General features: G+C 41.8%; 2 protein-coding genes and 1 long non-coding RNA gene across 3 annotated transcripts; all 3 read left to right on the forward strand.

Moving 5' to 3' along the window:
- The first annotated feature begins 14,185 nt into the window (after positions 1-14,185).
- LOC111953020 (ATP synthase mitochondrial F1 complex assembly factor 1) lies at positions 14,186-24,072 on the forward strand. Its single transcript, XM_023972089.2, has 9 exons — positions 14,186-14,424; positions 18,078-18,186; positions 20,660-20,713; positions 20,864-20,926; positions 21,045-21,095; positions 21,183-21,230; positions 21,680-21,775; positions 22,892-22,999; positions 23,351-24,072. Exons 1-9 carry the CDS (start codon positions 14,201-14,203, stop codon positions 23,528-23,530), a joined length of 933 nt encoding a protein of 310 aa, XP_023827857.1. The 5' UTR covers positions 14,186-14,200; the 3' UTR covers positions 23,531-24,072.
- A 3,012-nt stretch (positions 24,073-27,084) lies between these two features.
- On the forward strand, positions 27,085-39,196 carry LOC111952152 (ras-related protein Rab-3B-like). Its single transcript, XM_023970686.2, has 5 exons — positions 27,085-27,363; positions 28,127-28,351; positions 35,997-36,115; positions 36,253-36,377; positions 38,429-39,196. Exons 2-5 carry the CDS (start codon positions 28,127-28,129, stop codon positions 38,617-38,619), a joined length of 660 nt encoding a protein of 219 aa, XP_023826454.1. The 5' UTR covers positions 27,085-27,363; the 3' UTR covers positions 38,620-39,196.
- Positions 39,197-51,217: 12,021 nt separating this feature from the next.
- Positions 51,218-53,038, forward strand: LOC111952264 (uncharacterized). The gene is made up of 4 exons (XR_002875702.2): positions 51,218-51,337; positions 51,775-51,835; positions 52,002-52,065; positions 52,556-53,038. It is a non-coding gene; the product is annotated as an uncharacterized lncRNA (long non-coding RNA).
- Positions 53,039-60,948: the final 7,910 nt, after the last annotated feature.

Consider the following 60,948-nt stretch of genomic DNA (forward strand, 5'->3'; position numbering starts at 1 on the left):
AATAAGAAACAACATTCTTCTGTAGGAATGTCAGTACTTCATMAAATTTCCTCATGATTTTAATTAAAGTCATGTTCTCAAATTGTTCAGAGAACTTTAAGAAACAATGTTCTTCTGTGGGAATTTCAGTACTTCCACAGAACATTACACACAAGTTCCCATGTTGTTCTATTTAATGTTCTATTTTTACTACATTCTGGCAAAGTTCTCAAAAATGTTGTGACTTTTAAGCAATGTTGTCAGAACGTATGGTTCTCTTATGTCAGTTCTATGCAATATTCGGGGAATGTGAAAAAAAKAAGGAATTCAGGGAACCAGAGTAAAACGAACATCCCTGCAACCTAAATATGAAAGGTTCCCAGAACAGGCAAAACGTTCTGTTTTACCAGTCAGGAAACTTATGTCTTCGTTCTTACAGCCAATGTGAAGCCAAAAACATAAGTTCCTACAAAAAAAGTTCCCACAACTTCCAAGGAACCAAATGTGCTAGCTGGGTATGTCACCCACCTGAGCTACTCCTGTCCACGTGTCAAAGTAACATTTTACTGTGTGTGTATCTATCTGAAGGTACTTTAGCAATCACAACGCATATCAACATACAGTAGTTATTACTTGCAGTTACCTGCTAAAGAAAAGGTAAATAAAGGAAGGCATATTCAGTCACTACCCAATGTACCCGGTATGCCAATACATTATACCTCGTTAACCCACCAGTGTGAGGGTGACGCATGGCATGGCAGCCATTTTGTGCCTCAACGCACCACGCACGCATCAGCAGAGGCCCAAACCAACTTTCTCCAGCCACTGCATCTCAGCCATGTATAATTGAGTAGGTGGCATTCCCTATAGCCAGGCCAGCTTTGTCAGTTGGGTGAGCATGGCATGTGAGGCAGGGCGGRGCAAGAAGAGGAAGGGCAGCGAGGGGTGCGCTTGGCCCTTTTGGCTCAGTGGCCTCCAATCCTGGAGGAGTGGAGGTGAGAAACGCACCGCAGGAAGAGCCACCTCAGAACATGAATAATTGAAATAAAGGGAGGGAACAGATGTTGAGGGTTTTGGTACCCTCCGCGGTTTCATTGTTCTATTTTTTTCCAGTTTTTAGTAATTTTTTTGCTTACATTTTTACCTTTTGTTTCAGATTTAGCACATTAGCCTAMAATTTGAGCTACCAATTCTCCACACTTTTCCTACAGTTCATATTGAGCTAACCTTTCAATTCAATTCAAATCAAACTTTATTTAAAGTCCATTGAAAATTGYTATACACACACTTTACAGTAAAACAGACAGTTAAATATAATARAAAGCAGGTAAAACTTACAGCCTGCAGCTATAATGCATTATGATCAAGTTATAATGAGTAAGTAACATTTAAGACCCCTTGTAATCTCTTATAATTGATGTCTGTCCTTTGTGACATCGTGCTGGTCACCAGGCCAGTGACCTTGGAGGGAGAGAGGCTCAGACTGACCACAGACATTCTACTGGCCACCGACGGACACATCCACACGGTCCAACTTCCAGGGAACACCGCTCCTCACCTTCTCCCAGCTGGATGTGGCAGCCCAGAGAGTGTGTTACAACCATGACAACAGTACACAGCCCAGCAAGACTCATTCAGGTCAGACTTGAATGATTGAATTCAAAGCATTCTTGTTCAGTCAGATTTAATTGGATCTTTACATTTGTCTCAAAATCCAGACACAATTATGTCACAAATGTTACAAATATGTCTCCTTTTGAAGTTAAACACCATGAAATGTCAGTTGATTTTGACTGTATAAAAAAGTTTGATTTTTTTTCATCACATGGCCCATCACACGTACATTTGGACGGAGTACTTGAGCATAAAAAGAAGCTCAGGAAAGCTCATCAAATGCAAAAATATATATATATATATAAAAGTCAAGTTTCAAGAGATGAGGGAGCGGTCTTTGCTACAGTATGTTAATGAGCTTAAGCTTGGGTGGAGAGAGAGAGACGGCGGGGCGTATGACTGACCTGTCCTTTGCTCTCCTCTCCGTCACCCAAAAGCCTGGCGCGCACACACACACACACACACATACACACACACACACACACACACACACACACACACACACAGAGCACACTGGCTGTATTCCACCTCGGGGTCAGCTGGGAGCCAGCAGCCCTTCTGCAGCCAAGCCAGCCGGTGACAAGAGGAGAGGAGAGGGGGAGCACACCCACTGCCTATGCTCTCTGTGCGAGCGGGAGGTGATAGCCGACCAGTATGGGCAGTAGTGATGGCATCTCTTAACTGACGCACTGACCCAAAAGAGCAATCAGTAATTTTTTCCGCCCGCTACACATCACTCAAATACAAACTGATAACATTTTTAGATCATCCAGCTATTTCACTAGGCCTATTTCTTCTGGTTTCTGGTTAACCCCAGTCTTAACCAACACATATGAAGGTATCTGACCAGCTTCATCCATGCTGTATTGGTGTGTTACTGTATATTTCTGTTCGAGGATGACTGGTGGCAGTGTGTGATGGCAGCGGATGAGGCCACACCTGTGTGTCAGAGCAGGGGCTTGGCTCAGGCCCCCAGGCAGAAGGTGTTTTCTATGCCCACTCTCCTGGTTCCTGGTCGCCATGACAGCGGATGATGAATGGGCATTATTAGGGGAATAATAACAGCGGCTGGCATCGGTTGCCATGCCGGCCAGAGAGGAGTGTACAGACAGACAGGCATCCCTGGGCACAATTACCTAGCAAATATGGGATGATGGAGATGGCAGATGTTGCACCGGTTTGGCTGAGAGAGGGGACCTGTGTGTTGATTGTCATGGCTGGTGAAGCCTAGGGCAGTTGTCAGCTGCAGGGCTGTGTGTGTGAGGCAGATTGGCTTGGCAGCGGGTTGAACGAGGACTAAAATCTGTCCACTGTCCCCATTTCAGCTCCAGTACATTGTCACTGTAGCATGTGGTGGGCCATGGGCAAAACTGTGAACACGCACCAAAACTCGCCCAGCTTGCAAGTGGGAAAGGGAATCTTCAGAGTGATTTATTGCTTTATAAATTGGAATCGGAATAATAGCTAGTTCTCATGGTAGAATAATGTGAATTATTTGGAGGGGTTTTCAATAATTTTGAAAAATGATTCATTTTGGTAGTTCTTTTTCAATGCTATGTCTTTCTATCACACAGACACTGTTGGCCAGTGGCAAAAATGGCTTGATCGCTGATGCTTTGATTCGTACACTTTCTCCATCCATCTTCTTCTGTTATACAAGATGTCCACGAGTCGGCATTAGCCCTTTTAACTGTACCTCTGTCTCCTGTGTTTTAATGGACACACCACCACTACAATAGCACACAGCCAAACCACCAGTTCACCTCAATATACAATCCAACCAACCATAACTTGTTTTTACAACAAACGTGATCTGTGATTTCTATGCCCACCTACAGTGCCTTCAGAAAGTAGTCACACCCCTTGAATTATTTAACATTTTGTTGTTACAGCCTGAATTCAAAATGGATTAAATAGATTTTGTTCTTCACCCATCTACACACAATAACCCATGATGATMAAATTAAACCTGTTTTTAGAAATGTTAGTAAATGTATTGAAAATGAAATGCAGAAATATCTAATTTGCATAAGTATTCACACCCCTGAGTCATTACTTTATAGAAGCACCTTTGGCGGTGATTACAACTGTGAGTCTTTTTTGGTAAGTCTAAGAGCTTTGCACACCTGGATTGCACAACATTTGCCTGTTATTATTTTTTTAATTCTTCAAGCTCTGTCAATTTGATTGTTGGTCATTGCTGGGCAGCCATTTTAAAGTCCTGCCATACATTTTCAAGGCGATTTAAGTCAATACTGGAACTAGGACACTTCAGAACATTCAATGTCATCTTGGTAAGCAACTCCAGTGTTGATTTGGCTTGTGTTTTAGGTTATTGTCCTGCTGAAGGGTAAATTAGTCTCGCAGTGTCTGTTGGAAAGCAGATTGAACCAGGTTTTCCCCCTAGGATTTTATTTGTGCTTATAAAAAAAACCTAGGCCAGGGGTTTCCAACTGTTTCTAGCATGAGAGTTACTTAAAAAAAAATGAAACATGTCACGAGCTACTCATTTTTTCTAGCTTTCAAATAGGCACATTATTTTCTTTCCCCTGCAACTCTTCCCCGGGTCCTTAGTGTACAAGAGAAAGTAGTGCACTGTTCTCTATCAATATACCTGGTAAAATAATGGTTCATAAAAAACTAAGGAGGTCCCTATAAAATCTGTGATTTTCCCCTCAAAAATATTTTCTTCAAATTTGTTCTCAGTTATATTTTTTCCTGGTTTTAGATTGTAATTTATTTACTCTCAAAATTAGAATTGTTCATAGAGAAACAACAAAATGTGATATTCTGAGTCGATGTCAATGCTTCAATCACATCAGAAGACAATTTTTTTTAGGTCTGAAAGAAAACGAAACATTTGAGTGTAATTCCCCTTTAATTGCACATCTAGTGTGCCTTCTAATGGGCCGTCTAGCGATGGTTCTGTACTGTTGGTGCTCATTTCATGGCAAAGTTTGCAAATAACAAATAGATACAAATAATATACTTTCTCCTGATATACTTCTGCCAGATAAGCCTACTTTGCATTTAACATTTAATTGAGAACGGTTTGGAGAAAGTATTTCTGTCAACCCACAAGACAGTTATCACATCAACTGGCTGCACACAGAGTCATAGACATATGGCTGCACACAGAGTGATAGACATATGGCTGCACACAGCAGTGATAGACATTATGGCTGCACACAGAAGTCATAGACATATGGCTGCACACAGAGTCATAAGACAGTATGGCTGCACACAGGAGTCATAGACATATGGCTGCCACACAGAGTGATAGACATATCGGCTGCACACCGAGTCATAGACATATGGCTGCACACAGATCATAGACAATGGCTGCACACAGAGTCATAGACATATGGCTGCACACAGAGTCATAGACATATGGCTGCACACAGAGGTCATAGACACTATGGCTGCACACAGAGTGATAGACATGGCTGCACACAGAAGTCATAGACGTATGCGCTGCACCACAGAGTGAAGGACATATGGGCTGCACACAGAGTCATAGACATATGGCCACACCACAGACAGAAAGGGGTAATATTGCTGGAAATGAATGATATATATTGTGTTGTGTTAGGTTTGGCTTGAGGCCAATAGTGGCTAACCAGGGGTGGGATAAAGTCAATGTTGCGTTGGTTAGATAAAGGCTGGGATCTTGTGGTGTTTCATACTTGTGATATTTGTTGGACAGTTTGCGGTGGAACATGTGAAACTTGTTTGGTGAGCTACTCATAGGTGGGCAGCGAGATACTGGTAGCTCGTAATCGACATGTTGGAGATGCCTGCCCTTGCCGATGACAAACATACCCATTACATGATGCAGCCACCACCATGTGTCACGCCCTGACCTTAGAGATCCTTTTTATGTCTCTATTTTGGTTTGGTCAGGGCGTGAGTTGGGGTGGGCATTCTATGTTTTGTGTTTCTATGATTTTCTATTTCTATGTTTTGGCCAGGTATGGTTCTCAATCAGGTACAGCTGTCTATCGTTGTCTCTAATTGGGAACCATACTTAGGCTGCCTTTTTTCCACCTGTCTTTGTGGGAAGTTGACTTTGTTTAGGGCACATAGCCTTTGAGCTTCACGGTTTGTTTGTGTAGTGTTTATTGTTTTTGTTCGGCGTCTTGTTTAATAAAGGAACATGTACGTTTACCATGCTGCACCTTAGTCCTCTTTTTCCAACAGCCGTGACACCATGCTTGAAAATAAGGTACTCAGTGATGTGTTGTGTTGGATTTACCCCAAACATAACGCTTGTATTCTGGACAAAAAGTTTATTTCTTTGCCACATTTTTTTCAGTATTACCAGAGACTTTCTAAACCCAGAGGCACAACATCGCAAGACTTCCTGGAACACTTGCGAAACGGACCAAACAGACCAGGCCAGCATTTGAGAAGTAAATGAGAGAAGTGAACAATTCTTCCTTAGTTGTTAATTTTCTCGAAATATAAAAGGCACCGCCTATATTCAAGCCAATGTCTTTAGTATTTGAACATGTTATTACTCCAACCTTGTGAATGGACAAACTTACACGTTTTCATTTTTGTCAAAAATAACTTTATATCAAAGGAGAGCAGTTCGGCGCTAGACAACCGTTAGACCCGATGACGTGTTTCTACACATGAGCTTAACTAGCCAACGTCGCCATGACATCGCCTACAAGTGTGATCAGGGATTTMTTTTGGATAAACAGTTTTAGCATATCTTCATACTGTACTGACTTTGGTATTACTTAGGTGCCTTTTTGCAAACAGGATGCATGTTTTGGAATATGTGTATTCTGTACAGGCTTCCTTCTTTTCACTCTGTCCATTAGGTTAGTATTGTGGAGTAACTACAATGTTGTTGATACAACCTCAGTTTTCTCCTATCACAGTCATTAAACTCTAACTGTTTGGTGAAATCACTGAGCAGTTATTTCCTCTCCGGCAACTGCGTTCAGAAGGAAGCCTGTATCTTTGTAGTGACTGGGTGTATTGATACACCATCCAAAGCCTAATTAATAACTTCACCATGGGATATTCATCGTCTGATTTTTACATTTTTACACATCTACCAATCGGTGCCTTTGTCTGTGAGGTATTGAAAAACCTCCCTGGTCTCTGTGGTTAAATTTGTGCTTGAAATGCACTACTCGATTGAGGGACCTTACAATTATTTGTATGTGTGGCGTACAGAGATGAGGTAGTCATTTAAAAATCATGTTAACCACTATTATTGAACACAGAATGAGTCCATGCAACAAGTGACTTGTTAAGCAGATGTTTAGGCTCGCCATAACAAAGGGGTTGAATACTTCTTGACTTGACATTTCAGCTATTCATTTTTTATTCATTTGTAAACATGTCTACAAACATAATTCCACTTTGACATTATGGGGTATTTTGTGTAGGCCAGTGACACAAAATCTAATTTGAAATTCAGGCTGTAACAGTCAAGGGGTGTGAATACTTTCTGAAGGCACTGTACTACACGCCTTTACCCAAAGCCAAACTAATCAAATCAAATCAAATCAAATCAAATTTTATTAGTCACATACACATGGTTAGCAGATGTTAATGCGAGTGTAGCGAAATGCTTGTGCTTCTAGTTCCGACAATGCAGTAATAACCAACAGTAATCTAACCTAACAATTCCACACTACTACCTTACACACACACACAAGTGTAAAGGGATAAAGAATATGTACATAAAGATATATGAATGAGTGGTGGTACAGAACGGCATGGCAGATGCAGTAGATGGTATAGAGTACGGTATATACGTATGAGATGAGTACTGTAGGGTATGTAAACATAAAGTGGCATAGTTTAAAGTGGCTAGTGGTACATGTATTGCATAAAGATGGCAAGATGCAGTAGATGATATAGAGTACAGTATATATACATATGAGATGGTAATGTAGGTATGTAAACATTGTATTAAGTGCATTGCTTAAAGTGGCTAGTGGTACATTTTTACATAATTTCCATCAATTCCCATTTTAAAGTGGCTGGAGTTGAGTCAGTATGTTGCAGCGGCCGCTAAATGTTAGTGGTGCTGTTTAACAGTCTGATGGCCTTGAGATAGAAGCTGTTTTTCAGTCTCTCGGTCCCTGCTTTGATGCACCTGTACTGACCTCGCCTCTGGATGATAGCGGGGGTGAACAGGCAGTGGCTTGGGTGGTTGTTGTCCTTGATGATCTTTATGGCCTTCCTGTGACATCGGGTGGTGTGTAGGTCCTGGAGGGCAGGTAGTTTGCCCCTTGTGATGCGTTCTGCAGACCTCACTACCTCTGGAGAGCCTTACGGTTGTGGCGGAGCAGTTGCCGTACCAAGCGCGTGATACAGCCCGACAGGATGCTCTCGATTGTGCATCTGTAGAAGTTTGTGAGTGCTTTTTGACAAGCCGAATTTCTTCAGCCTCCTGAGGTTGAAGAGGCGCTGCTGCGCCTTCTTCACAACGCTGTCTGTGTGGTGGACCAATTCAGTTTGTCCGTGATGTGTACACCGAGGAACTTAAAACTTTCCACCTTCTCCACTACTGACCCGTCGATGTGGATAGGGGGTGCTCCCTCTGCTGTTTCCTGAAGTCCACAATCATCTCCTTGTTTTTGTTGACGTTGAGTATGAGAGTTATTTCCTGACACCACACTCCGAGGGCCCTCACCTCCTCCCTGTAGGCCGTCTCGTCGTTGTTGGTGATCAAGCCTACCACTGTAGTGTCATCCGCAAACTTTATGATTGAGTTGGAGGCGTGCATGGCCACGCAGTCGTGGGTGAACAGGATACAGGAGAGGGCTCAGAACGCACCCTTGTGGGGCCCCAGTGTTGAGGATCAGCGGGGTGGAGATGTTGTTACCTACCCTCACCACCTGGGGCGGCCCGTCAGGAAGTCCAGGACCCAGTTGCACAGGCGGGGTCGAACCCAGGGTCTCGAGCTTGATGACGAGTTTGGGAGGTACTATGGTGTTAAATGCTGAGCTGTAATCGATGAACAGCATTCTCACATGGGTATTCCTCTTGTCCAGATGGGTTAGGGCAGTGTGCAGTGTGGTTGCGATTTTGCGTCGTCTGTGGACCTATTGGGTCGGTAAGCAAATTGAGTGGGTCTAGGGTGTCCGGTAGGGTGGAGGTGATATGGTCCTTGACTAGTCTCTCAAAGCACTTCATGATGACGGAAGTGAGTGCTACGGGGCGGTAGTCGTTTAGCCAGTTACCTTAGCTTTCTTGGGAACAGGAACAATGGTGGCCCTCTTGAAGCATGTGGGAACAGCAGACTGGGATAAGGATTGATTGAATATGTCCGTAAACACACCAGCCAGCTGGTCTGCGCATGCTCTGAGGACGCGGCTGGGAATGCCGTCTGGCCTGCAGCCTTCGAGGGTTAACACGTTTAAATGTTTTACTCACCTCGGCTGCAGTGAAGGAGAGCCCGCAGGTTTTGGTAGGGCCGTGTCAGTGGCACTGTATTGTCCTCAAACGGGCAAAAAAAGTTGTTTAGCCTGTCTGGGAGCAAGACATCCTGGTCCTCACGGGGCTGGTTTTCTTTTTGTAATCCGTGATTGACTGTAGACCCTGCCACATACCTCTTGTGTCTGAGCTGTTGAATTTCGACTCGATTTTTCTCTGTACTGAGACTTAGCCTGTTTGATTGCCTTCGGAGAGAATAGCTACACTGTTTGTATTTCGTCATGCTTCCGGTCACCTTGCCCTGGTTAAAAGCAGTGGTTCGCGCTTTCAGTTTCACGCGAATGCTGCCGTCAATCCACGGTTTCTGGTTTGGGAATGTTTTTATCGTTGCTTGGTACGACATCGTCAATGCACTTCCTAATGAACTCGCTCACCGAATCAGCATATTCGTCAATATTGTTGTTGGACGCGATGCGGAACATATTCCAATCCGCGTGATCGAAGCAGTCTTGAAGCGTGGATTCAGATTGGTCGGACCAGCGTTGAACAGACCTGAGCGCGGGAGCTTGTTGTTTGAGTTTGTTTGTAGGCTGGAATCAACAAAATGGAGTCGTGGTCAGCTTTTCCGAAAGGGGGCGGGGAGGCCTTATAAGCTCGCGGAAATTAGTATAACAATGGTCTAGTTTTTCCAGCCCTGGTAGCACAATCGATTGCTGATAGAATTTAGGGAGTTTTGTTTTTAGATTAGCCTTGTTAAAATTCCCCAGCTACGATGAATGCAGCCTCAGGGTGTGTGGTTTCCAGTTTACAAAGAGTCAGATAAAGTTCGTTCAGGGCCATCGATGTGTCTGCTTGGGGGGGAATGTATACGGCTGTGATTATGATTGACGAGAATTCCCTTGGTAGATAATGCGTCGACATTTGATTGTGAGGAGTTCTAGATCAGGTGAACAGAACGACTTGATTCTTGTGTGTGTTATGATGATCACACCACTTCTCGTTAATCATAAGGCATACCCCCCCGCCCCTCTTCTTACCGGAAAGATGTTTGTTTCTGTCGGCGCGATGCATGAAGAAACCAGCTGGCTGCACCGACTCCGTTAGCGTCCCTTGAGTAGCCATGTTTCCGTGAAGCAGAGCACGTTGCAATCCCTATGCTCTCTGCGAATGCTACCCGTCTCGATTTCATCAACCTTATTGTCAAGAGACTGGACATTGGCGAGTAGTATGCTAGGGAGTGGAGCGCGATGTGCCCGTCTCCGAAGCCTGACCACGAGACCGCCACGTTTTCCCCTTTTTCGGCGTCGCACAGGGTCGCCGGCTGGGATCAGATCCATTGTATTGTGTGGAAGGCAAAACACTGGATCCGTTTCGGGAAAGTCATATTCCTGGTAGGAACGATGATGAGTTGACRTTAATCGTATATTCAGTAGTTCCTCCCGACTGTATGTAWTGAAACCTAAGATTACCCGGGGTACCGAYGTAAGAAATAACACGTAAAAAAACAAAATACTGCATATTTTCCAAGGAACACGAAGCGAGGCAGCCATCTCTTTTCGGCGCCGGAAGGTCTAACTACATGCCTATATCCAAACAAACTTAATCCAATCCACTTTTTCATTTTCTCCCCCACAGCTTCGTGGTTACCAGCGGCATTAGCTCCCGTAGCGGCTCTCTGCATTTCACCATAGAACATGGTAATTGGATCCCGCAGTCCATCAACCGCAATACCGGCCTCCAACTGACAGAGGGCGCTGTGAAGACCATTACAACAGACCAGCTGGAGCTCACAGGCCCAGACGCTGCTGTGGGGAACCTGATCTACGCCCTCACCCAGTCCTCCTGGTACGGCAAACTGCTCCTCAAGGGGTACCCACTAACAGTACTCTGTTTCACCCAAACTGATAACAACCTGGAACTGGCTTACCAGCACTGCCAGGGCAGCCCGGACCAGATTGACAGGTTCAGCCTGCTGCCATCAGATGGTACTAACAGAGGATTCATGGAGTACCCGGACCAGATTGACAGGTTCAGCCTGCTGCCATCAGATGGTACTAACAGAGGATTCATGGAGTACCCGGACCAGATTGACAGGTTCAGCCGGCTGCCATCAGATGGTACTAACAGAGGATTCATAGAGTACATCCTCATTGAGAAGCTTTAAAGAACATTTGAATTTCAGTTTACGTCCTGAATTTAAATGGAATTGACCCCAACCCCGAAGCCTTTTTTCTGTAGCGTCAAGATCCAAATAGACTGAGGGAACATTAGGGTATATCCTTCATTTTCATGTGACACAAAAAAGTATCTAATGTACAAAACTATGGCTGCCACCTTCACCCTTCTAAGCTCAGCTCTCTAACCCATTCTTCACAAACAGAAGAAAAAAAAATTCTAACAATTATTTCTTCAAACAATAACCTACAATTCATAAGTAATAATTTCAGCATGAGACATCTTTGTAATTGTAGTTCACACAGAAGAGAGGAGAGAGAGAGAGAGAGGAGAAGAGAGAGAGCAGAAGAAGAGGAGAGAGAGAGAGAGAGCATTATAACCCAGGCCTCCCTACAGTATTGCATGTTAACCTGTCAGGCTGTTGTGGCCAGGGTGGGATGGGCTGCGGCCGTGACACTGTGTACCTCGTCCCTCACCTCTCCTGGCCAGCCATGCACTCACATATTCTAGAGCGGTCAGCCAGGCGGAAACCTGCTGGCCAGCACACCCTGGGCCTCTGAGAGTGTGTGTGTGGGTGGGGGCGAGTGGTATAAGTGTTTGTGCTTGTGTGTGTTCGTGGCATGTGTGGGGTGTGCTTGCAGGTGAAGCAGCCCAGCCAGAGTTTCCGGCCTCGCCTAGTGGACTCCCCTCTCTGGCTAGAGTTATGCTCTGCTACCGTGAGCCAAACAACGCAAGCGCCTCTCAATGCTCAACCCCTTAAGACTGTATTCTGCATGAGGTACAGTCACATCATGAATAATATCTACTACAGACCTCAGAAGGTATAGTACCGGTACACTCAGTGATGACAACAAGCAGTACAAATCACTTTTATCCTTTAAATATGTTTAAGCTCTTATTGGTCGCTCTATTGTGTTGTTGAAATCAGAGAGGGACTATATTTGGGCCAAACATAATTTATCGAGTCTGATATTTCCTAAAATAATGTACCAGAATGTAATACAACATAATAAATATATTTTAAAATATGGCATCTTTGATAATTCTACTCTAGAAGTTAACATACAAACGACCAACAATTCTGCTCTCATGAGACATAATCAGAGTGCCCTCTTGTGCGCTTTGATAGAAGTGCACATGCCTCTATATTCAATATCAATTCATTCAAGGGGCTTTATTGCATGGGAAACATGTTTACATTGCCAAAGCAAGTGAGAGATATTATACAAAGTGGAATAACATACAAATTAACAGTAAACATTACACATACAGAAGTTTCAAAACAATAAAGACATTCAATGATTTATTATATATACAGTGTTTGTAACATGTACAAATGGTTAAAGCACACAAGTTAAAATAATAAGCATAAAATATGTTGTATTGTACAAAATGGTGTTTGTTCTTCACTGGTTGCCCTTTTCTTGTGGCAACAGGTCACAAATCTTGCTGCTGTGATGGCACACTGTGGAATTTCTCCCAGTAGATATGGGAGTTTATCAAAATTGGATTTGTTTTCAAATTCTTTGTGGATCTGTGTAATCTTAGGGAAATATGTCTCTCTAATATGGTCATACATTGGGCAGGAGGTTAGGAAGTGCAGCTCAGTTTCCACCTCATTTTGTGGGCCTCTATATTTACTGTGGTCACTAACGCTGATTCTGGAGAACCACAGGCTATGCAGGCTTTTGTTCTAGCACATCACTAATATACTTGGTTAATCTAATCACCGAGACATTCATTGGTTGAATTATGTGTGTTAGTGTAGTGCTGGGCAGGAACAAAAAGCCTGCACACCATGTGGCTGTCCAGGACCAATGTTAATAACCACAATACATAATTGTAGCTTACTGTCACTGTTCATTGAACATAGTGCACTTACACCATCTCACCAGAAGAGGCCACTATCACTACCTGACCACAGAACCCAACCGACATACACTGACTGTACAAAACATTAAAAACAATTTAATCTGCTAAATATGCATATGTGACCAATAGCAATTGATGCTGAAGTACTGTATTTCCCTCAGAAGAATGTTGTTTCTTACCAACCTGACTTGCCTAGTTAAATAAATGTTAAATAAAATAAAAATCTTTACGTTCGCTGAACTATGAGAACATTTCCAATGTCAAACCAGTTGGTGAACGTTCCTAGAACATAAATTAAATGTAGCCATCTTTGAACTTTTACAAAATACCAAGAAACGATTTATTTTTTTGTCAAGTTCCTTAAATGTGCTGAGAATGTTCACAAACCAAGCAACTATTCTGCACCATTCCCAGAAAGTTGTGGGAAGGTTGTATACAAAATTACCATAGGACAACCACGCTCTCACCAAGCTCTAAGAAACGTATGGTTCTCAGAACGTTATGTACTAGCTGGGATCTCTCAGAAAAAAGATAGGCCATGTCCACGATAGGGAAATTAAAAACTACAAATTAGATTTCAGTGCTTGAAAAGGTTGGGCTTGTTTTGTTCATATTTACAGTTATTACCGTGAAGTTTTATTTTATTTATTTAACCTTTATTTAACTAGGCAAGTCAGTTAAGAACAAAGTCTTATTTACAATGACAGCCTACCAAAAGGCAAAAGGCCTCCTGCAGGGATTCTGGCTGAGATTTTTTAAAAGTAATACAAATAACATATAAATATAGGACAAAACGTTGTTCTGTATATTTATCTCATGTATTACTTTTACTTGGGTTACATGCACGGATGAATTGGAGAATTCTCACATACTCTGTCTGTGCCATTGCTGTTGCATTCCAAGCTTGTTTTGATGCATTCCAAACTAATTTTGAAATGAATGCACATATTATGTGTTATACATATTATTATGTTCCTTCTGTAGTGATTTTGGGACATTTGTGGATTGAATTAAAATTCTTAAACTACTTAAAAAATGTGAAGGCCTATCCATTTAATTGTTATATAGGTCTTTCTCATAATTGTAATTGACACAGTACAGATCCTCGGAACGAATTTTTATGTTGACATTGTTTCTTTACGGCGTGTTATTTATGTGCGACGACGGCGAAGGGGGGAAGATGGCGGCGGCCATGGTGCAAATGTCTTGTTTGTACCGTGGGATGCTAACGGTCAGGGCAACTGGARTCCGACCGCAAATCCCAGGCCTGGTGCCGTCGCAGTTTCGAGCATTTTCTGTGAAGAAGGAGAAAGAGCCGGAACTGGAGGACAATCCATATTATAATAAATATCAGGAAAAGATCAGAAAGCTACGGAGGTAACGTTATAAGCGAAAAAAGTCACACGTTAGCAAATATTAGTTTAACGTTAGCTTGCTAATTTACCTACATTACATGGCAATAACACTGGGTGCTAGCTAATCTTGGTGTGCAACTTTCACTGTTTGTTAAATTAATTTCCCATGTGTAGTCAGCTAGCCAAGTCTTGCCAACTGTTAGCTAGYAGGGGTGTAATCATTAGTCCAGACCGTTTTGCTACGAAAACGAGTTATTGGACAAATTCAGGTTGGTCCCRTTTCGTTTGGTTCCTAGTGAATACACCCCTGGTCTCAAGGTTTTATTCATTACGTCTTCGGAAAAAAAATTACCGTTTGATAACCAAACGTAACGGGGAGGAACCTATCTGAATTTGCCAAATAACTACTTTTCCAAATCGTTGTCCGTTTGGAGTAAACGGTTTGTTGACGTTTTGCAACAGAATAGGCATAATGAATACACCCCAGCTAGATAACGATATCTTGGCTTGTGACACGAATGGTACAGCGTGAGATGAAGGGTTATAAATGATTGTTGATTGCTGCATATTTCTCATCCTTGCTATTGCTTTGTCAACTGAGTGTGGCGTGTATAGGCTTTTTGTTCCAGTGAAGTACTAGCTTGCTATCTGAACTAGAGGCCTTCACGGGTCCACCCCAACCTGATGACTCGGGGTTCCAAAAATCAGTACTTGACCCTTGGAGTCCTGTTTGGTGGCCAATTCTAAATGACAAACAAAAATGTATCATATTTACATTTTATTCTTTATTCACTAGAATAGCCGGGCCTCGAGGCATCCCAATTCAGCTGACGCCTGCCTCAACATTCCAATGCTATCGCAAAATGTGTCAGTTGGTTGTTTATGAAGGTCTTAGGTGATATTAGAATACGATTTTTTAAATTATAATTTCAAATAATACAAAAGCATTTATTAATCTATAAATGAAAAACCATTAACACAATTCAAGTGTTTATTTAAAAATAGGCTACATTTTAATATACTCCATCACAAAGAAATCCATTATTTTTAATTTAGGCAGATCTTAAGGAACAATATGAAAATGTATTTAAAAAAACAGAATGGCATATTTTGAATTTAATTATGTTAGTGCTTTTGAGTGTCGTGAGTGCCACTGCAATTCTGACAAAAAGGTCTATTTTCAAGCAGAGCTCATCCACAAATGTTTCTTCTTTGCGAGTTGTTTGGCAAAGATAGGTTATTTGGAAACATCAGAATCTTCTCTTTTTGATTAGTATATAAATATCAACACGTCTAACATGCATGTGACTGTAGGAGGATCTGGAAAAAGTAGCCTTTTGGTGCTCTTTCCAGACCCAGTCCTCCCTGGGCGCTGTGGCTTGGATGACTTTTCTTTCAAACCAAACTTAAGGCTGTGTAGGCTAATTCTATAAAACGGATATATACAGCTCTGGAAAAAATTAAGAAACCACTGCAAAATTATCAGTTTCTCTGGTTTTACTATTTATAGGTATGTGTTTGAGTAAAATGTCCTCTTGCTCAGTTGTGCACCGGGGCCTCCCACTCTTTCTATTCTGGTCAGAGCCAGTTTGAGCTGTTCTGTGAAGGGTAGTGCACAGCGTTTTACGAAATCTTCAGTTTCTTGGCAATTTCTCGCATGGAATAGACTTCATTTCTCTGAACAAGAATAGACCGACGAGTTTCAGAAGAAAGGTCTTTGTTTCTGGCCATTTTGAGCCTGTAATCGAACCCACAAATGCTGATGCTCCAGATACTCAACTAGTCTAAAGAAGGCCAGTTTTATTGCTTCTTTAATCAGAACAACAGTTTTCAGCTGTGCTAACAAAATTGAAAAATGTTTTTCTAATGATCAATTAGCCTTTTAAAATGATAAACTTGGATTAGCTAACACAACATGCCATTAGAACACAGGAGTGATGGTTGCTGATAATGGGCCGTTTCCAGCTACAATAGTCATTTACAACATTAACAATGTCTACACTGTATTTCTGATCAATTTGATGTTAATTTAATGGACAAAAAAACAAGGACATTTCTAAGTGACCCCAAACTTTTGAACGGTAGTGTATATCTACATTTAATTTGTAACACAAAAATATTATGCTCGTTATACCTGAATTATAGCCTACCAAACAGGCTATACACTGAGTGTACAAAACATTAGGAACACCTTCCTAATATTGAGTTGCACCCCCTATTTTCCTCAGAACAGCCTCAATTTATTGGGGGCATGGACTCTACAAGGTGTCAAAAGCGTTCCACAGGGATGCTGGCCCATGTTGACGCCAATGCTTCTCACAGTTGTCAAATTGGCTGGATGTTCTTTGGATGGTGGACTGTTCTTCAACCCAGAAGCTTTGCAGTTCTTGACACTCAAACCAGTGCACCTGACACCAACTACCATACCCCGTTCAAAGGCACTTCAATCTTTTGTCTAGCCCATTCACCCTCTGAATAGCGCACATACACAATCCCTTGTCTCAAGCTTGTCTCAAGCCTTAAAAATCCTAATTTAACCTGTCGCCTCCCCTTCATCTACACTGATTGAAGTGGATTTAACAAGGGACATCAATTAAGGGATCATAGCTTTCACCTGGTCAGTCTGTCATGGAACGAGCAGGTGTTCCTAATGATTTGTACACTCAGTATAGCCTACCTTATTAAGTCTAAATACATTTTTATCAAAACAGTTTAATAGGCTAGAATTTGATGGTGCACAAATTAAAAAGAATAGAGAATATTAGGTTACAGACGAAACTGAACTATGCGCTGCTCTGTCTAGCAAGTGGTCATCATCCCATAAAATCATCCTCTAATATTTGGTCACCAGAAATAATACAACTTTTATGAAAATACTATACTTTAGACAAATCGTTATTTTTGATACAAAAAATTTGTCAATGTTTTGCTAGTTTCTTCAGCAATACATTTTTTAAAATCTTTCGGGATGCATTTTTTATTTTACCTTTATTTAACTAGGCAAGTCAGTTAAGAACAAATTCTTATTTTCAATGACGGCCTAGGAACAGTGGGCTAACTGCCTTGTTCAGGGGCAGAAAAACAGATTTTTACCTTGTCAGCTCGGGGATTCGATCTTGCAACCTTCTGGTTACTAGTCCAACGCTCTAACTACTAGGCTTCCTGCCGCCCCATTTGGATCCAATACAGACCCAACCCAACTTGGACCCGGGTCTCTCTAATCTATGACATGTTTGGGTCGGATCTGGTCGTGTGTGTGTATATGTATGGGGATTTTGCGGGTCTCATTTTTGAGACCCAAGATCACTTCTAATTTGAACTTTCTACTACTCGGTACTTACCCTCCTGATTCAACTAACTTAATCAAGAGAATTCATTCATTTTTTTTGTACTGGGCAGGAAGAAAAGCTTGCACATACCAGGACAAGGATTGAGTGACAGTACTAATAACTACTAGCCGAAGCTAACTTTGATATTGTAGAGCTTGTAAGTCTTTTGTCCTGGTCTGGATAATTAAAGGTCTAACTGAAGTCATGACAGTCACTCTCCTCTGAGATGTTTCCTGCTACAAAATAAACTGTTCTTTTCGCCATTTTGTCTTTTCATATCTAGGCTGAACTGTAGCTTAGTTTTGAACTTACGGATTTCCTAACCAGGCTTTATTTCTTTTTTCAGTGCCAAACCGCAGGAGTTCAATGCTCGACTCGAGAAGCGAAATGAAATTAAACGGGAGCCACTCGGACACTCCAAACAATCAGAGTTCGTCAAACTCATGGAGCAGGAGGTAGGTTACTAAGTTCTGAGGTTATATTGACCTTAGTCTCTTGGACCTGACGGGTGATGGCAAGCAAGTCTACAGTCTAAGAGAACCCAGTGTTTTGATTTTGGAAATTGACCTCGCAGTCCGAGCTGGTTGTCTGGGTGTTTGGTCCTTATGATGCTAGGAAACTTWAAAAAAAAATATATATATATATTCTGGGTTCATGATTTCACCTGACTCATGCGCACAACCATGTAAGCACGAGCTGGGCTGGTGTGCGTTAATGGTGTGTATTTACATTGTGTGGTCATGCTTCAGGTTATAGGCATCTGAACCCACTACCAGCGTTTTGAGAAGTTTAATAATCATTCCTAGCGTCGTTTGGACCAACCACCCAGATAAACAGTAGAGTAAGTTCCAATGTAATTGGAGGGGTTGAGAGAAGACCGGACACAGCAATGTATCAGACGGTACCTAGCTAGGGTTAGCATTAGCTAGCTGTCACCGGCCCACCTATTAAGCTAAAGAAAGTTTTCACACAACTTGAATTTTTCCACAATTCAGCCTGAATTTAAAATGGATATTCATTGAGGTTTTGTGCCACTGATCAACACACAATACCCTACAATGTGGAATTTTGTTTTTAGAAATTTGCTGAAATGTCTTGAATCAATAAGTTGCATGGACTCACTCTGAGTGCAATAATAGTGGTTAACATGGTTTTTGAACGATTACCCTATCTCTGTACCCGACACATACAATTGTCTGTAAGTTCCCTCGGTCGAGTAGTGAATTTCAACCACAAAGACCAAGGAGGTTTACCAATGCCTCACAGAGAAGGGAACCTATTGGTAGAAAGGTAAAAAAAAGCAGACATTGAATATCCCTTTGAGCTTGGTGATGTTATTAATAACACTTTGGATGGTGTATCAATACACCCAGTCACTACAAAGATACAGGCTTCCTTCTGAACGCAGTTGCCAGAGAGGAAAAAAACTGCTCGGGGATTTCACCTTGAGGCCAATGGTGACTGTAAAAGAGTTTGAGAATTGAATGGCTGTGATAGGCGTGATAAGCGAAAACTAAAATCCAACACATCACTGAGTACCAATCTTCAAATGTTTAAGCATGGTGATGGCTGCATCATGTTACGGGAATGCTTGTCATCAGCAAGGACTGGGAGTTTTTTTWGGATAAAAATAAACGGAATAGAGCTAAGCACAGACAAAATCCTAGAGGTAAATCTGGTTGTCTGCTTTCCAACAGACACTGGGAAACAAATTCACCTTTCAGCAGCACAATAACCTAAAACATAAGGCCAAATATACACTGGAGTTGCTTACTATGATAACATTGAATGTTCCTGAGTGGCCTAATTAGTTTTGGCTTAAATTGGCTTGAACATTTATGGCAAGTCTTGAAAATGGATGTCTGGCAGTGATCAACAACCGCCTTGACAGAGCTTGAAGTTGCTCTGGATACGAGTTCCTGCTAAATGACTAAAATGTAAATGGGCTGAAAAAAATTATAATGGGCAAATATTGTACAATGCAGGTGTGCAAAGCTCGTAGAGGCTTACTCAAAAAGACTCGCAGCTATAATCGCTGCCAAAGTTGATTCTAACATGTATTAACTCAGGGGGTTGAATACTTATCTAATCAAGATGTATTAGTAGATATCATTTTTCTTCCACTTTGATATTTGAGTATTTTGTGTAGATTGTAAAAAAGAGAGAGAATTAAATCCATTTTAATCCCAATTTATAACATAACAAAATGTGGAAAAGTCAAGGGGTGTGAATACTTTCTGAAGGCTCTGTATATTGACCCTAGTGGTCCAAGGCACTGCATCACAGTGCAAGAGGCGTCACTGGTGGTGACGCCTCCAGTGGTGGAACAAACTACCTCACGACGCCAGGTCAGCGGAGTCAATCACCACCTTCCGGAGACACCTGAAACCCCACCTCTTTAAGGAATACCTAGGATAGGATAAAGTAATCCTTCTAACCCACCCCCCCCCCCCCCTTAAAAGAGTTAGATGCACTATTGTAAAGTGGTTGTTCCACTGGATATCATAAGGTGAATGCACCAATTTGTAAGTCGCTCTGGATAAGAGCGTCTGCTAAATGACTTAAATGTAAATGTCACTACAGTCACTGGTTCGATTACAGGCTGTATCACATCCGGCCGTGATTGGTAGTCCCATAGGGCGGCACACAATTGGCCCAGCGTCGTCCGGGTTAGGCCGGGGTAGGTCGTCATTGTAAATAATAATTTGTTCTTAACTGACTTGCCTATATAACACCTTTTGTTGGGTGTAATGGATTACCCTCCACTGCTTAGAAGGGTGTCCCACGGTTGTAGAATTCTTTACACTGAAACAATGTTTTTGCCAACCCCTAGATGCTCTGACAGCCTTTGTGCCAATATGCCCTACATAAGGAAACACTGTTTGATTGACATCCATTTATATGCAACAAATCTTATCTTATTTGCAGTTAGAGAAGCGTGACAACCAGGCTGATGGTTCAGGCAGATTCACCAAAGACAAGGTGAGAAGTCAAATCGGTGTATTAATATAATTTGCATAATCCGGTTGAATTTTGTGTACTGCTTTACACTAGGTTTTAAAGCCCATTGCTTTGTATGAGGGTAAATCACCCTGTCCACCTGGATAATGCCATTTAAAGTTTATTGCACAGACCCTAGGATCTATCCTGAACTTGGACTTGATCCAGGATAAGTCTGGAGAAGAAATTGCAGAGGTACGTGTTTAAGTGTTTAGAGTAATTCAAACCTTGCATATCTATGTAAAGAATGTTATTTTTCATGTTTTCATAAGAGGAATAAAATAAATTTGTGAAACTTTCATTTTGTTTTCAGCTTTGGAGGCAGTATTATGCCACAAAAGACACCATAAGCGCTGTCATACCAGTAAGTTTGCAGTTTTGTCGGATAACACTTTTGACAGTAGTTTAACAAATGCATAATTACAATGACATAATTCTTGCTGTATTTTAGGCTCACGTTTTTGAAGTCATTTTCAACAGAGCTAAGTGCAACCCTGTGGTAAGCATCTCCATGCTTTGTGCCTAGTAGAACTCTACTGTAGTTTGTTCAAAGGTTGATGATAAAGCAGTGTGTTTACAATGACTGCACACAATTTGGCAAACAAATTGTTTGCCAATTTGTGTGGCATGGTGACAGAGCAGATGTGGTTGTTTGAGGAGAAACATGCAGGAAAGGACACTTGATGGCAGTATTGTACAAGTAAAGAAAGGGAAGCTTTAATATTCAGCGCTTCCATAACATGTTAACCACAACCTGAATAATGTATGGACAACAGTGAATTGAGATGATTGAATCCCAGCATTTCAATATTTTTTTAGAAATGTTATACTCATGAGTCCACTATTGGAACTCATGTTGAATGGTTTTAATCTGTCTGAAAGTTGAATACAGAAACATTTAAAGGTATTACTCACCTGTATAACAATGTGTTACTGCCCTACATCCAGTTCCTGTATGCGTTACCCCAAAAGGAGGGCTATGAATTTTTCCTGGGGCAGTGGTCGGACCACGAGCTGCATTTCACGTCCCTGATCAATGTCCAGGTAACTCCTATACCTCCTCTTTTAATGTTTTATTTATTTAACCTTTATTTAACTAGGCAAGTCAGTTAAGAACAAATTCTTATTTACAATGATGGCCTACACCGGCCAAACCCTAACCCGGACGATGCTGGGCCAATTGTGCGCCGCCCTATGGGACTCCCGATCACGGCCGGTTGTGATACAGCCTGGAATTGAACCAGGGTGTCTGTAGTGACTTCTCAAGCACTGACATGCAGTGCCTTAGACCGCTGCGCCACTCGGGAGCCCCTCTTCATCCTAGTTCACCCAAACAGCACCATAGGTTTCAACACTGAACAAAAATATAAAAACATGCAACAATTTCATATAAGGAAATCAGTCAATTCAAATAAATAAATTAGACCCTAATCTATGGATTTCAGCCAATCAGAATTAATTTTTCCCCACAACAGGGCTTTATTACAGACAGAAATACTCCACAGTTTCATCAGCTGTCCGGGTGGCTGGTCTCAGACAATCCAGCAGGTGGCGAAGCCGGGTGTGGAGGTCCTGGGCTGGCGTGGTTACACGTGGTCTGCTGTTGAGGCCGGTTGATGTACTGCCAAATTCTCTAAAACCACCTTAGGTCGCCTTATGATAGAGAAATGAACATTCAATTCTCTGGCAACAGCTCTGGTGGACATTCCTGCAACAACATGCCAATTTCACATCCCTCAACTTGAGACAGCTGTGGCATTGTGTTGTGTGACAATACTGCACATTTAAGAGTGGCCTCCCCTTCCCCCCCCCCCCCCCCCCCCCCCCCCACCCAGACAAGGTTACTTGTCTAATGATCATGCTGTTTAACCAGCTTCTTGATATGCCACACCTGTCAAGTGGATGGATTATCTTGGCAAAGGAGAAATGCTCACTGACAGGGATGTAAACAAATTTGTGCACAACATTTGAGAGAAATAAGCTTTTTGTGCGTATGGAACATTTCTGTGATCTTTTTATTTTAACTTTCCGAGTTGCGTTTATGTTTTGGTTCAGTATTTGATGTATAGAAATACGATTATAGTCCTAGRTAACTTGTATTATCTGTGGTGTAGATTCTATACTATATTGACTCTGGTGTTTCCCTGACTCCCTCCACAGACCATGGGAGAGCACGCCCCCAGTCAGTTGATCCTCTACCACTATTCTGACCTGCAGAAAGACAAGGGTGTAGTGCTCATGACTGCCGAGATGGACCCTAAATTCATGGTAAGCTGTTTCTAATAAGCCATTGTACATGATGTAATACCACTTTAAAAATCCATAACAAGAATGATGTTGAGGTCAATGTTAGAAGGCAGCTGTTATACTCCACATTCAACAATAGCTTTACTCATACAGGCTAATCACTACTGTATACACACGACACATTTAATCAATTATATAAACAACTGTGGAATGGTAATTAGTCAAGTAGTTGTTCTGTAGATTACAACAATGTCATTCACCTCTGGTATTTTTTACACTGTAATTACCAGAACTTTTTCTAATGTATAGCTTGTTTTATTTGGTTTGGTCCAAGTGGAGGAAGGCTTTTAACCAAATACTCCTGTTTTGCAGACAGTACATCTGGCTCAGTGCTTGGCCAATCAGGTGCAGCTGTTCTACGGAACCCAGCGGCAGGAGATCTTTCGATTGGTGGAGACCTTCAACCACAAACCAGCTGACTTTAAACACATGGCAGTGATCGCTGAGTTGGAACAGAGTGGCGTCAATCCTGCGCTCTCCTCTGGGAACTAGATCAAGAGTTGTCAGACTGTGAAATTATGCTCCAATTTACCAAGGGATTGGCACATGGTCATTCATTTGGAGCCAATCTTGCGTTTGCGAAAATGACGTCTTTTGCTTGGCACTAATGACCTGGTTGACCAGATGCATCAGTCAAAATTTATGCTAAATTCCCGGGCATAGATGATGTAATGAATCAATGTTATTTAATCTTATCAAAGCCTTAAATGTTCTTTTTCACCTCGCCCCTGTCCATCTTACTGTTGTACTTGACAGTAGTATTCCTGTCAGAACCCAGTCTGTAACCCATAAGGCACTCTATACTGTACATAGGCCTGTAGTCAAATGTAATGCTCTATGACCCCTTGTGGAAGGCAGTGCTCTATACATGGAATAGGGTGCCATTTCGTGTATGGTGTATCCCCTTCCAAATATTCTTGTTATTTTTATATAGAATAACAGCAGGAATTTGGCTTTCAAAACAATGAAGTGTACAATGAGATTTCGTACATAAGTATATTTGTACATATAAGTAAAAGAAAAAAGTAAAGTCCTCTCACTGTCAACTGTGTTTATTTTCAGCAAACTTAACATGTGTAAATATTTGTATGGACATAAGATTCAACAACTGAGACAAACTGAACAAGTTCCATAGACATGTGTCTTAACAGAAATGGAATAATGTGTCCCTGAACAAAGGGGGGGGTCAAAATCAAAAGTAACAGTCAGTATCTGGTGTGGCCACCAGCTGCATTAAGTACTGCTGTAGAAAAGGCCCATGGAGTTGGTGGAATAATCCTTTAATTCATGGCGCTTTAATTAGGTCAGGTGGACATGACCGACAGATCTCATCCCCATAAAAGGAGGAAATCGCCATTGCCCGATCTCGCTGCTTTCTCTTCCTTAACTCTGTCTAATCCAGAAGTTCTGTGCGTCCATKAATCCACGTAAATCCACAGACTCTGTTACCTTTCATCTGAACTATCTGTTGCGATCGGGAGAGTGGGCCATCATTACACAAACATATTGTGTAATGTGAATGATCAATGATCACAGCCCTACGCATCATCATAGGCCAATTATGCAATCGATATGGTTAATATGTAATGACATTAATTACATGTACACATGAAGACACTTGAAAGGGTGAAATGAGAAATGTCATTGTTTGCTGAACTGATCGACTTTGATATCAAACTAATAGGGATAATAGATTGAATAACCATTCACTGTTTGGATTCTTTTATGATAAATAGTTACGAGCCCAAATGACTCACGGATGATTACTTTTGACTTCTTAATGAACTGGATTGTTGAATTCCCTAAATTATGTTAATAATGAATGATTATGATTTGATCTTTGTGATTATGAATTTGATTGGATACATGTTATTTTGTTTCCTTTGTTATGCAGCACAGACTACTCAGTAAATATACCACTTTATGGTTAAAGGAATTCCTGCCTCAGTCTCATCCATTCCTCTGTCACCTGACACGTGACCACCTGTTCACCTTCACTGTCAGTCATCCTACCTGTCCAGCTACCCACACAGATTCCACTAATCTTTCAATGGTCCTTCGAACCGGATGATGACTGAACCAAAAACAGGTGAAAAGGAAATGGAAGAGGAGAGGGAAGAATTGTCTCCACTGGAAGGAAGAAGAGAGGAGGAGAGAGCAGCTGAGGGAAAGGTCTTGGAACAAAGGAAATATCCAGGAGCTAAGCCTAAAGCAACAAAGGCTTCATCCTCAAGCACCAGAAGAACCAGGCAAGCACCTGGTTATCTTAAGGATTATGTGGTCGAGTTTCCCACATCAAAGGGCAAGCCCACCAGAGCTCAAAGTGGTGATGGATCAATTGTACGTTTCAGCCATCAACCATCCCCCCTGAGCCAAGGACCGGGAACTGCTTTGGAGCAGGAAAGTGGTCTACAGGAAGAACCCATGGAGGTGACTCCCACCACACAGGTCGACCAGCTTCCTGAGGCAGGCTCCGCTCACTCCTTAACTAAAGGGAAATCGTCGAGGCACTCTAGACGGAGAGAGAGTTCGACCAGTAGATACCCTTTTGGAAGTGGCCATGGCAGCCGCCATTCACTAGCCCTCAGCGATTCACAGACCGCTGTCCTACAAGAGAGGATGAAACTATTAGTGTTGGAGGAAATTGAGCGTCAGATTGAGGAGGAACGACAGGCTGATGAACGATGTCACCTATTGGATGTGCAGGCCCGTAGAGCTCTACAGGAAAGGGAATTCATTGCCAAGCAAGAAGGGAATTGGAGTAGGCACGGATGGTCTCATCCTTCCTGGAGAGGAACGACCTGACCTGTCTGCCTTTCTTTCCCAATTAGCCCCTCTGGTACAGCATGGCACACAGTCCCCGGAGGCTCACAGCGATGGTGGGTTTGTGCACATAGGTGACRTTGTTGCCGGTGATGTCTGGTGAGGACCTGCCTTACAACAGGCTTACAAGCCCTCAGTCCAGCCTCTCTCAGCCTATTGCGTACAGTCTGAGCACTGATGGAGGGATTGTGCGTTCCTGGTATAACTCGGGCAGTTGTTGCCATCCTGTACCTGTCCCGCAGGTGTGATGTTCGGCTGTACAGATCCTGTGCAGGTGTTGTTACACGGGGTCTGCCACTGCGAGAACGATCAGCTGTCCGTCCTGTCTCCCTGTAGCGCTGTCTTAGGCATCTCACAGTACGGACATTGCAATTTATTGCCCTGGCCACATCTGCAGTCCTCATGCCTCCTTGCAGCATGYGTAAGGCACGTTCACTCAGATGAGCAGGGACCCTGGGCATCTTTCTTTTGGTGTTTTTCAGAGTCAGTAGAAAGGTCTCTTTAGTGTCCTAAGTTTTCATAACTGTGACCTTAATTGCCTACCGTCTGTAAGCTGTTAGTGTCTTAACAACCATTCCACAGGTGCATGTTCGTTAATTGTTTATGGTTCATTGAACAAGCGTGGGAAACGGTGTTTAAACCCTTTACAATGAAGATCTGTGCAGTTATTTGGATTTTAACAAATTATCTTTGAAAGACAGGGTCCTGAAAAGGGGACGCTTCTTTTTTTGCTGAGTTTATATTGTAGATTAACTGTGTAATACTGAAAGAATGGTTAGACAATTTCTGTGTTCATTTATTATACATAGTTGCAACTTGAGCGTTATGACTGGCCACATACAGTATCATTCACCTGTTGCACCCATTTATTTATTGTTACAATAAATTCAAAAGGAACGTTCATAACATGCAAAATAGCTACCCTGGTTTGTACGGTTATGAACAATGCATAGGTGCTGTTCCGGTTGCATGTGTACTTTGCTCAATCAATGTAAACATGGTGCGGTGCTTTCGAGCTGCCTCTGGTACCAGTGGCTATAAATAAATGTATAACTACATTTTTATTGGTATTTCATGAATGAGTCATGTCTCAACCGTGCAAATTCCTCTAATGCCGTCAGGTGATCTGATAGGCTACTGTTCCTACAGAGGTGTGTCTGTCTGGAAATTTGGTACATTCATTCACAGCGGAGTTCATGTTTTAAGACCTTTTTCTTTTCAGCACGTTTGTAAATTGCAGGATGTCTGTCGACAATGTTTATGGCCGCGTAGAGCAGTAGAGGAACGCATGATAAACATTCATAATAATTTCGCTTCTGACATTTTTTCACCCAACACTCGCAATTCGACTGCCATCACCCGATAGGTTAACCAATCTCTTTACATATTAAGTCAGAAGCCGATTCGTATCGATAATCAAGAAGTCCTTTGCCAACGAGCCTACAGCTCAGTTCAGTAGGCGATCCAACGAAAACAGAACCACTCACAGAAGATCTATAGAGGTAATAAAACATTTTATGTCTTGGCATTTTACCGGTTATCCGTATACTTTTATAATTACAGAAGTAACTGTATCGGTCGTTGTTTCTGACAGCAGTACCATAATGTGGCCTAAGACAATTTCCCTCGTGTCAAATTATATATTTGCACAGTAGCTACACCTGTGCCTCAAGCATAACGATGGCAGCAATTCGTCCATTGATGGTTTCACAAGCCTGCTGTATACAGACATGGATGTCTCTGGCTTCTCTGAATGAAGATGCTATCTCATAAACGTTGCACTTTGAGTTAGAGCTTTATTCTTCTGTTTTGAATAATGGAGCACACCTAGGCTTAAACCTGTTTTTAATGCAGAACAGTTGCACTGACAAACCATTTAGCCTACATACATAGCCGACARACACATTAAAAATAAACTAGCACATGACTCAAATGCAACTAGGCTAATATATCCAGTTAACACCATTGTGTATTAAAAATCTATTTTTTATTAATTATATATTATAGGCTAATAAGGCAACGCGTTTCTCCAAGTGTCATGTCATTGCTGAGAATCCGCTCTAGAAGATGTTCAACGTATAACTCAAATGTGTTGATAATGGATTAGACATTCCACAACATCACATTATAACCCTACTATACTTGTCCAGTAACCATGGTTTCCTGCAAATGAGTGAAACACTTGATAGCGTCCTCCACTTCCTTCTACCTTTTCTTGACTCATCTGCCTGCTGCCCACATGATGAATGCTCCAATGATCCACAGATGGCGAAGGCAGACCAGCGCTTTGGGCAGAGAGATGGCTCCGACCAGAACTTTGACTACATGTTCAAGCTCCTCATTATTGGAAACAGCAGCGTGGGGAAAACCAGCTTTCTGTTCCGCTACGCAGACGACTCGTTCAGCAACTCTTTCGTCAGCACAGTGGGCATCGACTTCAAAGTCAAGACTGTCTACAGGAATGACAAGAGGGTTAAGCTCCAGATATGGGTGAGTTGTAGACAGTTTTCTCTAGTCAATTCGAACTGAATCTATTATCCCCTTGTGGATTTTGAAGCTATTATGTTTCTATTGTGTTCTATTCTATATCTATGCCACCATAAATGTGCCATGTGATGCAGCTGTCGTTTTTGTCACCTGTTTTCAGTCAGTCTGAGCTTGATCAGACCGAACATAAGATGAGGATTATATTTCATTCAATTAGACCTATATGGTGATTCTACAGTTAGTTATACATGCTGAACGTTCACTGCTCAAGATACAGGGCTTGAGTGCACTGTGCATAAGGATTATAATAATTACGCACAAGTAGGCTAAATACAGGATAGATAATCATGTTATTATGTGCATAATGATTATTATGTTCAGTCTCTTCTGGGTTATGCTTTGTTGATCCATTTAGTATTTATTTCTGGCTTGAGCTCCACATTCACAATTGCAACCAATCCTTGTAACTACAGCCAGGGCGATGTCATGACTGTATTGTAGATAAATTGCACACATAACTACACACACACACACACACACACACACACACACAAGCAGTCTTTCCCCTGCAGGCCTAGGGAGACAGAAGCTTCTGGTGAGCTTGCATCATCAGGCGATGATGGTTGTCATGGCAGCAGCTCTTCACATTACTCCCCAACAGCGAGATTCTGTGAGGTAATTAAAGTGGCCTATTAGGGTGAGGGGTAAGAAAACAACAGAGGGTATACAGGGGCCGATGGGGGTGGTGGGGGTGTGGGGAGGAGCTATGCAGGCTCAACTGCAAGAGTAAATTGCAATTTGTGATAAACCGAGTGATAATCAGTGCAGATTGATTCCGTCTTAAATGCCAGGCTGGAGGTGTAAAAATAGAAGGCGGTGTAGTCACACTCAAAACAGCTGCGGCGCTATTGATGTTGACGGCAGCAGCAGCAACAATCTTGCAAAAACGTTCAGTAATGCCACCACTGGCTCTGTGAGAGCAGACAGCAAGTTCCACTACAGCAAACTCTAAGCACAGTTAGGGTTGCTGCTTAGCCTATTTACTCAGTGCTTCTCTAGAACCAGTGGTGTAGAATGCAGACCTGGGTTCAAATCATTTCAAATAGTTCATCTGTGCGGGATTGAGCATGCCTGGTTGGACCAATAGAATAGTATAACAAAATGCAAGCCCCGCCCATCTGGCACTCCAGGCMGGCTAAAGCAAACGATCRAAGTTGGTTGAGAGAATGCCAAGAGTGTGCAAAGCTTTGTTTAACACTTTTTTGGATACTACATGATTCCATATGTGTTATTTAATAGTTTTGATGTCTTCACTATTATTCTACAATGTAGAAAATAGTAAAAATAAAGAAAAACCCTTGAATGAGTAGGTGTGTCCAAACYTTTGACTGGTACTGTACATATACACACAGCAACAGCACAGCCTCCATTGTAAAACAATTCTTAAAGGCCCAGTGCAGTCAAAAACGTGTTTTATATATATTTCCAAACAATGAGGTTTAAATAACACTGTGAAATTGTGAAAATTATGATGATGCCCTTTTAGTGTAGGAGCTGTTTGAAAAGACCACCTAATATKTCTTCCTAGCTAGCCATTTCACACCGGGTACACTAGCAAAATTCTTGCTTGAGAAATTGCTTTTGCTAAGAAGCTATTTTTGTTTATTTTTGACCATTTAATTGAAAACTATCACAGTAAGGTACTTCATTCTTATCCMAAAATTATTTGATATTCTGATAAAAACGGCTGCATTGGGCCTTTTAAAGTTTAAACTGCATTTAAAAAAAATTGTTTAAAGGTGTAATATGCAGAAATTGCTCCACGATTTCCTGGTTGCTAAAATTCTAATAGTTCACATAATTTATGTGACAAAACAAGTACTCGAGTGTATAGAATCAATGTACCATCTAAACTGCTGTGAAATATATTTTCAATCACCAAAAATATTGTATTTTCAGCTGTTTGAAGCTGATGTACAAAACTGAAAGTAAAAGATGCTAATACGAAAGAACGGGAAGCATAGAAATTGCGCACATAGAACAGGTCTACTGCTTCTTAGATTTGCTTTCAATGAGAATGACTGATCTATAACTCACATTTCTATGTGAATTTGATCAAGTAGCCCAAAAAGTTACATATTGTAGCTTTAAACACTAAGAAAAAAATCTTAATTACATGCGAATTTCCAATGTAGATATGGTCCTGCGTATGGCCGCTAGGGGGCGATGCAGTTCAATCTACTGCAGTCATGGCAACCAGATGGCGCTCACCTTACTGCTGTCACCCACTCACTCAGCAACGATGGTAATTAATGCAGTTTTCAGGTTCTCTGCTGTGTGTGCCTCTCCATGTTCTCAGTGGTCAGTACATGGGACTTCATATCCCACTTCCCATCGATGTGTTGACTTGTTGCGGTGATGTATGATTGCGTGTTCATACACACCCAGCAATCTGTGTTTAACGCCACATATTTGAGAGCTTTCGCTTTGTACTTGTAGAGCAATCATTGTACAATATGTCCATCCGGGCCATCACGTTTTTTCGACATGGCATCGTGTAGATATGCCATCAGGGCATTGAAGCCAACATCCTCTACCATTGACAATGGCTCCATATCAACTGCAATAATTTCTGTAATCAGCCCTGTGATTTTCTCACTCCGTCCCTTTTATCGCACTGCTTTCGTCTGTTGTTCGGGGCATACGCTGCTGCTAGCAACGGTTTGACTCATGGTGCCTCCCTTTCAGAGGGTTAAGCATTGCACCTGTACTGCCACTGTAGATCAATTCCACCTCGCAAAGTTTGCATTTCACCACCTTTTCATTTAACTTCTCAAAGTATTGCCAAACAGGACTTCGCTGCTGTCTCACTCTGCCATTTGTCCAACTGTTAACGACAATGACGTGCGGAGCGCTTTATATTTACATTTACATTTAAGTCATTTAGCAGACGCTCTTATCCAGAGCGACTTATCCATGGCAAATAACGTTACAGGATTGTTGCGTTAGGTATTTGTTTAATTAAAATGTTTCACGATGATGATAGCTTTGTGATTACGGCACTGTTATTAAAAGAAATAAAAAATAAAAAACAATATAGAAACGTTTTTCAGTTTGTTAACGTTTACAATAAAAAAAACKATCACAAATTATTTTAAACGTTTACACCCCTTGCCTCCATATAATTAATTTCATAATAATAATAATGTAGTGCTCTTTACTTGCACAGAATCAGTCCTGGGTTCAAATAGTATTCCAAATAGGCCAACCACTTTCACAGTACCAGCAAAAATTTGACACAACTACTCATTCCAGGGTTTTTCTTAATTTTTACTATTTTCTACATTGTACAATAATAGTGAAAACATCAAAACTATGAAATAACACATATGGAATCATGTAGTAACCCAAAAAGTGTTAAACAAATCAAAATATATTTGAGACTCTTCAAAGTAGCCACCCTTTGCCTTGATGACGGCTTCGGGACAAGTCTCTGAATGTCCTTGAGTGGCCCAGCCAGAGCCTGAACTTGAACCCATCTAACATCTCTGGGGGAGACCTGAAAATAGCTGTGCAGCGACGCTCCCCAAATAACCTGACAGAGCTTGAGAGGATCTGCAGAGAAGAATGGGAGAAACTCCCGAAATACAGGTGTGCCAAGCTTGTACAGTCATACCCAAGAAGACTTGAGGCTGTAAAGTACTGAGTAAAGGGTCTGAATACTTATTTAAATGGAATATTTCTTTTTTTTTTCAATTAATGAATTTGCTAATATTTCTAAAAAACAGTTTTTGCATTGTCATTATGGGGTATTGTGTGTAGATTTAATGAGAAATGTTTTTTTCATCCATTTTAGAGTAAGGCTGTAACGTAACAAAATGTGGAAAAAGTCAAGGAGTCTGAATACTTTCCGAATGCACTGTAAACTAACTAAAATACACTCCCATGCATTCAAACCAGGCATCCGACAATGGTACTTGAAACAAGCATCGGAAAATCCTGTCAAATACCACTTGGCAGACCACCTGGCATTTACACTCAAATASGCAAACAAAAGCACCTGTTTTGGGCTGTGTATTTGAAAATAGTCAAATACACAGAAAAGCATTTCAAATACCAGATACTCAAATACATACTGTATGTATTTGAACCCTGTTCTGCACATAATTGAACTTGGTCGTCCTGCCCTGACCCCAGGGGTCCACCGACCTGCAGAGCTCCAACACGACACACCCCACTCAGCTGCAGAATCGTAGTGAAACATTTATTATTTGCTTTGTGTGGACTATGCCAGGGCCAGAGTGATATTCCACAGGACGCTAGACCCCCAGGGCCAGGACGGATAGTAGTAGCGCTTTAATTACTTGTTACTTTTATCTCTTATTCTTATCTGTATTTTTTTGAAACTGCATTGTTGGTTAGGGGCTCGTAAGTAAGCATTTCACTGTAAGGTCTACATCTGTATTTGGCGCATGTGACTAATAAAATTTGATTTGATTTGATTTGACCCGTAAACAAGTGCACAATAACACGTAGCATGGAAGCCGATACAACAGCACAGGTACTCACAAGACCAACGGACATAGTAACAATAATCGACAAGGACAATGGGGAACAGAGGGCACACACATATATACACATTATAATCAGGGGGAATGGGAACCAGGTGCGTAATGAGACAACAGTCTGGGGTTGGTGGTAATGAATCCAGTTCAGTGACGCCTAAAAGGCCGGTGACGTAGACCTCCGGAGCTGGTGAACGGAATGAGCAGCAGTACCGGGGGAATCCGTGATAACTTGTCTCCAAAGTGGTCCTCGATGGCAAAAACAAACACATATAATTATTAAAAGGCAAGACAAAATGACAAACAACCATAATATATTCATTCATATTGACATCCTAGAAATCATTCTGCTTGGGAGGCTGACACACCAACAAGTATAGGACGACATTTAAGAAGTATATCTACCCATGCAACCTCAAATCCATCCATTTTCAGATCTGAACGAGAATTACATCATTCCWAGTAAAAACACAATGCATCGTTGTTAGTGTTAAACCATTGTGTTTGGTCACGAAGGTGGAGCCTATGTCTATGAATATGAAATCTCCATTAATTAGATCAGGACAAAGTGCTGGGCTTTGTCCTACACATATGCTTGCTTATGTGYATTAATCAAACGAATGGACACAGAGGCAGCGAAGCAGCAACAAATCAGCATTACTGGAAAATTTGCTTTCTATATTTAGACGGGGAAAAACGTAAAGCCATTTTACATTCTGCAATCAAGATTAAACAGTTACGTTAGGAAGAGTCTGAGCTGCCATAGGAACTGACAGATAAGATATTGACACTTCTGAAAGTCACATTGATGGGGGAGAGATCAGTGGATCTGTCGTTGGTATCAATAGATGGGTGAGTCATTGAGTCTTTGATCAGAATAGGGTTAGTGTCTTATTATGATTAGGGGGAGGTTGGTGTGGTAGCCTGGTCCCTGTATTTTGGTTGTATGACCGTAGGAGTTGACTATATACAGCATAAACAGATCTGGGAACAGGTCATTGATATGGATGGCACCCACTGAGTGCATGTGTACACATTCAAACTTGTCCTTTCCTTACAATAAAAAAAAGCTGKGGCACAGATGATGTCAAGTGATCAGAAACATCAGAGGCCGTATCAAGCGTTTCAGATTAGGACTGCTTATTTAGGATAAATGCWGTTTTTTATCTCCCGTTAATACGATTACATATCCAGGTGGGACTGATCCAGATGCTAAGATGCTTGATACATACGATGGCACCAGAAACACTGCCTGCCTTGGATTCACAGCCCATCACTACAGATCGCCGTTAGCAGCGCGACCAAGTGTACTGTGATCTTAAATGATAAGTGGCAAGCCGAGAGCTTGGCCGTGCAAATGCTACTGTTCTGATTGCCAATGTGACATTGCAACTTCCACACGTATGACGTGCCATGAGTTGAGGTGAGAAAAGCAGGAGTTTGACAATCCCGGTGGTTATTCTGGCATTTCACAGATGTAGCATCTGATTTCTTGGGATTTTCCCAGGCAACAGCTCCTGCGTGGTAATAAGCCTAGATTTGGAAGATTCCAGATAAGCGTATTGGCGTCACTTTCCATCCAAGCCTCCTTTAACCCCCCAACTCCTGCTAACATGTCTTAATGTACCCCAGTCACAGTCAGTCCCTTTGACAAAGATCTGTCTCCCATAGCAAACCATTCTGTCGATGGCAGTTCCTGTATCATTGGAAGGTTGACGTTTATTGTCATGAGTTTCTGCTAGATGGGCCAGATGCTAAGTCAAAATGTATGAAAACCAAAATGTGCTTTTTGGTCTTAATTTAAGTTTAGGATTAGGCATTAGGGTTAGCAGTGTGGTTAGGTTTAAAATCAAACATGATGACTTTGTGGCTGTGCTATAGAGTGACCACTCTGCAGAGCTGCCTCCAGTACACGAGTCTTCTCAATAAATGCCAACCTGCATAATATTTTTTATTTTTTTATTTTTTTTATTTCACCTTTATTTAACCAGGTAGGCTAGTTGAGAACAAGTTCTCATTTGCAACTGCGACCTGGCCAAGATAAAGCATAGCAGTGTGAACAGACAACACAGAGTTACACATGGAGTAAACAATAAACAAGTCAATAACATGGTAGAAAAAAAAGAGAATCTATATACAATGTGTGCAAAAGGCATGAGGTAGGCAATAAATCGAATAATTACAATTTAGCAGATTAACCTGGAGTGATAAATCATCAGATGATCATGTGCAAGAAGAGATACTGGTGTGCAAAAGAGCAGAAAAGTAAATAAATAAAAGCAGTATGGGGGTGAGGTAGGTAAATGGGTGGGTAGTTTACAGATGGACTATTACAGCTGCAGCGATCGGTTACCTGCTCGGATAGCAGATTTTAAAGTTGTTGAGGGAGATAAAAGTCTCCAACTTCAGAGATTTTTGCAATTCGTTCCAGTCGCAGGCAGCAGAGAACTGGAAGGAAAGGCGTCCAAATGAGGTTTTGGCTTTAGGGATGACAGTGAGATACACCTGCTGGAGCGCATGCTGCGGGTGGGTGTAGCCATCGTGACCAGTGAACTGAGATAAGGCGGCACTTTACCTAGCATAGCCTTGTAGATGACCTGGAGCCAGTGGGTCTGACGACGAACATGTAGTGAGGGCCAGCCGACTAGGGCATACAGGTCGCAGTGGTGGGTCGTATAAGGTGCTTTAGTAACAAAACGAAAGGCACGTGATAAACTGCATCCAGTTTGCTGAGTAGAGTATTGGAAGCTATTTTGTAGATGACATCGCCGAAGTCGAGGATCGGTAGGATAGTCAGTTTTACTAGGGTAAGTTTGGCGGCGTGAGTGAAGGAGGCTTTGTTGCGGAATAGAAAGCCGATTCTTGCTTTGATTTTGGATTGGAGATGTTTGATATGAGTCTGGAAGKAGAGTTTGCAGTCTAGCCAGACACCTAGGTACTTATTGTCCTGTACCATTGCAGTTTTCTAACATGTTTTTTTACTCCTATACAGTGGTTCTTTCACACAGCACTGAAAGCTTCTTTATTATCATAAGATGCTATATGAACATTGAACAATATTAATATGCCTTTGTCTCCCCTAGGATACAGCAGGGCAGGAGAGGTACAGGACTATCACCACCGCTTACTACAGAGGAGCTATGGGCTTCATCCTCATGTACGACATCTGCAATGAAGAGTCCTTCAACGCTGTGCAGGACTGGTGAGGGAATAGTCTGCTGACTGAGACACCAGGGCTGTCTCTCAATACTCTCAAATGGCTTCCTTTGCTCCTTTCATTACTCACCACTGGTGAAAAGACACATAGTGTGTGTGTGTGTGTGTGTGTGTGTGTTTCAGGGCTACCCAGATAAAAACCTATTCGTGGGATAACGCTCAGGTCATCATGGTGGGCAACAAGTGTGATGTGGGCGAGGAGAGGGTGGTGCCCACAGAGAAGGGGAAGCACTTGGCTGACCAATTAGGTGAGTTAATTGGTGGGATGAATTGGTAAATTGCCTGTAAGATTGTGTGCTGGATTACCATATTGTCAAGGCTGTCCTTCTGCTGAAATTCATGTTATTTCGCCTTATAGCAGTGATGACCTGCATGGTATTTCTGGCCAGGACAAGATTCCATGTTTGTGAGATTTGAATTGAAACCACACTGAGGAATTGTGGTGGTGAACAAAATGGCATCTACTCTACTCTATTCTAGTATGAATGAAGAATAATTGGTAATACACAGTAAAGACTTGTCCCCTGGGGCTATACAGTGCCCCTATTGGGACAGTGGAGCACGTTGTTTTTTGGCATTATACTCGAAAGGTTTGGATTTGAAATCAACACAATGACTATGTGGTTAAAGTGCAGACTGTCAGCTTTCATTTGAGGGCATTTTCATTCATTCATATATAAAACATTTAGAAATTACAGCACTTGTTGTACATAGCCCCCCATTTTAGGGGACCAAAAGTATTGGGACAAAATCACTTATGTGTATTAAAGTAGTAAAAAGTTTAGTATTTCAAATCAAATGTATTTATATAGCCCTTCTTACATCAGCTGATATATCAAAGTGCTGTACAGAAACCCAGCCTAAAACCCCAAACAGCAAGCAATGCAGGTGTAGAAGCACGGTGGCTAGGAACAACTCCCTAGAAAGGCCAAAACCTAGGAAGAAACCTAGAGAGCAACCAGGCTATGAGGGGTGGCCAGTCCTCTTCTGGCTGTGCCGGGGGGAGATTATAACAGAACATGGCCAAGATGTTCAAATGTTCATAAATGACCAGCATGGTTAAATAATAATAATCACAGTAGTTGTCAAGGGTGCAACAGGTCAGCACCTCAGGAGTAAATGTCAGTTGGCTTTTCATAGCCGATCATTCAGAGTATCTCTACTGCTCCTGCTGTCTCTAGAGAGTTGAAAACAGCAGGTCTGGGACAGGTAGCACGTCCGGTGAACAGGTCAGGGTTCCATAGCCGCAGGCAGAACAGTTGAAACTGAAGCAGCAGCACGGCCAAGTGGACTGGGGACAGCAAGGAGTCATCATGCCAGGTAGTCCTGAGGCATGGTCCTAGGGCTCAGGTCCTCCGAGAGAGAGAGAAAGAAAGAGAGAGAGAAAGAGAGAATTAGAGAGAGCATACTTAAATTCACACAGGACATTTGGTCCCATATTCATAGCACACAATGATTACATCAAGCTTGTGACTACAAACTTGTTGGATGCATTTTCTGTTTGTTTTGGTTGTGTTTCAGATTATTTTGTGCCCAATAGAAATGAATGGTAAATAATGTATTGTGTCATCTTGGAGTAACTTTTATTGTAAATAAGAATATAATATGTTTCTGAACACTTCTACATGAATGTGGATGCTTCCATGATTATGGATAGTCCTGAATGAATGGTGAAATATGATGAGTGAGAAAGGTACAGATTTACATTTCATTTCTATTAGGCACAAAATAATCTGAAACACAACCAAAACATACAGCAATGCATCCAACATTATTCACTGTCCCAGTAGTTACGGAGGGCACTGTATAAGCAAATCCACATCAGTTCTTCTCTATACGTGTTATTAGCATTACCCTAGTCTTGTCAAGAGTCTACACACGTCATTTCTATAGCTGTACGTCATTTCGCATAACGTGCCATGTCTGTGCTTTGCACCCCATGTTGTGGAGGCAAGCTAATCAGTGCTAGTTGTTTCATGCTGTCTGCTCTGACGTCACCTTTCTGAGACGACCTGTCACTCCTGGAGCTTTGTGTTAGCCTCTTGCTCTCAAATGTTGAATGGTTGGCTGAAGTGTGACCGCTGTTGAGGGTATCTTATCGAATCCTGGAGCGTGTTCGTACTTGGTACACAGCATGGTATAACCTGTGTAATATTTAGTATGTCGTGTCCTCACCTAGCTCTGGTCCTAGGTGTTAGTGTGCATTCCACTACTAACTTATTAGAGGAACGCACTCTAACGTCCTGGACCAGAGCTATGTACTCACCATACTGTATGTACTCCTTCTGTCTATGTGCAGGGTTCGAGTACTACGAGGCCAGCGCCAAGGAGAACATTAATGTCCGCCAGGTGTTTGAGCGGCTGGTCGACATCATCTGCGTCAAGATGTCCGAGCGAGTGGACGTGGAGCCGCCCATGGTCCCCGGCGTCAAGACTACCAGACTCACCGACAAGCCCCCCCAGCTACCTCAGAAGTGCACCTGTGCCTGACTCACACTTATAGGGCTGAGCCAAGCCATGCCAAGCCAAGCCGTACTTGGCTGGCCTGGTTACGCTTCTACCATAGTTGCTGGAACCATGCTGGAAAAGACCATTTGAATAGAAACTATCCGAGCCAGCACCGTGCGGTTGGGGTTGGCCCTATAGTATGAGTGAGGTACTACTGATTTGGCCCCTTAGTTCTCCACTACTATACTTGCCATTCCACTACTGTTCTTTCCCAACTTCCTGTAAAGCTATTATAAGTTCCACAAACCTCTTTCCAAAAGGTAGCCAACTATACAATGTAATTTATCAAGCTACCAATAACCACTACTACTACCACTACCACTACTACCAAAAACTACTACCACCAATAACTACTACTACTACTACCACTACTACTACTATTTACATATGTTTCCCCCCTGTAGCTTTGACCTCCAGCTGGTTCAGAGGTCAGGGAACACTAAGCAGGGTATACAGGTAAGCACAGCATTGCCTCTCCTCCAAAAAGTGGCTTCACCACCGCACAAAGAAACACAAGACCACATCAGTTCGCGTTACAAGTTTACACGGGTTAGGAGACAAGCCTCGATAGCTGCATAATCTTCAAATTCAGAATCATTTGGTTTAGTGCTCTTGTTGACCGTCCTTTACAAGCACTAAAGCGAAGACAAACTACCCACTGGGTACAGACGTCAGTTCAATCTAGTTTTGATTAACATTTGGTTGAGTTGTCAACTAACGGGAATTCAGCGTGAAATCAACAAAAAAATTCACCATGACATTGGATTTAGGTTAAAAGTTGGATAAAAAAAATATATAAATGCCCTTATGTTGATGACTTTGCAAATCAAATCAGTTTTCCACATTGATTCAGCATCATCACATATATTTTTGGGGTTGAAATGATGTAGAAACAACATTGATTCATCCAGTTTTTGCCCAGTGGGTAACAATCTTCCCTGTAGATTTTTCAGTCTCTTAACAATATGCAGTGCAACTCTCTCTTGAAGAGGTAGTAACGATGGTACACTGTTGAAATGGCAAGATGTCCAATACGTCTTTCACCACCAACACTAAGCCAATGCCATGTACAGGGAGTTCTGACATTCTGAGGGACTATTTAGAATATAGATGTTCATTGAAGAGCACACTCTTTATCCTTCAGCTAATATAATCTCCTAGCCGTTATGTAAGCCATGTTTATTTACAGTGTTTATTTCATGAAAATGTGTGTGTTTTAGAGAGCAAAGCAGTCTATTGTTGTGTATGACGCATATAACTGAGTGTTCAGTTGTAACGGTTTCATTTGTGTATCATGTAACTTGGGCAGAGGTACATGTCAACATCAAAATACACTGTGAAATGGGAAGAGACAGAAAATTATATATTAAAATGTTCTGCTTAAAAAAAAACAATGGCAAAATCTTAAACATATTCTGCAAAATCTTTGTATCGCAAAGTAGCACAGTTTTAAGTGTAGCTTCCCACCGTGTATTTTCAGTTTTATATTGAAATGTCTTAATGATTTAATATGTGAATTTGTAAATGATAGTTAAAATCTATAATGGTGTTTGCTGAATTAATTTTGATGCTGTATTATGGGAAGAAATATAGACCATTTATGTGAACTTGTTGTTACAGTGAACTCCTAGACAAAGTGGGAGAAAAGCACAAAGTGATTGTACAACATTTTGTGAATGTTTGTATATTATAGATGCAATTTAGTATATTAAAAAGCACAACTCTACTTGAATTAATTGATTCCATTTATCACTAATGGGCTTTTGAATTCTGTACAATCAGTTAAATAAACTACAACGAATCAAATGTTCTTATAGGCAGTTAGCATCGAAATCTTATTCAATTAAGTATTCTAATTCCTAATTATAAACTGGGTGGTTCAAGCCCTGACTGCTGATTGGCTGAAAGCCGTGGTATTTCAGACCGTATACCACATATTTTTATACTTTTTACTCTCTAATTACGTTGGTTTATAATAGCAATAAGGCACCTCGGGGGTTTGTGGTATATGGCCAATATACTGTACCATGGCTGAGGGCTTTATCCAAGCACTCTGCATTATGTCATGTGCAAGAACAGCCCTTAGCCATGGTATATTGGCCATATGCTTTATTGTTTAATTCTATGGCAGCTACACTGTATTCATACAATAGCAGAATTAGAACTACAGTGCATTCTGAAAGTATTCAGACCCCTTGACTTTTTCCACATTTTGATATGTTACAGTCTTATTCTAAAATGTATTAAATTGCTTTTTTTCCCCTCATCAGTCTTCTTGGGTATGACGCTACAAGCTTGGCACACCTGTATTTGGGGAGTTTCTCCCATTCTTCTCTGCAGATCTTCTCAAGCTCTGTCAGGTTGGATGGGGAGCTTTGCGGCACAGCTATTTTCAGGTCTCTCCAGAGATGTTTGATTGGGTCAAAGTCCAGGCTGTGGCTGGGCCAATTAAGAACATTCAGAGACTTGTCCAAAAGCCACTCCTGCGTTGTCTTGGCTGTGTGCTGAGGGTCGTGTTCCTGTTAGAAGGTGAACCTTCACCCCAGTCTGAGGTCCTGAGCGCTCTGGAGTAGGTTTTCATCAATGATCTCTCTGTACTTTGCTCCGTTCATCTTTGTCATCATCCTGACAAGTCTCCCAGTCCCTGCCGCTGAAAAACATTCCCACAGCATGATGCTACCGCCACCATGCTTCACCGTAGGGATGGTGCCAGGTTATTTCATTATTTTTTTTATACATTTGCAAAAATGTATAAAACCTGTTCGCTTTATCATTCTGAGGTATTTTGTGTAGATTGAAGATTTTTTATTGATTTAATCGATTTTAGATTAAGGCTAACATAACAACATTTTGAAAAAGTCAAGGGGTCTGAATATTTTCTGAAGGCACTGTATGGACAGAATCACAATAGAATTAAAATTCTATAGACAGAATCATCAATAGAATTCTAATGCTATGGGCAGAATCATCAATAGAATTCTAATGCTATGGGCAGAATCATCAATAGAATTCTAATGCTATGGGCAGAATCATCAATAGAATTCTAATGCTACGGGCAGAATTATCACTGCTCTTTCAGACTTTTTTCTGATTGTCAATTTCAGACAGAATAAGATAAATGTACAGTCAATGGCGTGAGCAGTTGTGGTGACATGTTAAAACATCCGTAATTAATATTCCCCCACTGATGACACCTGAAATAATCATGAATTGTTGTTGTTGTCAGAGCACTTCAAATCAAATGTTATTGGTTACATACACATATTTAGCAGATGTTATTGCAGGTGTAGTGAAATGCTTGTGTTCCTAGCTCCAACAGTGTAGTAATGTCTAACAATACACACCAATCTAAAAGTAAAATAATGGAATTAAGAAATATATAAATAATAGGACGAGCAATGTCAGAGTGGCATTGACTAAATTACAGTAGAATATAATACAGTATATACATATGAAATGAGTAAAGCAGTATGTAAACATTATTAACGTGACCAGTGATTCCATGTCTATGTATATCGACCAGCAGACTGTAAGGTACAGGGTTGAGTAACTGGGTGGTAGCTGGCTAGTGATGGCTATTTAACAGTCTGATGGCTTAAGATAGAAGCTGTTTTTCAGTCTCTCAGTCCCAGCTTTGATGCACCTGTACTGACCTCGCCGCCTTTATGATAGTGGGGTGAACAGGCAGTGGCTCGGGTGGTTGATGTCCTTGATGATCTTTTTGGACTTCCTGTGACATCGGGTGCTGTAGGTGTCCTGGAGGGCAGGCAGTGTGCCCCCGGTGATGCGTTGGGCAGACCGCACCACCCTCTGGAGAGCCCTGCGGGTGCGGGCGGTGAAGTTGCCGTACCAGGCGGTGATACAGCCCAACAGAATGCTCTCAATTGCGCATCTGTAAAAGTTTGTGAGGGTCTTAGGGGCCAAGACAAATTTCTTCAGCCTCCTGAGGTTGAAGAAGCACTTCACCACACTGTCTGCGTGGGTTGACCATTTCAGATCGTCAGTGATGTGTACGCCAAGGAACTTGAAGCTTTCCACCTTCTCCACTGCAGTCCTGTTAATGTGGATAGGGGCGTGCGCCCTCTGCTTTTTCCTGAAGTCCACGATCAGCTCCTTCATTTTGATGAAGGAGAGGTTATTTTCCTGGCACCACTCCGCCAGGGCCCTCACCTCCTCCTTGTAGGCTGTCTTGTCATTGTTGGTAATCAGGCCTACTATGGTTGTCATCTGCAAACTTGATGATTGAGTTGGAGGTGTACGTGGCCACACAGTCATGGGTGAACTGGGAGTACAGGAGGGGGCTGAGCACGCATCCTTGTGGGGGCCCTTTGTTTTTAGGATCATTGAAGTGGAGGTGTTGTTTCCTACCTTCACCACCTGGAGGCAGACCGTCAGGAAGACCAGGACCCAGTTGCACAGGGCGGGTTTCAGACCCAGGGCCCTGAGCTTGATGATGAGCTTGGAGGGTACTATGGTGTTGAAGGCTGAGCTATAGTCAATGAACAGCATTCTTACATAGGTATTCCTCTTGTCCAGATGGGATAGGGCAGTGTGCAGTGCAACAGACGATTGCATCATCTGTGGATCTATTGGGGCGGTAAGCAAATTGAAGTGGGTCTAGGGTGATATGATCCTTAACTAGTCTCTCAAAGCACTTCATAATGACAGAAGTGAGTGCTACGGGGCGATAGTTATTTAGTTCAGTTACCTTAGCTTTCTTGGAACAGGAACAATGATGGCCATCTTGAAGCAGGTGTGGACAGCAGACTGGGATAGGGAGAGATTGAATATGTCCATAAACATGCGCAGACCAGCTGGCTGGAGTGCTCTGAGGACATGGCGAGGAATGCCGTCTGGGCCAGCAGCCTTGCGAGGGTTGACATGTCTTACTCATGTCGGTCACGGAGAAGGAGAGCCCACAGTCCTTGGGAGCAGGCCGCGTCGATGGCACTGTGTTATCCTAATAGTGGGTGAAGGTGTTTTAGGGCCACTCCACACTGCCCTATCCCACCTGGACAAAAGGAACACCTATGTGAAAATTGCTATTCATTGACTACAGGTCAGCTTTCAACACCATAGTGCCCTCAAAGCTCATCACTAAGGTAAGGTCCCTGGGACTGAACACCTCCCTTTGCAACTGTATCCTGGACTTCCTGACGGGCCGCCCCCAGGTGGTAAGAGTAGGTAACAACACATCTACTACGCTGATCCTCAACACGGGGTGCCCCTCAGGGGTGTGTGCTCAGTCCCCTCCTGTACCCCCTGTTCACCCATGACTGCATGGCCAAGCACGACTCCAACACCATCATTAAGTTTGCCGACTACGACACAGTGGTAAGCCTGATCACCGACAACGATGAGACAGCCTATAGGGAGGAGGTCAGAGACCTGGCAGTGTGGTGCCAGGATAACAACCTCTCCCTCAACGTGATCAAGACAAAAGGAGATGATTGTGGACTACAGGAAAAGGAGGACCGATCACTCCCCCATTCTCATCGACGGGGCTGTAGTGGAGCAGGTTGAGAGCTTCAAGTTCCTTGGCGTCCACATCACCATCAAACTAACACAGTCCAAACACACCAAGACAGTCGTGAAGAGTTGTAAATATTTGGCATGGGTCCTCAAATCCTCAAAAGTTATTCAGCTGCACCATCAAGAGCATCCTGACTGGTTGCATCACCGCCTGGTATAGCATCTGCATGGCCTCTGATCGCAAGGCACTACAGAGGGTAGTGCGTATAGCCCAGTACATCACTGGGGCCAAACTTCCTGCCATCCAGGACCTCTATACCAGGCGGTGTCAGAGGAAGGCCATAAAAATTACCAAAGACTCCAGCCACGCTACTCGGACTGTTCCCTCTGCTACCGCACGGCAAGCGGTACCGGAGCGCCAAGTCTAGGTCTCAAAGGCTTCTTAACAGCTTCTACCCCCAGCCATAAGACTCCTAAACAACTAATCAAATGGCTACCCGGACTATTTGCATTTCCCCTATTTGCATTGCTCCTGCTTCTCTGTTTATTATCTATTCATAGTCACTTTACCTCTACCTACATGTGCATATTACCTCAATTACCTCGACTAACCGCACATTGACTCTGTACCGGTACCCCCTGTATATAGCCTCGCTACTGTTGTTTTACTGTTGCTCCTTAATTATTTGGTATTTTTCTGTCTTCTTATTTTTAACTTTAATTTTAAATTTATTTATTTTTTACTTCAGTTTATTTTAGTAAATACTTTAACACTTATATTTCTTAAAACTGCATTGTCGGTTAATGGCTGTAAGGTTGTATTCGGCGCATGTGACAAATACAATTTTATTGTATTTTAGCTTCCCCGGGAGCAAGACGTCGATGTCCGCGACCTGGCTGGTTTTCCCTTTGTAATCAGTGATTGTCTGTAGACTCTGCCACATACGTCTCGTGTCTGAGCCGTTGAATTGCGACTCCACTTTGTCTCTGTACTCATGTTTTGCCTGTTTGATTGCCATATTGAGGGCATACCTCCACTGTTTATAATTCAACCATATTCCCAGACACATTGCGTAGTTAAATGTGGTGGTTTACGCTTTCAGTTTTGCGCGAATGCTGCCATCTATCCACGTTTTTTGGTTTGGGTAAGTATAAAATCTCCTACCTCTGTGTTAACTTCAGACATTATTTGCGGCTTTTTTTGGTTTTTATGATTATAAATTGCTCCGCTCTATTGCCATTGCTCTTAGACATTTTCAAGATCCACCATTTTAAAGTAGTCAAGTAATCAACTGGGTGGGGATTCCTATGGGTTGTAGGCTCAATGTGTCTGCCAATGCTGTCAGTCACAGATGCTATAATGGCACCGATATAAATATATAAAGTCCTCTATCTCTATGGATTTTTCCCCMAAAAATGTTTTGTACCGGTCTAACGAGCGTTACCAGAGACAGAACTAGAATACCTATGTAAGAATGCTGTTCATCGACTACAGCTCAGCATTTAACACCATAGTACCCTCCAAACTCGTCATTAAGCTCGAGACCCTGGGTCTCGACCCCGCCCTGTGCAACTGGGTCCTGGACTTCCTGACGAGCCACCCCCAGGGGGTGAGGGTAGGTAACAACATCTCCACCCCGCTGACTTCAATTAATCTACTCAGTCTGCAACCCAGAGTTTGTAAGATTCTGGTTGAATGAAACAGACAAGAGTCCCAGTTTACAATAGTCAAAATATTTATTCACGAGAGTACTCCAAAGTCCATTATACAAAGACATCCATTTTATACCTTGCTCCTTACTTACGCACATACTTTCACACTAACAGTAGATATCCTACACAAGAACAGTAGGTGAGTTGTATCCTTCTCCAGAGTTCTCACCCCTGTGTATCAYTACCCAGCCGACAGTTCCATTCCCCCGAGATTAGAGAAACCTTGAGAAGTACTTCCTGTCCTATCATAAGTTTCTCAGAGTTCTAAACACAGTTTAATTGTTCTCTGTATTTTCTTAGGCACACACATACAAGTTCAAATCTTAAGCTACGCCTTGCTCAGACAGTCAGTGTTTTTCTGTAACATGTTTCATAATTTTCTGCAAGCCTAACAGTTTCTCCCCTCCACGGGTGGAGACAGAATGTCCTGTAAGGAACACAGTAGTACAACTCGTCTGTCGATAGCTCCTCTTATCATTTGTTTCCCACTTGCACCCTGCTTACGTACTAAAAATGAATAAAAGGTCCTTGTTCTAATTCTGACTAAAACTACACACATCATCAGATTATAGTTTTATGACTCTAATAAATTTCATACAATTATATGGTTTCAGGGTGGAATATTTTTAGTCATTATCTTAACATTACCTTAAACATATAAATCATTTAGTCATTATCTTACCATTACCAACTTCTTGTCAATAGGGGGGCGCTGTTTTCACTTTGGAAAAAATCGTGCCCAAATTAAACTGCCTCGTACTCTATTCTAGATCGTACAATATGCATATTATTATTACTATTGGATAGAAAACACTCTCAAGTTTCTAAAACTGTTTGAATTATATCTGTGAGTAAAACAGAACTAATTTTGCAGCAAACTTCCAGACAGGAAGTGAAAAATCTGAAAACGAGGCTCTGTTTCAGGGCCTGCCTATTCAATTGCCTAATATTTATCGATATGCATGCACTTCATACGCCTTCCACTAGATGTCAACAGGCAGTAGAAGGTGGAATGGGGTGTCTAGCTTGATCTGAGGTCGAACAAGAGCTCTTGGAATGACGTGTCCAGAATTTCCTTTCTCTACCTAGGCGCGGGAAGCACCTCCATATTGTCTTATGATAAGCGTTCGGTATACACGGCTAATATCTCCGACTCTGATTTTATTTGATGCATGTGATAATAACATCGTAAAGCAGGTTTTTTCAACCGAGTTCTATCAGTTTATTCAACGTTTATTTGGACTTTTGGAGTTTTCCGTTCTTTGCGTCGAGAGAAACTGGGAACGTCATCAACATTGGCTAGCATTGTGGCACGAATTCGACAGGAGAAAAGGACATTCTAAAACCAAACAACGATTTATTCTCGACCTAGGACTCCTTGTACAAGATTCTGATGGAAGCTCAACAAAAGTAAGAACAATTTATGATGTTATTTCGTATTTCTGTGGAAAATGTTATTCCTATTCTCTGCCGTTTTGGCGGGCGCTGTCTCGCAATAACGCAAGCTGTTTGTTATGGTAAAGTTATTTTTAAAAATCTAACACGGCGGTTGCATTAAGAACAAGTGTATCTTTAGTTCTATGTAAAGCATGTATCTTTCATTAAAGTTTATGATGAGTATTTAGGTATTTCACGTTGCTCTCTGTAATTATTCTGGCTGCTTTGGTGATATTTTTGATGGTAGCTGCAATGTAAAACTATGATTTATACCTCAAATATGCACATTTTCGAACAAAACATAAATTTATTGTATAACATGTTATAAGACTGTCATCTGATGAAGTTGTTTCTTGGTTAGTGACTAATTATATCTCTATTTGGTCGGTTTTGTGATAGCTACCTATGCGGTAGAAACATGGTGAAAATATGTGGTTGAGTCTTTGGCTATTGTGGTTAGCTAATAGAAATACATATTGTGTTTTCGCTGTAAAACATTTTAAAAATCGGAAATTATGGCTGGATTCACAAGATGTTTATCTTTCATTTGCTGTATTGAACTTGTGATTTCATGATATTTATATGCTATTATTTACTTGTGGCGCTATGCTAGGCTATGCTAGTCAGCTTTTACTGATGAGGATGCTCCCGGATCCGGGATGGGTGTTAAGTAAAGGTTAAACATATAAATCATATGAATTTCTATCATATCGTCCACCCACACAGACAGCGTGGTGAAGAAGGCGCAGCAGCGCCTCTTCAACCTCAGGAGGCTGAAGAAATTCGGCTTGTCAGCAAAAACACTCACAAACTTTTACAGATGCACAATCGAGAGCATCCTGTCGGGCTGTATCACCGCCTGGTATGGCAACTGCTCCGCCCATAACTGTAAGGCTCTCCAGAGGGTAGTGCGGTCTGCACAACGCATCACCGGTTGCAAACTACCTGCCCTCCAGGACACCTACACCACCCGATGTCACAGGAAGGCCAAAAAGATCATCAAGGACAACAACCACCCGAGCCACTGCCTGTTCACCCCACTATCATCCAGTAGGCGAGGTCAGTACAGGTGCATCAAAGCAGGGACCGAGAGACTGAAAAACAGCTTCTATCTCAAGGCCATCAGACTGTTAAACAGCCATCACTAACATTGAGTGGCTGCTGCCAACATACTGACTCAACTCTAGCCACTTTAATAATGGAAAAATGTATGTAATCAATTTATCACTAGCCACTTTATATAATGCTTACATACCCTACATTACTCATCTCATATGTATATACTGTACGCTATACCATCTACGGCATCTTACCATCTTAGTGTAATTAAATGTAGCACTAGCCACTTTAAACAATGCCACTTTATATAATGTTTTCATACCCTACATTACTCATCTCATATGTATATACTGTACTCTTTACCGTCTACTGCATCTTGCCTATGCCGTTCAGGCATCACTCATTCATATATTTTTATGTACATATTCGTATTCATTCCTTTACACTTGTGTGTATAAGGTAGTTGTTGTGAAATTGTTAGGTTATATTACTTATTACTGCATGGTTGGAACTAGAAGTGTAGTAGAGTTAAAATGGTTATTCCATCAAACTTCAAATTATTGGAATAGTACACAACGCAGAACAGAACAACCAGGTTGAGGGTCAGTGGCCAAAGTCCGCGAACAGGAATATTCCAAGTTCAGACAGAAGGGGGGAGTCAGATCGCTATGATCGCCAGGAACTTTACTTTTGGTGTCTATTTTTAATTGTTGCGCTACTGGTGCTGCCTGTTGGTGTTAGGTAGGAAGCTACAGTAGCTGAATGATGTTAACATCTTCGGGTTTTGTTTCATTAAATGTATTTTATTTCATCTGGGTGCTTGTGTCACCTACTAACACCCTGGTACTACCGTAGCTCCCGTTCTCCTCAGTCCGAGAAAACACCGAGAGAGAAAGGTATGTGTTGCAGATTACTCCTTTGTAGAAGTCCATAACGTGAAATAAATAAAACATCCCAAGGTTAAGGCTGTAGTTATTGTTATAAGGGAGTGTGAGACTATTGAAACATGTAACTTTCAGAGTTATATTGTTATTAATATAGTTTACAGAGTGCTAAAAGTGCTGCTGTTGCTAGCTAGTATGCCTTTCTGTGATGCAGACGGTTAGCTGAGCTGCCAACTGGTTGTGACGTTGCATTATGGGAGATGTAGTTTGGTCCTCTACGGTCTGAATGGAATAGAGGCGATTTCACGTTGTAACTTGTTTATGTTGCAGTGTTTTTGTACATGAGTTGTTGTTTTTTGGTACTGTCAACACTGAAAGCACCTAGCAATGTATTGGGGATGTGACACAGGATATGTGTTTTACCTTTCTTCATGCTCCTGTGTAGAACAACTTGTCAGATGGTGCATTGGAGACTGATGTGTTCCTGTCCTGTCTTTTCACAATACTATTGCAGATCAACATAAAAGCCTAAAAGACAGCCGTGGTGTCGCTCTTCATTTCTTGGTTCTCCTGTGGTACATAAGAAACCCGCTACAGAAGCACAAGCATTTCGCTACACTCGCATTAACATCTGCTAACCATGTTATGAACAGAGAGGACAAAGTTTTGTAGACTTTACCCTTTGTCAATTAAAAAAATAAGTTATTTAGAAGGAGTGCAAGGGCGAATTGAGTTACTGCACACACGCACTTCACAGAGTAGGCGTTCTCTAACGAAAATATGCAAATACATGCCTTGAACACGCCAATAGGATCCCGCTAGCTCGTTCTTGACTCTGCCCACCTCCTTGCTTGTTCTGCCCACTATGATTCTGCACCCATTGGAAACGACAGGCTATGGTCTATCTAGGGTTAGTTATAAAAAGCTTTATCGTTAATCTATGTCGTGAAAAAAAAATCTGTTTGAGGCAATCTGATTCTCCGTTGTTGCTATTTCCATTGCTCCCAGTGAATTATATCGCGGCTTCCACAAAATTGTCTAGTGTGATAGCTAGGTTGTCGAGACTACAGCTTTCATCATTTAGAAATAAGGTGAGTAGCTAGCAAAATGTACAAATTCTGTACAATAATAGCCAATATTTGATTTGTTTATGGTATTGTTTTACATGTTCGTCACTGAGCAGTTTTGTATTCTGAAAGCGACGATTGAATGGCAGGTTGGGATTACTAAACCGTTAATGCTGGCGCCCGCTGCATGCAACTTTGTTCTCTCTACTGTCACAGTTCCCTTCTGATGCTCTAATCAAATGGACCCACCTGCCCCTACCTGTAGATCTGAAAAGATTGGATAGGTGTAGGCAATGTTGCGGAACTTCAATCCAGCCTCTCATAAGGCAAGGTGATGTAATTACCATATCAGTTAAATCTATCAGATCCTTTCAGATTTACATGAGTGGGTGTGGTGCAGGAGCGAAGGGTTGATTTGGAATGCTTGCTCAATTTCACACATTCTTGACTGTATGCTGTGCTCTCTGAGGGTTTGCTGTGCGAAACCTGTAACCCCCCTGAGAGAATGCCTCAGACGAATAAAGCGAATAGTTCTGCAGCAGGCGGCCCTTGGCAGGTGCCTTCACCGGACCATGGTGAACCGCCGCCACCTCAAGCCGAGCCCACGGACCTGGCCGCGGGGACGGAGGAGAGGAAGTCCAGGGAGACCTCCAGACAAGTCACCCAGCGATCCCAAGAAGTACAGGTACGGTGTAAGTTCAACTTAAAATGAAAATTTTATACATTTGAATATATAGCTGCATAAGTCTCACCGAGTAGAGATGGGATCATTCCTAATTTATCTGGAATGGCTAATTTCCTGACACTATTTGTACAATTGGTTGGCCCTAAAATGTTAGGTTGCGCCACAGTAACATATTGGCAGAACAATATCCAATACTAAAGCCTGTACTGCAACTGTAATGCACCAAGGCAACTGTATACTTTGTGTGTGTCCTCTACAGGTGATCTCCTCAGCCCTGGCCCTGCTCACCCCACAGAGGGCCAGACTGCTTCTGCTGTCTCCAGAGCACGAGGGCCACTGTTCCCTGGAGGAGAAGTGGTTCAGCACCAACTACAGCACGGAGGGTAAGAGCAGGGTTGTGTTGGACATTATATTCAGCCACCTTCAGAAGGACGTTGGATATTTATTTTTAATAGTATCTCATTCTGTAATGACCATTTACCATGTCATTTTCATGGAAATACGTGGTAATGTATATACTTTAAAAGAAAGTGCTGCCCTAGTTTTTTTTGTAAACTTATCCTTGAAGCCCAGTTACAGGGATTGACTGAAATTAGGCCCACAGTCATTGTTATCAATATCTCGTTCCAGAATATGTTAATTCCATAGATCACTCCACATACTCAGTGACATGATCGTGTGTGTGATGTTAATATGGTGCGTTTGGCCTGGACTGTGTCTGTGACTGAGCCCTATGGGCCCTGATCAGAAGCTGTGCACTGGATAGTAAATGGGGTGCTTTGGGATGTAACTCGAGTGTCCTGTTCCTTTGTCCTGGCAGACCTCACTGAGGAGTGGCCTCAACCCTGACCTCCACCTGCCTACTGAAAACAAGTTCATTGGTCAGTACAGATGATGGACATTGTTGTGTACCAATCACATCCACTCTACAACATTCACTTTTTGGTCTATTGATATTGTTATACATGCTTTGCCATATTCATATTGCTATCCCGGTTTTTGTTTCCATAACAATGGATTTCACCCCGAAACCGTCGGACTGTCCAGACACAGATGTCCCGGTGCGGATAGTGAACAACGAGAGAGGCTGTCTCTGGTTCAAGGTGTGGTGGTATGTGTTTTTGTTAACTGGTAATGACTCTTGTTAGCTTGGGCTACTTAGGTAGTGTTTATAACGTCTACTTAGGTAGTGTTTATAACGTCTACTTAGGTAGTGTGTATATAACGTCTACTTAGGTAGTGTGTATATAACTCCTACTTAGGTAGTGTGTGTATATAACACCTACTTAGGTAGTGTGTACATAACTTAAGGGAATAGCAGTGACACCTGGGATTTACTATTTTTCAATATGTTTAAGACAGAAATGTTAGTAGGCTGACACATTTCAAATTATATCCTGTTTAAGTTTATTTAATACTGTCCCTAATTTTCAGAAATCTCCAGAGAAGTTAGTATTTTATCTGAAAACAAACCCCTTACTTAGTGGTTGTGGATGTTGACATTTTTTCTTTCAAAGTCACTCTAAATGTGTATGTCTTGGGGCCCTGTAGCCTGGTGCTGTTTGACATCCTTGTAAACATCTTGGCCCACAACTTGGCAGAGCTTGCCTACGAGGCTGACATGGCCCAGCTGGAGTACAAACTGATCGCCGGGGATCATGGCCTGGTCATCAGGGTCAAGGGCTTCAACCACAAGCTGCCTGGTCATCAGGGTCAAGGGCTTCAACCACAAGCTGCCTGGTCATCAGGGTCAAGGGCTTCAACCACAAGCTGCCTGGTCATCAGGGTCAAGGGCTTCAACCACAAGCCCCCTGTGAGTCTCACACATGCACAATACGTACAGAGCCACGCAGTATGAACACACATAATGTTAGTGATGGCGGGGGGATCGATAAAGTTACATATTGCAATATTATTTTGGATGATATTGTATTGATACTTTGAGACTAACCTGTACCCCCGCACATTGACTCAGTACAGGTACCGCCAGTAAACAGCCTCTGTATTGTTATTTTGTGTTACTTTTTTATTTATTTTTTTAACTTAAATTTAAAATAAAATAAATGTTTTTTATTTTCTCTGAGCTACGGATCCCTTTTACGGGATCACTTTCCTAAACAACTGCTAGAATTGCAGGGCGCCAAATGCATAAATATTACTAAAAATATTTATAATCATGCAATCACAAGTGAAATATACCAAAACACAGCTTAGCTTGTTGTTAATCCACCTATCGTGTCAGATTTTGAAAATCTATTTTACAGCGAAAGAAATCCAAGCTTTTGTGAGTGTAACTTTCAATGCTACAACAGCTAGCCCCAAATTAGCATGGTCACGAAAGTCAGAAAAGCAATAAAATGTATCGCTTACCTTTGATAATCTTCGGATGTTTCCACTCACGAGACTTCCAGTTACACAACAAATGTTATTTTTGTTCGATAAATATGACTTTTATCACAAAAAAAACGCCATTTGGGTAAGCGCATTATGTTGAGAACAAAAGCCGTGTTCCGTTCGACAAATTCCAAAAAGTATCCGTAATGGTCGTAGAAACATGTCAAATGATTTTTATAATCAATCCTCAGGTTGTTTTTAACAAACATAATCGATAATATTTCAAACGGACCATAACCTATTCTTTAAGAGAGAAACGGAAAATGGGGAGCCCCTCTGTCACGCGCAGGAAATATTCAGAGGACACCTGACTACTTTTGAAAAATGTCGCTCATTTTTCAAAATAAAAGCCTGAACCTATGTCTAAAGCCTGGTCACAGTCTGTGGAAGCCATTGGAAAATAAATCTGGTTGATACCTCTTTAAATGGAGGTTAGACGGGCCAGGGAACACAGATAAAAAAATAATAATAATAATATCACTTCCGGGTTACATTTTCTCAGGTTTTCGCTTGCAGAATAAGTATTGTTATAGTCACAGACAATATTTTGACCGTTTTGGAAACTGGAGTGTTTTCTATCCTAATCTGTAAATTATATGCATATTCTACGATCTGGGCCAGAGAAAATGTCCCTTTACGTTGTGCACGTTATTTAAAATAAAGAAATAAATAAAATCTGACCCCTAGCGCTAAGAAGTTAATGCATTGTTGGTTAAGGGCTTGTCAATAAGCATTTATATTTTTTATGCATTGTTTGTTAAGGGCTTGTCAATAAGTATTTCACTGTAAGATACAAACTTCAACTGTAGGTGCCGATACAGTACGACATCAGTCATGGAGATAAAAGTTCTGGAAACATGTTGGCTCACTATTTAAAAAAATGGAGAACAAGCTATAGGATCAATAATACCAGAGTTTTGGTGGAGGTACAGCCGACTAGCGCTAATATTTTTAACAGATCGATAAATGTTATTTGTCACATGCGCCAAATACAACAGGTATAAAACAGCCACATGTAGTCTCTCAATACACAGACACCCACACTCTCTAGAGAAAGCGATTGATGATTCAATATAGGCAATTAATCAATCAATCGCTCTAGAGAGAGGGCTACTACACTTTTCCCAAATACCTGTTGTATTTGGCGCATGTGACAAATAACATTTATCGATCTGTTAAAAATATTGCTAGGAAGCATAAGCTAGCGCTAGTCGGCTGTACCTCCACCAAAACTCTGGTATTATTGATCCTATAGCTTGTTCTCCATCTTTTTAAATAGTGAGCCAACATGTTTCCAGAATTTTTATCTCCATGACTGATGTTGTATTGGCACCTACAGTTGAAGTCTGAAGTTTACATACACCTTAGCCAAACACATTTAAACTCAGTTTTTCACAATTGCTGACATTTAATCCTAGTAAAAATTCCCTGTCTTAGGTCAGTTAGGATCACCACTTTAATGTGAAATGTCAGAATAATAGTAGAGAGAATGATTTATTTCAGCTTTTATTTCTTTCATCACATTCCCAATGGATCAGAGTTTTACATACACTCAATTAGTATTTGGTAGCATTGCCTTAAAATTGTTTAACTTGGGTCAAACGTTTCGGGTAGCCTTCCACAAGCTTCCCACAATAAGTTGGGTGAATTTTGGTACATTCTTCCTGACAGAGCTGGTGTAACTGAGTCAGGTTTGTAGGCCTCCTTGCTTGCACACGCTTTTTAAGTTCTGCCCACACATTTTTTATAGCATTGAGGTCAGGGCTTTGTGGTGGCCAGTCCAATACCTTGCCTTTGTTGTCCTTAAGCCATTTTGCCACAACTTTGGAAGTATGCTTGGGGTCATTGTCCATTTGGAAGACCCATTTGCGACCAAGCTTTAACTTCTTGACTGATGTCTTGAGATGTTGCTTCAATATATCCACATAATTGTCCTCCCTCATGATGCCATCTATTTTGTGTAGTGCACCAGTCCCTCCTGCAGCAAAGCACACCCACAACATGATGCTGCCACCCCCGTTCTTCACGGTTGGGATGGTGTTCTTCGGCTTGCAAGCCTCCCCCTTTTTCCTCCAAACATAACGATGGTCATTATGGCCAAACAGTTAATTTTTGTTTCATCAGACTAGAGGACATTTGTCCTAAAAGTACAATCTTTGTCACCATGTCCAGTTGCAAACCGTAGTCTGGCTTTTTTATGGCGGTTTTGGAGCAGTGGCTTCTTCCTTGCTGAGTGGCCTTTCAGGTTATGTCAATATAGAACTCATGTTACTGTGGATATAGATACTTTTGTACCTGTTTCCTCCAGCATCTTCACAAGGTCCCTGCTGTTGTTCTTGGATTGATTTGCACTTTTGGCCCCAAAGTACATTCATCTCTAGGAAACAGAACGCGTCTGCTTCCTGAGTGGTATGATGGCTGCGTGGTCCAATGGTGTTTATACTTGCGTACTATTGTTTGTACAGATGAACGCGGTACCTTCGGGCGTTTGGAAATGGCTCCCAAGGATGAACCAGACTTGTGGAAGTCTACAATTTTTTTTTCTGAAGTCTTGGCTGATTTTCCCATGATGTCAAGCAAAGAGGCAGTGAGTTTGAAGGTAGGCTTGAAATACATCCACAGGTACACCTCCAATTGACTCAAATTATGTAATTTAGCCTATCCGAAGCTTCTAAAGCCATGACATCATTTTCTGGAATTTTCCAAGCTGTTTAAAGTCAACATAGTGTATGTAAACTTCCCACTTCAACTGTAAGTATCATGATGATATTGTATCGTGACGTCCCTGGCAATTCCCAGCCCTAGTAGACGCACAGTATATATACACACACACAAACACCTCTCCTGCACTCATACTCATTCTGCCCATTCATGCAACCCAGTGGAGGCTACTGAGGGGAGGGTGGAATGGAGTGAATGGAATGGTGTCAAGCACGTTTTTTTTTCTCGTGTGTTTGATACCATTCCTTTCACTCCATTCCAGTCATTATTATGAGCCGTCCTCCCCTCAGCAGCCACCACTGATACAACCCCAATCTATAAACCCATTCTATACTCAACAAATGTGCCCTAACTTCAGCCAACCCTAAAGGTGACCTGCCAACTCAACCTCCCTGCCTCTGTCCCTGTTGAACCTGATGGTGAATTACCTGCCAGACTTCACAGCTGAGCCTGGCGTGTTCACCATCCTCATCAAGCCAGAGAGGCTGGGAAAGTGAGTCCCGCCCTATGGGACTCCCAATCACGGCCGGATGTGATTCAGCCTGGATTCGAACCAGGGACTGTGGTGTCGCCTCTGGCACTGAGATGCAGTGCCTTAAACCGCTGCACCACTCGAGAGCCCTCATGGTAAGGTAGAACAGAAAACCTCGTAGAGTAAGAGTTGAATACCCCTGCTCTAGTCTACAGTATGTGACTGCTCAACTGGCTGTCTCTTTTTCGCTATCTTTCTCGCTCTGAAATTCTAATTCTGTATGCTTTAATGGCATGAATGACAAAGTCGGTGATGTTGCCAAAGCGAAGTGATACATGTAAAAATAATGAAAACAACAGTAAGAATAGTAGCTATAACACTAAAGATACATGTAACCGCCCAAAAAAAGTTAGCGCCAACGTAAAGTGTCTTGATGGCGTTGGGCTGCCATGAACAGCTTCAATGCGCCTTGGCAGAGATTCTACAAGTGTAGGAGGTGGAGAGGAGCAAAACGGCCAGGCAGGTCAGATCAGCTGCAGCCCCAACCCTTTAGAGGAGGAAGAGAACCAAAGCCAGGCCCCTAAGACCTCCACCTCCTACGGAAAAGTGTCCAAGCTAGCCACAACGCAGTGCAGTGGTGTCTTCAGAAGAGAAACTGATCTCTCTCTGTGTCTCTCTGTGTGTCTCTGTCTCTGTGTGTCTCTCGCTCTGTCTCTCGCTCTGTCTCTCAATGTCTGTCCTGTCTGTCTGTCTCTGTCTGTCTCTCGCTGTCTCTCTCTGTCAATTCAATTAAATTTGCTTTATTGGCATAACGTAACAATGTACATATTGCCAAAGCTTACTTTGGATATTTACAATATGAAAATAATAAGAATCAAAATTGTCAACAGGACAACAATAACCAAGGGTCAAAATAACCATACATTGAAGAATAACAATAAGCATACAGTAGAGGACATTTGCAGGTTGATTGGTCTGTCAGACACTGTTCCTCATCTTATGGCAGGCAGCAATGTAGTGTGCTGGCAGGCAGCAATGTAGTGTGCTGACAGCCCACAGCTCTCTGCGTCCTCCCCCAACAGGACGAGTAGCCTACTCTCATCAGAGATGTCTTTGAAACTTTGAATAAGGGTTTCAAATTTGGGGAAATGACACTAATTGTTTTATATTTTTGACATTTTGTCAGGAAATGCAGCTCTGTCTCAGGTTCTGCTGTTGTGCAGTGGTTGCACAGCCTTTCCYYTACAGGRAGCCAGGTTTTCCTGTGTCTACCCTTCTCAATGGCAAGGCTGTGCTCACTGAGCCTGTACTTTGTCAAGGTTTTTCTAAGGTTTTGATCAGTAACCATGGTCAAATAGTTAGCCACGGGGTACTGTCGATTTATGGCCAGATAGCACTACATTTTGCGTTGTGCTTGTGTTTCCCAATAATCAATGCAGTTTTGTTTTKACTGTGTTGTAATTTGGTTTATCCTGATTGATTGGATGTTCTGGTCCTGAAGCTTCAATGTGTTAGTAGAACAGGTTTGTGAACTCAGCCCCAGGACCAGCTGGATAAGGGGACTATTTTCTTTGCTCAGCTCTTTGCATTGCAGGGCTTGGTAGTGATATGAGAGGGGGTCACTGTATTTTAGATGTTTCCAAAACTTAATTGCTCTTTTTTGTTTTTATTATTAGTGGATATTGGCCTAATTCTGCCCTGCATGCATTGTTTGTAGTTTTCCTCTGGACATGTAGGATAATCTTACAGAACTCTGCATGCAGGGTTTCAATGGGGTGTTTGTTCCATTTGATGAAATCTTGTTTTGCAAGTGGACCCCACACCTCGCTGCCATAAAGTGCATTTGGTTCAATGACATATTCAATTAGTTTTAGCCTAATTTTAATAGGTATTTCAATTTTAATTTGTTTTTTTAATGGTGTAGAATGCCCTGCGTGCTTTCTCTCTCAGTTCATTCAGTTCTCATTTTGTACCAATTTAGAACTTTGGTCTAATTCCCTGAGATCTGGATCTTCTCTGGAAAATCATTATTTTAGTCTTTTTGGGGTTTACTGCCAGGGCCCATGTCTGGCAGTACTGCTCTAGCAGGTCCAGGCTCTGCTGTAGGCCATGTGCTGTGGGTGACAGCAGGCATAGGTCATCTGCGAAGAGTAGGCATTTCACCTCTGAATTGTGGAGACTAACACCAGGGGCTGAGGATTTTTCTAGAATAGTGGCCAATTCGTTGATGTAAATATTGAAGAGTGCAGGGCTCAGATTGCAACCCTGGCGAAGGCCTCGCCCCTGGTTAAAGAATTCTGTTATTTTCTTGCCAATTTTAATGTTGCACGTATTGCCAGTATACATTGATGTAATTATGTCATATGTTTTACCCCCTACACCACTTTCAATAACTTTGTAGAACAGTCATGTATGCCAAATAGAATCAAATGCTTTTTGGAAGTCGATAAAGCAAGCGTATATTATGGTATTATTTTGGTGGACATGTTTATCTGTCAGGGTGTGTAGGGTATAAATATATGATCGGTCGTGCAATGTTTTGGTATAAATCCACTTTGGCTTTTACTCAAAACATTTTGCTTATTAAGGAAGTTAAGAACTCTTACATTTATAATACTACAGAAAACCTTACCCAGGTTATTGTTCACACAAATGCTTCTGTAATTGTTAGTCAAATTTGTCACCGTTCTTAAAGATTGGGGTTATGAATCTTTGATTCCAGATGTCAGGGAAACAACCTACACTCAGGATCAAATTAAACAGTTTTAATATAGCCAATTTGACATTTTGCACTAGTGAGTTTGAGCATCTCATTTAGGATGCCATCAGGTCAGCATGCTTTTTCATTTTTTATTTGAGGGCCTGAAGTTTCTTATAGAGCTCCTGGTCAATAATTGAAGAGTCCAATGGATTTTGATTGTCCTTTATAGCTTTTTCTAATCCTTTCAACTTCTCATGAATTTGGCTTTGTCCTGCGTTTGTGTCAATTTGAACGGTGTTGTAGAGTGTTTTAAAATGGGTTGTCCACATGTCACCATTTTGTATCGCTAATTCCTCTTGTTTTGATTTTTGTAGTTTTTTCCAATTTTGCCAGAAGTTGTTTGTGTTTATGGACTCCTCAATTAGTGTCAGCTGCTTGCGGTTGTACTGTGCTTTTTTAGTTCTGAGTGTACGTTTATAGAGTTTTAGTCTCACAGTAATGAAGGCGTAATTCACCATTATTTGGGTCTCTGTGCTTTTGGTTGGATAGTGTTCTAAGTTTTTTTCTTATTTTACAATCTGCCTCAAACCAGTTGTCATCTGTGATCTTTTTTGTTTTGTTTTTTTTATCAATTTCAATTGTGCTTCTTATGCCATTTGCCTGAATATATAGTTGATGTTTTGTACTGCTAGATTGATGCCTTCTTTACTGTGAATGAATGTGGTATTCAGAAAGTTATCTAAGAGTGTTAGGATATTTTGGTTACAGGTTGCTTTCTGGTATTCTTCTGTGCTGTTTTGGGCCCATCTGTATGAATTTCTGATGTTGTACAGCTTACTGGGCTGTGAATGTCTGGTTATTTCCATGTCTGTTCTTTTGAGGAACAACGTAATTTGGCTGTGATCAGACAAGAGGTGTTAGTGGCTTGACAGTGAATGAGCTGAGAGAGAAAGGGTCAATGTCTGTGCTGTGGCCAAGAGGTGAGCAGTAGGTGAATCTCCCCAAAGAGTCCCCCCATAACCTACCATTGACAGAGTACAGAGCCAGGCTTCTACAGAGCTGCAACAGATCCCTTCCGTTTTTGTTGACGGTGCTGTCACTGTTGTTTCTATGGGGGAGATGAAGACAGTTAGAAACAGTATGGCCTGTAATAAAGCTGTCCCCTCATGTGGTCGTTAGATCAGGTAGTGTTCCTATGCGCATTTGTGTCCCCACAGATGAGCACATTTCCCTGGGCCGCACTTCTGAAGAACCTCACCTGCGGTCTGCTACTTGTCTGTCTGTTCTATTAACTGAGTTTGAGCTTTCTGATGTGTCGAGAGTAAGGAATGCAAAAGTTAGGCAGTACACATGGTTAAAAGTTAATGAAGGTGGTGTCAGTACAGCAAGTTTAGACAGGTTGTATGTATCTGAGCAATACTGTAGAAGGGTTGGAAGGTGTGACATTACTTCTGTGGGTTTCTCTGATCACCATAATGTGTCTGTTGATATTCACTTGTCCTGTCCACGAAGGTCATCACCTTATTGGTACTTTAATGTTACATGATGTCATGTTTTGTGAAAAGGTTTTGTTGTTTTGGGGAAAATGGAGGGTCACAAAGGGGAATTTTGAGTCCTTGAGACAATGGTGGGAGGTTGGGAAGGCCCAAATACAATTGTTTTGTCAACAGTATACTGCTCTGTCTCATATTGAAGTTAAAGAGACT

Source organism: Salvelinus sp. IW2-2015, linkage group LG26 (genome assembly GCF_002910315.2).
Source record: "Salvelinus sp. IW2-2015 linkage group LG26, ASM291031v2, whole genome shotgun sequence".
Taxonomy (NCBI): Eukaryota; Metazoa; Chordata; class Actinopteri; order Salmoniformes; family Salmonidae; genus Salvelinus; species Salvelinus sp. IW2-2015.

Coding starts and splice junctions, on each gene's coding strand:
- LOC111952152 (XM_023970686.2), top strand. CDS start 28,127: ATGGCGAAGGCAGACCAGCGCTTTGGGCAGAGAGATGGCTCCGACCAG. Junction 28,352..35,996: donor GGGTTAAGCTCCAGATATGG/GTGAGTTGTAGA, acceptor TGTCTCCCCTAG/GATACAGCAGGGCAGGAGAG. Junction 36,378..38,428: donor GCACTTGGCTGACCAATTAG/GTGAGTTAATTG, acceptor GTCTATGTGCAG/GGTTCGAGTACTACGAGGCC.